Source organism: Alosa alosa, chromosome 19 (genome assembly GCF_017589495.1).
Source record: "Alosa alosa isolate M-15738 ecotype Scorff River chromosome 19, AALO_Geno_1.1, whole genome shotgun sequence".
Lineage (NCBI taxonomy): Eukaryota > Metazoa > Chordata > Actinopteri > Clupeiformes > Clupeidae > Alosa > Alosa alosa.
In genome coordinates, this window is record NC_063207.1 from 27744188 (window position 1) to 27816276 (window position 72089).

Consider the following 72089-nt stretch of genomic DNA (forward strand, 5'->3'; position numbering starts at 1 on the left):
TCAACCTCTCCCTAACCCTCCCCAGACATTAGAGACAATAGCCGGGTGATATTGTCCTTCGCTACGCAGCGAGAAAGGGATGGTTATTTATAGTGAAGTACCGAGGAGGCGAGTTCTAGGAGCGGTATCCATTTCATGATAAATGAAATTCCTTGGCCCTGCTCGCAACAATGGCCTAGCAGTGCAGGAGTGGCTTAGAGAGCCCAGGCGAGGCGAGACCAGGCGGCGTAGCCCCACACAGCTGTCGGGGCCGTCATGCCTCTTGTCCTGTGGCTTACGCACCCAGCGTCTCGCTCCCTTCACACTTAATGTAGGGAATGGAGGCGGCGAGCCGTGGCTGTGCCCAGCGTCACTCAACAGGCTGCGAAGCTACAAACTCCCCCTGGTCAAGCGCTGGGTCCCTGTGTAAATCTGCTGTGAATTTGACTCTGGTAGTTGCGAAATAGTTGAACATCTGAAATGGGAAATTGTAGTTGTAGTTGCAGAGTCTGGACGTTAAAGTTTTGGGAAATGCAAGGAAAGTGCATGCCAAGACTTGCCTTGATGAATGGCATTAATTATTTCATCATTATCTCCTAGTGGTGCTGTGAATGATAAAGAATCTTCTCACATCACGAATGGAATGCTGTCATGATAAGTAATAGATACCGCTGTTGTTGTAAGCCTCATAAAACAGGAAGCTGCTGCCTTGGCCTCAAATTCCACTCTTTGGTTGTACATAGTGGAAGCAAATTCATCTCCAGATATAATACACTAAGAAGAAAGTAGGTCCGGCAGCCGTAATCCTTCCCACTGTAAGGTATTGTATGTAATATCCTGGAAGGTTAAAAAGAAATTAATCTTTTTAGCCCTGGAACTAAGAAGATTTCAGATATATTTGATTGAGGCATTGAAAATCCTGAAGGAGATTGTCAAAGTCACTGGCATGGCCTGAGTGGGCTCTGAGAGAGCCTGTAGGACATGGATTAGTATCTGCCATCTCATTCACTGGCACCCACGCCCTCTCCACCCCCCACCCTCTCAGTGTCTACCCAGGTAGGGTAGATTTCCCAATACCCTCCATCAATAACCATCAAAATACAATGCTTAAAGTTTCTCAGGCACAGAAATGTGTGTTTATGTTTCACGTGTGCTATGCATTGCTTTAAGACTTGAGAAATAGACAATTAGACTGAGTTGCTATAGCAATACTTGACCATTTGGTTGTATAATGTCAATTGGGGTCATTTTTGGGGTCAAGTTTCTCAAATCTCACTAAAATTGTCCATGTTCTTTGTTTCTTCATGGTTCATGCCTTGTATGCAGTCCCATTTTCGCTGGATACCAGGACAATCCTGAGGTAGATGTGTGCACTAAAGCCAAATATCTGGGCACAAGTGCCCATGTTTCACTTGTGATACGCCACCCTACCTGGGCAGCCGGGTAATAAGGGTCACTTACCCTCATAGCAGACTTAAGCTGAATATATCATAACTCTCTAATAACATTTTCCTACCAGAGTACTCTTCAACTGTTTAATCTTAAATATGTAAAGCCTCAATTTATTTGGAATTACAGAACAATGGTTGACATGTGAGCTCGGTAGATTATAAATCTCCTGCATTCTCTGGCTGATCCTCTTTGCTTCCAATTCTTTTCCGGGAAGATAAAACATTTTTTTTAAAAAGAGTCTGTTTGTGAACCCCAAGACTGTATTATTTTAAGGGAGCTGAAATTGATTTTTCTTGATGACAAAAATAAACCTCCTGAGGCCTTACCCTACCACTCTCTCCAAAAAGGGTGTGGACAAATCAGGACAAATCAATCAATCGGTGAAGTCACAGGGATTTCACTGTTGAGCACTGCAAGCAACCCCCATCCCCTCCCACCACCACCACCAGACACGCCACAGCTTGTCTTGTTCAATAGTCCTTGCTTGGATCTTGTTTTACACGAGGAGCCGTAACTTAATGCTAAAGATGGTAATTGAAAGGATTGTTGGATGGGCACTCTTTACATCTCCACTCCTCACTTGATCCTCTTGCCATTTGCTACTGGCATGTACTTGTCTCCTTCCCCTCAGAGGCCTACTCAAGGCTCTGAGAAGAATCTCCAAATGAGATTGGATTCCTGGAGCACCGCTCAAGTCATCGAGCACAGCAGTGGTCTGCTTCAGTGTTCTATAGTGTTGAGAGATCTGGTAATGAGAGCAAAATTAAAGTTGTATGAGTCTTGGATGAAAGTTGAAGCTGTCGCCAGTACCTTCTAAGAACATTCAGAAGTACTCTGAGAAAGCCTTGTCTATGACATTTCAAAAGCATTTCATGCATTACATCATATTGTTTCAGTGGGGTTTGCATGTCAAAACTCACTCCAAACCTCTTTCAGAGATTCACCCAGGGCGCAAACTGCATATTTAGTAATCATTTGTTTGTCCAGATTTGGGCTATTCTTCTTTTGTGCTATTGTGGATTTGTTCCTTGCCTGTGTTGAATACAGAGTAATACAAACTCTTGAGGAGTTTAAACTATGTTTTCATTGAGAGTATGTTTCAGTGAACAAGTCCCCAGGACAAAGGACTTGACTGTGAATCCAAGGCCTTTTGCCACTGAACAAACAGCACTTTGAACGTGAAACAAACATAGGCTGGACTGCTGCTCGCACGTTCCCTGCTATTTCCAACTTAGAGGCCAAGGGGCTGAAGGGGACAAAAAGGACTCCATACTGTGTGTGTTTAGCCTCTTCCTGGGCATGCACACACGCTCTTCACACAGTACACAGACATCAACATCAGAGCCCGGAGAGGAGAAACCACACAGAGACCAATGATTAAATATGAGTAGGTGCGATACAAGACAGCCCTACCGTGCTACTCTGCAAATGCAAATTTTAAAGGACTTGGAAGGGCTATAGAAGCGAGTTGAAAGGAAAGAGCTGGTGGCTATTTTCCCTGACTTTTTTCCTCCCCCCTCTCTCTATCTCTATCTCTCTTTCTCTCTCTCTCTCTCTCTCTCTATCTATCTCTACCTCTCACACACACACAAATTCTGTGCGTCTCTCTAAGGTCTGTTGACAAACTGAAAACCCTTGTGGACTTGAAAGCCTCCGTTGGCCGTTTTTAATGATCTTAGGCTGCAGTTAATTAATTAATTACAAGCTGGTGGTTTGCTAGCCTCCCAGCCCAATCTTACGGCAACCCTCAAACACCCCCATCTACCCACCCACCCCACACACCTCACACCTCACCCTAACACAAACACACACACACACACACACAAACACACGTCGATTGCCCATTGTGGTTAAAGTTGGGACTTGCAATGTGCCCGGAACAAGACTCACATTACAACCACTAGGTGTCACTAAGTCATTTAATACACAGTAGCTTTTGTTTCTATCAGTTGGGCAGCTATTTAAAACCATGAGGTGACTATGATAAACAACAAAACTCCCTCAGCCACTGGGTGTACTTTGCACTAACCAAACTCAGCTGTCTTTTGTATTCTGTATTTCTATTATTTATAGTCCCAGTAGTTAAATGTATTACACTATGAAGAGACTGGAAGTAATGCCCCATACATTTTAAGCTATACATTTGAATACAAAATCTATATTTTTTGTCTTATATATTTGACTGTGATGTCAAGTATAAGTCTTATTGAAAAAAAACTAAACATTCTTAGGAATGCCTCTGAGGTACTCTGCAAAAACTGTTTATATGCAAACCAGCCTTCTCTCCTAACCCTAAGCTCTATCAGTCTTTGCCAAATTAAAAATCTAACATCATGTTTCTGGTGTCTGTGCAAGCATACCGACTAACATCTGGTGTCAAATTGGTCTGAAGTTCAGGGAGAACACACTTGGAAATTCCTCAGCATGTGTGAGGCGACAGCAGTGTGTGTGTGTGTGTGTGTGTGTGTGTGTGTGTGTGTGTGTGTGTGTGTGTGTGTGTGAGTGTGTGTGTGTCCTCCCAGGGACCTTTTTAACTCCACCATTTGCTCAGAGCCACACTTCAGCGGCGTAGCGGCCATGTTGCTGATTCTCCCCCTGGTTGCCATTCTGCAGGCAGTGTCATTTGGTGTAATAGGGCTTTGTGCATGATCAACTTCGGGGCTTCTCAGTGGCAGGAGGATGGCACTGGCAATGGAGGAGAAAAATGAAATAAAAAAGAGAAAGGTAGCAGAGCTGTTCTACTTGTGGTCATGCTTTTCCCCAGTTCTCTCTCTCTCTCCCTCCCCTTCTATTTCCTTCATCTCTATCTCTTTACCTCTTTTCATCATGCCTGTCTCTCTTCCTTCTCGGTCCTTTACCCTGCCATTGCCTCTCTGGCTGTCTCTCTTTTTCTTTCTTTCTCGTTCTCTCTCTCTCGTTTTCTCTCTCCTCTGTGCCTGAGTTCGTAGCGCCTCTCTACACTTGGCTACTCATGGCAGGACAATTGGTACTTGAGCAAGGCAATATCATCCCACCAGCACCCCCCCCCCCCTCCCCTCCCCCCCTCCCCAGTTGAGGCAGAACAGGGGCCCATAAAAGTAGCAGAAAGATGTATTAAAGGTAGTAAATATACACATCTAGTCAGTGAGCTGTGAAAGTTGTGAATTGGTTTTTAAAGCTTTGTTAAGACCAGAAAGCACAGATGTTAAAAACAGGTTCAGCTGCAGGGACAGATGGTATTTGATTATGAAGCAGACTGCTGGTGTAATGCAAAGATGCTGCTTCAGCCCAACCGCAAGGAGCTGTCTGTCCAGGGCTGTGGGATTCAGGTGGCACCAGGAGTGTGTTTCTCCCCCCACACACACCCCTTTCCCTTCTTCTCCTCCTCTCCTTCCTTCTTTTTAAAGACCCAGCTAGCGATAGAAGGCTGCTCAGCATGCATGGGTGGTGCTGAACACACAAGCAAATTACCTAAAACTAAAAGAGAGAGAGAGAGAAAAAACATCTTTGCTTTTTAGTCATGCAGAGCTCTTTGGTTTGCTTTTTCCCCCTCGATATTGAAAGTGAGGTGTGTGTGTGTGTGTGTGTGTTTCCTTCTTTTTTGCCTTTAAATGTGCAGGCTATGTGTTCATTGCCCTCTGCCTCCGCAGTGATTATGTCTGTTTCAAACAGATGCACCAGCATCTGCAGTCGTCTCCACTGCCAGAAGAAATGATGGGGGTCATTGTCTTCTCACACAAAGACAAGGTCACGCATGGCACAGTTATTTTCATTTTTTAAAGCGCAATTAAGACTGAACTCTTTGATCTGACACAGGAATTCTGAGGGAGATTTCAGGGCTGCTCTGCAGGGGTAGTGTGTGTGATAGCGCTAATATAAAATGCCACCCCTCTGGTTAAACCACATCAACATGTGAGGAAGATAAACAGGCTAAATAGAAATAGAAATGCTAAAGTATCTCAAGTAGTAAATAATTCAGTTAGCTTTATTCCTTCTGTTTTTCTGTGCATGTCCAGACACCATGTCTTTATTCATTTCCTTCTTCCTCAGAGTAAATATGTTAAAAAGGTGTTTTTCTTTAAACTAGAGCAAACAAAGCAATACTATCTCTTTGGGGGAGGGTGGGGTGGTGTGTGGGTGGATGGGGGTGGCAGGAGAGAGAGAGAGAGAGAGTGAGAGAGAGAAAGAGAGAGAAAGGGAGAGGGTAAGAGAGAGAGGATGGAGATGATGATGGTTTAAAAAAAAAATTCAACAATGACCGAGCCAACACAAACACAGCTGTTTTATTGTTGTGCTGTTAAGATGTGGTTTCTGAAAAGCCGGCCGGCGATGAAATCAAACAGAAGGGGGTTGGTTGGGGGGACGTTTGGAAGGGTTGTAGGTGGACACGGGTGGGGGTGGGGGGGTTTGCCCCCGTCATTACAGGGCCGAGTGACCTCACCTCCTGTTCGGCAACACTATCACTGCTGCTGCTGCTGCTGCACTACTGTAGTCGCCGCTGCCGCTGAGCGAGTGCCTGCCCGCCGCGCTAAAGTGGCTCTTTGTATCAGACTATAAATTACAGTGCCGCCTGGCCAATCCCACCGCGGCCCCACCGTCACAAAGGCCCCTCACTGCTCCTCAGCCTGCCCTATCCTAATGCCCGCCCCCCCACACACACACACCCTGCTCACCTTTTCATATCTGAGGCCTTTCTTTGTGAATCTGACCAAATAATAAGGGTGCGTGTGTGTGTTTATTTATTCATGAGTGCGTGAATGTGGAAGGATCAGTGTTTGTGTGTGTGTGAATATAAATATGTTTTAAAACCCTTTTTATGCCATGTCGAAGGCACTAACAATGTCACTGACAAACTGTCACATAAGTATATGATGATTTGTGTGCTGCCAAGCTTTGCAGGCTTCTGTCAATTCCACTGGCTTATTGTGAAGAGGTATAGAGGGCTGTTCCAACACTCCATAACACATTCATATTTAAATCAGTAAATAGCCTAATTAGGTGTAGGTGTGTTTGTGTGTGTGTGTGTGTGTGTGTGTGTGTGTGTGTGTGTGTGTTTCTGTGACTGTCTCTGTGTCTGAATGTATGAGAATACCATGTTTGAATGTGAGCGAGACCAACTGTTTAAAATAGTGTAGTTTTGTAACAGATTTCTGAGGACCAACAGATTGGACTTTGTTTTTATTTTGCACAAGCTTGCATATGTACTGCACATACATTCAGTTCATAGAAGATGGAAGGCACACCAGGCAATTCAACTACTGTATTGTGTAGGTGGTACAAAGCAAAGGTAAAGATTTGATTGAAGAACTTGAAAAAAGACAAAAAAAAGGCAAACACACAAAAGAAACTATTTTTTTTTACCTTCCAAACAAAACAGAAGAAAACTTTTTTTTTTTACATACTCCTTTTTTTCCACAGATGTCAAGTTTCCTCTTGAACAGCAGGTCATGGTATTCCATTGGCTACTCGCATTTCCAGTGCTTTGTTTTTTTCTCTCCTCTACTGAGTAGAGCATCGTAGTGTTTGATTCTACCAAATAATATTACAGTATGTCCTTGAAAGAACAAAATTGTACATCTTCACCAAATAAATTAGGATAAATTAAACCAATAAATTATGAAAATTCTGCAAGACGAATTGACAACAAAAATCCACAATGCAACTTGTTACCTATGTATGTGTACAGGTCAAATAATTCATGTATTTTTTAATTCTTCTTATATATGCATCAAAGATACTGTGTCATGAAACGTCAGCTGGAATTACTTTTACTAGAATCAAACAATTCTTTTAATACAAAAAAAGCGTAACAATGCTATTTACATCATATTGCTAATGGGAGAAGAAAGGCAGTAGTTTTTCACTCTTGGGTTCTATTTACACACATCCCAACCAGGGTGAATTAAGTTTAAAAACGCTCTAAGGGACACAGGACCCTGTAGGAATATAGCTCAAACATTTACAAAGAGTGGAAAAATTGAGAAACACGTATCCATATACATGTAATCACCCTTCCCCCCACCCCATCCCTTAAACCTGCCCTCAAAAGAAAGAACGGAAAAAAATAATGTACACATTTTCCCCCATACCAGTATTTTCTAGCTGTCCCTTTGTTATGGAACATATCAGTCACTTCTGCTGGAGTTTGCCAAAACAGTCAAAGAGATAATAACCTGATCACTGTTACACCTCTTCAACAAAACAGACACTCCTCCAGCTGGGTGTACACTTGTTCACAGGTTGAAAGCTTAAACCCATGGGAGTTTACTTTGTGACAATGTGACTACAATGTAATTCTTCCATCTAAACAGAATAGCAATTCCACCCTGGAAATGGTAAATATCAGTGAGCTGAAAGTAGTTCAATCCTGACTGTGTCACAGTGAAATGTTTACATCAAAATCATTTGCTTGAAATTAGCATCTATAGTTTAGTGTGGATATCTTTTGTGGAAGCCTCCATAAAAGTATGGGTGCAGTACACAGGGTAACACTTCAATCAAAAAATAATAACATACAACACAGAAATATTCAAGATTATTCAAGAAAGTTGGCCTCCCCCTCTCAAATCAAAGAAGAAACATCACAAGGGGATGTATGGAATGAAGAGCTCAGCTCCAGCTGCGCCTTTCAATGTAAAACTAAAACACATGAGATGCCCTGGACTCACACACAGCACACCAATCCAACCCACAACCCAAACTGGAACAAAGCAAACAGACACAATATTTCCTCCCAGAAATACAAAGTCACAGGGGGCCAGAGAGTGGTTGCAGGACCTTCAAATCACAAGCAGTGATGAAGTGTGAAGTTGGACTTTTTAAAAGAATACAATCTTGACACCTCTGGTGCTCCACCATCTCTGTTTGGTTAAAGGACAGATTTGAATCAGGCAATTGCTACTGAGCTCTTCAGGAAAAATGGCTGAATTGCCAAGTTGAATTCTAACCTTCTATGTCCTAATACTCTCAAGAAGAGACTAGAGGAATGGTGACAACATAGTTCTATTCAACATCACATACTTATATTCTGTTGATTCAACACAATGCAATTTCAAATCAAATCTAAACTGTACAACAGTGAGAGATACCAAATAAAGGGTATAAAATATGTCATCTATGAAAGGGATGAGTTGTTTTTCTCTTACATAGATTGTATACAGATACACTGCAGTATTTCTCTTTCTCTCTCTCTCTCTCACACACACACACACACACACACACACACACACATACATACAGTACAAACACACAATATTGCTTCTGTGCTACCTTTCATAATATGTGAAAATTATCCTGTATTAAATATCAGATCCTACTGCAAATTTCAACCTTGAGAGTTCAAGGAAAATTTCAGCACACAAAAATTTGTTCTAAAAATGCCTTTTGTGTTTTTAAAAGACCTAATTCTCCACCACTGTGATACTGAATGACATGAACAAAAGTAAAAAATAAAAACCTCACAGTTAATGCATAGCTGTCACCATTTGGAAATGCAATGACACTCTGATGTTGCAGTTGCAATGTAGTTCCAATGAAGAGAATGAAGCCTTTTTGTCAAAGAGGACAGCACTTAATGAAGAGCTGAGATCACTGGGAGTGTATGCTGAAATGATCTGACTTAATTTTGTGCTATCTCCTTAAAACAATTTGCTGGTGTTTATGATTCGAGGCACAGACAGCTTGTTAGATATCTCCCCTTCAAACACACACACACACACACACACACACACACACACACACACACACACATTAAATGATCATTTGAGGCAGCTCAAACTGACACTACAGACTGAGTATTTGAGTATTGAGTATTAGAGTATTATTTGAGTGGTTTCCACACTTAGTCTGGTGCAAAGTTATGAATGACATGACTGCTTTTAAAACATAGTGGATTTTCTTAGCTCTTTCCACTGCCCAGTGTTTCCAAACTAATCCTCTGTGCCGATTTCAATATCTAAAATGGATGCTGCTTTGACCATCTCTAGGTCAACAGTGTCACTGAGCATTACAATAAAAGGAAGTGACTAAAACGTACTAACACAGGTACAGTTTTCTGATTACATATTTGCGCAAGAGGTATAATCAGTTTTAATACAAGTGTTCAAGCTCATGACGATTATTTAGAAGTGTTTCCCGTATATTGTTGAAAGCTAGCATCACAAAAGCAGTTGACTGTCAACAACAATAAGGGGTGGGAGGGCTGTTAAGTTGAGAAGACCTGTGCCTGTCTGTTTCTTTTTCTTTCTCTAACGTGTGGTCTAACATCACTTCTCTTTTTTTAATACAATGCATAGTGAAAACGTTGGCACTTTGTTCCTACCATTGTCTGCATTGTCCAGTGCCTGCAGATCCTGCCAGTGCTTGGAGCATAATGACGGGACCTCACCCTGCTTTGTGCCCATTAATCTACAAGTCAGCAGGTTTTTTAAGGCATTGTGCTGACAATAATTGCAGGTCCTGCATTTCAATTCATCAGCTGTATTTTACAAATGCAAACAGCACTGCTACTTTAGACAGCGTGTGTGGGTGTGTGTGTGCGCACGTGTGTTTGTGTGTGTGTGTGTGTGTGTGAGAGAGAGCAAGTGAGGGAGGGGGGATGTGAAAGAGAGAGATCACATGTCCAGTCCTTGCCCTCCAAAAAAGCCAACCTTACTTCTGTAAGCGAGACAAATTAGGGAAGAAAAAACTGTTTGCCACGACATTTAGACAAGTCACTGTTGAAGCTTCTACATTTAAAAAAGACAAATGTGAGGGAAATATACAGAGATGAAAACATAAGGACTGAATTCTGCTGTCTTCAAAATGACATTGTGAGGACTGAACTATGGCCATCTGTGTTCAAGTACTCAATCTCCTCATGTAGAAATGTGTTACCTTCTCTCTCTCTCTAACACACACACACACACACCCTTCTTTGCCATTTGTTTTGTTGCTTTGTTTTAAATTCAAATTGTTTCAGCAGTAATAAACGGTACACTTTCATAGCTTATTATAAAAGAAAAATGAAATCTTTATATTATGAAGAGTATGAATACAAAACAGTAAAGAAAAAGAAATCACTGTGAAAGAACAATCACAAAAGGGCTCTAGACCTCAAATAAAATTTGCGCTAAATAATTAAAGGAATAATAATGATAATAATAATAATAATAATAATAATAATAATAATAATAATAATAATAATAATATTTTAGTCGAGGAGATGACACATTTTTTCTTCAGTTAAAAGGTGTCTATACCACCATTCAGACCAATAAAACAGAATTCAGTCCATTAATAGAGGTGTTTCCCTACCAGCAGGTGGGAAGAGCGACAACAACAACAAACCCCTTGTTTTGGGGGATCGAGGGCCCTCATTGGACTTGTGAGTGTGTGTGTGTGTGTGTGTGTGTGTGTGTGTGTGTGTGTGTGTGTGTGTGTGTGTGTGTGTGTGTGTGTGTGTGTGTGTATATATGTGTGTGTGTGCTTGTGTGAGCACGCGTACGGCTGACTGCGACAGTGTGCTTTTAGAATGGGCAAGAATGGTCTCTCTCTGTGGGAAAGCATCCATCTTTTTTTGTGCAAAAGCCGGCCTGGCCCAGTGTGAAATGGCCATGTTGCTTGGTTACAGGAGAGGCTGCGCTGTCAAGGAGGCTGCCGCTGAGCGGGGCCTGCCTCCCCTGGTGCCTACGCTATCAAAGTGGACACAATACACAAAAACACTGGACCCGTGCCAACGGCGAGAAAGAAAAGGCCAAATGGAGAAAGCGGTTATCACAGTCCCTTCAAAAACATGTCAGATATATGTTTTGCTTTGATTTTTTTTGTTTGTTTGGTTTTTGTTTGGTGGTAGAAAATTTATACCCCTCTATTTTTTTGTGCAAAGAATAATTTATTATTATTATTTTTTAAAATGTAGCATTGCCATGAGAAACAGGAGAACCACGTGTCAATTTGTAGCAAGCATTGATAACATCAATAGGAATAATTATATTAATCATAAATAATAATTACATCTATACAAGCTACAAATGTAAAGTTGTATTTCTGCAATAAAACCCTCACACACACACACACACACACACATCACACATCCCACAGGTGAAACCAAAGCCTTTTGGGGTGGCCGTTCAGGCCTTAGGGTCTCTAGTAAGGCTGAAAGTTTTCGGGAAAGTTTTTAGTTTCAGTTCTATGAGTCACCAGAGTGTGGAATAATAATGCCCAGAAACTTAAAGAGCATCGCATGAAACATGAGAGGGAAAGGAATCAAGTAGAAACAGTCAAAAAAATATAACAACCAGAGTTTTCCTTCCAAAGAAGAAGAATAAGAAGCACAGAGGAAGAAAGAAAGAAAGAAAAAAATATGTACATGAAAATATGTATATGAACAGCTAAATCGTCCAAAAGGGTAGCCAGTGTGAAGGAGGGGGGAGGGGCAAAATAGTGATGCTACTTCGTACTTCATAACAACAAGAGGTGTTGGAGGGCGTTAGCCGTTGGTATTATGTGGTGTGGTGTGAGGGAGCAGGAGGGGAAATGTGATTTTTTTTTGTGTCATTACTCGTGTAGAAGCTCCTGTAGACAGTTGGGCGATTTGAAAATCTCCGGGACCTCACTGTCCAGCTTGCAGATGACCTTGTATATGGCCTTCTTCCAGGAAGGATCAACGTCTTTGCCTGCCACAATGGCATTGAAAAACTCACGTAACGTGATCTGTGCCACTTCCAGGAACCGCTCCGGAACCTGCTGATACACAAGGAGACAATGACATTAATAAACGGATTGGATTGCAATCCCAAGTCTCTGATTAACAAAAACCAAGGCTGCAGCAAAGCTCCTGTAAGACAAAGGGACCAGACACTCTCTCTCTTTCTCTCTCTCCCCCCTTTCTCTCTTTCTCTCACTCTCAGAGCCCTCAGCTTCCCACAGGTCTGTAACAACCTGCCAATCAGATCTGAAGTTGATAGAAGCACAATGACATCAACGTATATTATATAGACAGTAGGCTAGTCAAAAATAAAAGTAAACAAACTAAAATAAATGTAGAAAATTAAAAACAGAAAATGAAATCTTTGACATACTGCCAATATTTTCGGGATGTTAGGTTACACACAATCACATACACTCTCATAAACAAACAATTGACAATTTCAACGTTTTAACGGAATTTGAGAATCCCATTGCAATCACTGTGCGAATCAGCATGTTACGTGGTTAAACATTAGCCAACAAGTTCCCAATTCTTGAACGGCTTCCTTACAAGCCACACAATCAAACATCTTGACTTCTCTTTTCTTGACACCTCAGTGTTGATCTTTCTCATGAAATCACTCTTCCTTTCTCCTCCTCTGTGTTTTCACAGGACAGGGCTTGTACGTCACATCACATGTCACGTCAGGCAGCAGAAGATGCTGCTGCAGATCTAGAACACATATGGGTGACCAAATCTATCCCACGGCCAGCAACTCTTATTGTCTCCTCCTCTGAGTCAAGGTGAGTCACTTCCTCTACTGAACAATGTGCCAGTAAAGGGAGAACAACACAACACTTAAGCCTACTGTGGACTGCACTGGTCAAGTTTATGATAGTGAAGTAAATGGATAGATAGATAGATAGATAGATAGCATGGATAGATAGATAGATAAATAGACAGATATATAGCATGGATAGATAGTATAGGAATAGTCATATGGTATAGCATAAGTATAGTATAGTAATGGTCAGTGAAGTGTACAACTATTAAACCATGTAAATGGGAGGAGTAAGACTAATTTAACCCCAGTAAGGAATGGACAGCTGAACTCAGGCCCATTGCTCTGCCCAGTGTGAGCAGTTATGGCCTGCTGTTCAGAGACTCGTCCGAGCCCCACCCCTCCCTACTTCCTCTCCGGCCACACCAGCAGTGCCTACTCTGCTCCCCATGATGCACACAAACTGTTCCTCTTCCTACACGCATCAGGTGGCAGAGAGAAAGGAAGAGGGAGAGAAAGGTGGCAAAGAGAGAGAGAGAGAGAAAGGGATTGGGCAGAACAGAACGAGAGACAGAAGGAGAGAAAGAGGAGGGAGAGGAATTGGGAAACAGTGAAAGGCAGGGAACGAGACGATGAGGGAGGGAGAGAGAGAGAGAGAGATAAGGAAGGGGGGAGGCAGAAGGAGGTAGACAGAAGGAAGGAAAGTGAGACCATGTGCCTCTCCTCTGCTAGCGGCAGTCTCACAGTGGGACTCTGACATCTCTCTCCCTCCCTCTTTCTCTCTCTCTACTCCTCCTCCTCCGTGCTGCCCGCCCGCCCTGGCGAGGCCGTGTGTGTGTGTGTGTGTGTGTGTGTGTGTGTGTGTGTGTGTGTGTGTGTGTGTGTGTGGGGGTGAGTGTGTGTGTGTGTGTGTGCCGTGACTCAGTGGGCTCGGCAGGGCCAAGTCCACGGGCGCACTGGAAACCATCCTCTGATCTCTTTAGTAGCCTTGACAGCCCTGCTCCTCGACACTATGGGGATGATTAGCCTCGCTAAGAACCCTGCCACCTCCCCTTGAGCAAGACAAGACACTTCCCAGACACACACACACACCCACTCACAGACACATACACACACACTAACACATACACTCACACAAACACACACACTCATCCTTGGGCAGGATTCTGTGCTGTGCTCTGTGTGTGTGTGTGTGTGTGTGTGCACGCGCCCTTGTATTGCATGAGTGCACACAAACACACACACACACTAAAAAACACATGCACATACAGTACATACACACGCACCTTATTCTCACAATAGAGAAGGGAGTGTAAAAGTATAACGGTTGAATTGGTGCATCGGAAACAAACAAACAAAAAAAAAACATAAATAAATATAAAACAAATTGTGAAGGAGAGGTCGTGTCTGATGAAGGGCTTGAGTGGGCCCGAAACGTCACGGTAATTAAACTATAACTTGGGAGCATATACTGGTGTTGCGGACTTTTTTCCCCCTCTCTCTCTGCAGACACTCCCCCATAAAGCAGTTGCCCAAACTATCTCCATAAAGCACTCGCATACAACTCAGAACTCCTGCCATGTCAGCACATCAATCTATTTAGCAGAGGGGACATTTAAAACAAAAAAAAGTCTGAGTTTTGCAAGGTTAAAGTTCGACAATGAGGGCTCCTCTCTCGCACACCTCACTCAGCGGGGCCACCCTTAAAGTTGCGCTGTGCCCCCCGCGGCCATCAATCACGCGCTGACTGGCCACCCGCAACGTTGCGTGCCAGGTGAGCTGGAAGGGCGAAGGGCCAGGGCAAAAGCATGCCAGCCATGCCACTCCAGCCATCCCGCGCAGACACCCTCATTTTCCACTCCGTGTTAAATATACTGTCATCACATGGATCCGCCGACCCTGTCACTGAACCAGGGGGCACTGGATGCTTGTGGATGTTTATGTCTTGGCGGAGTTCTCAGGCTAAAAGTACAGCGTGGAGGTGCAGAATGATTTATTTAGCATTTAGCGGAATTGCTAAATTGGTTGCGTAGACGTAGCACATAATGGAGTTTTGTAATGGGTGTGATGGGTCTGTGTAAAGGTGACAGTGGACGCAGCTGCACAGGTATGGCAGGACAACAACAAATGGCCCTTGAGCACCAGCCCTTCCCTTTCAAACAAACAAAAATCCTGTCCATGTAACAAATTGAGCTTTTTTTTTTTCTTTTTTTTTTTTTTTTTTTGCAACATTCCTCTATGGCCCGCTACAGTCTTTTCTCTCCTTTCTCCTGGGGCAAGATCACGTACTGTACTGCAAGAGAGAGAAAAAAAAAGAAAGACAGACAAAAAAAAAAGCCCTGCCCAAGTCCTTTTGGCTCGAGTCTGTCTCCTTCTCCTTCTCCCTCTCTCCCTCTCTCCCTCTCCCTCTCTCCCTCTTTCTCTCTCTCTCCCCGAGGGGTACAGCCTTCAGGGGTCATTTGTTTGATTATGCTGACTGTCCCCAGCCTCGGCGGTACACAATAAAAGCCTGACATAGCAGGCTGCTTGCCTTCTGTGTCCTGCAGATACTCATCATGAGTGTCAGGACATACCAAGGTTAGTGGTCACTGGAACGCAGCTCGTAGGCGAAGCCTTGCCAAGCGCACTTGGCTGATGAATGAATGTCACATGGAATGGAAGGGGAGGGGGGTGGGGTGGGGTGGGGTGGGGAGTCGTGAAGGGGAGTGGGTGTGTGTGTGTGTGAGGGGGGGGGGGTATTACAAAGGTTATAGATATCCCACCTCCCCAACACCCATCCGCACCCCCTACTGACGACCCCCCCACACACACCCTTCCTCCCCTCCACACACACACCTCTTTTTCTTCCCTTCCCCCTTTTTTTTTGCTGGTGTGTTGTTGTTGAAGCGCCCCCTCCTTCACCGCTGCTCCAAACCAGTGTTCTGAAACAGGCGAGCGATTTTGACATGGCTCAGAAAGGTGCCCTTCTTAAGCCTTGGGGCTCTCGGGAGGCCCCACGCACTCGCTCCCTCTCCCTCCCTGGCACGCACACTGCTTCGCCATGCAGGTGTGCTCTATGAGCCGTCCACTGGAGCCTCTGCTCAAACACGGCTTAAGAGCGCATCGCTTACAAAACCAAGTCAGATATTTACTGATCTACCTTCCAACTCTCTCTCTCTCTCTCTCTCTCTCTCTCTCTCTCTCTCTCTCTCTCTCTCTCTCTCACTATTTTCCTCTTTTAACTCTTCAGGGCATACATTATGGTGCAGTGACTATAAATTACGTAGTCACACACCAATCTTTTCTTAGGCCGAGAGGTAAGGTAAAGAAATGCAAGTGGCTTCCGTGCTGCTAAGAATATTCCGTCGAGGAATCTCTCCTCCCCCGTGTCTTTCTTCCTTCCTTTTTTTTTACTATGAAAGGGCAGCGAAATGCTGACTGTAAGGAGAAGACAATGTCAAGGAGAAAAGGGTATTGGTATTTTGGATCCTCTTGACTGCTTGCCTTGGAGGGTGGGGGGAGAGGGACAGAGAGAGAGTGGGAGAGAAAGACAGAGAGGGAGGGATAGAGGGACAGAGTGAGAGAGGAAGGAAGAGAAAGAAAGAGAGGGAGAGAGAGAGAAAAGAGAGAGGGAGAGTTATTCTTGTCACAAACCCTTTTGTCTGCCTCTGCTGACTGCTTTGCCCATAGGCAGGAGCGGCAGCGTGCTTTAACTGTTTTGTCACCTCCTCCCCGCATCACACGGATCAGCTGTTGTGCTTTTGTTGCAGGGCATTGTGAAGGCTAATCCGCCGTGGCCCTCTCTGCTGCACACTGAACACCGCTCAATCGCATCTCTCTCTCTCTCTCCTCTCTCTCTCTCTCTCTCACACACACACACACAGACACACGCACACACAAAGCCTGACTCCCTCACACACACAAACTCCAAATAAATATCTCATATAGCCCTTTTAACTACTCATGATTCTGTCAAAGTGAACAGGAAAAAAGAGAAGGGGTAAAACAAATTGAGACAAAACATGGCAGTTTACAGTTTACAAAGTGGCAGTTTACAGACCCACTGTGAGCGATCTGAGAGGGAATTAACACACATTGTCTTGGCTTGACATTGTAGGGGATGCCTGTTGTATTTTTTCCCCTTTTTACTGACATCTCACCAAATATTTGTATTTTCTTTGCCTTTGGAGAGACCAGCGTCACTTCAACATAAAAAAATCACTCTCAAATCACTTCCTATCAGTATCTGTTAGTTGATTGACTTCAGCAGAGCCCCCTCCTCAACTGAAATGTACTGGCTTGGCCAAATCGACTCAAGATGTAGAAAGGACAGCAGAATGCCACGCAGGGCTGCCAATGGATGGGCCTTGTGCTGTAAGGTTTCAGCATCTCTTCTCTTCTCTTCTCTTCTCTTCTCTTCTCTTCTTCCCTCGGCTTGCAGGCTCCTCACAGTTTCTGGCGGCGTCTTATCTCGCCGATTTTGGCCATAAAAGAGATCCCCTTTATTAACGAGCCGTCGGTGAGATCTGTGCCTCTGAGCCTGCCTGCCTGCTTGCCTGCCTGCTTGCCTGCCTGTCTGCTTGCCTGCTTGCCTTTGTGTTTCTCCCCTCTGTGATCAGTGCACTGGCATTGTTGTGCCCCGTGTTTGGTGGTTGCCAAGGATGATAGGGTTGAGGGAGAGAGAGCAGGATGGAGAGAGAGAGAGGGGGGTGTGTGTGAAGAGAAGGCCTCCATGAAAGAAGGAAGGACATTACATGGCCTATCCACTGACAAACACAAGATGAGAGGTGGAGAGGGAGGGAGGGAGGGAGGGAGAGAAAGGGTGCGCAGCAGGAGCTGGGGCGAAACATCCCCCCAGTGCTTCACCCAGCATTCATTCACCCTTGTGTGTGTGCACACTCGTCCCTCTAAACAAACTCGCCCAATCCCCGCTGTTTGTTGGGTAAATATTGATCGAGGAGAGACTTACCTCCTGATAACTGCCACACAATCCAAGGACTGAGAGAGGGGTGGGGTGGGGTATGGTGGGTGGGGAGGGAGAGACACAGGGAGGAGGGAGACTAGCCAAGGGAAGGTGGGCTAGGGGGACTGGGCTGTGTGTGTGTGTGTGTGTGTGTGTGTGTGTGTGTGTGTGTGTGTGTGTGTGTGTGTGTGTGTGTGTGTGTGTGTGTGTACGTGAGAGACAAGCTGCACAGATGAAGACATGATCTAGTAAATCGCTCCAGCACAAAAGAGCCACCATGGGGAGCCTTCCCTGGTGCTCATTTGAATCTGTGCTGTCCATCTCCATCTCCCCTCTTCCTCAGTGCTTGTGTTGCGTGGAGAGGGTTTCATTTCCTTATTCAGTTAATTATTACAAGCCACTGCCCACCCCCCCTTTTTTACTGGAATCCAGGGGACTGGATGTCTTTCTCACCAAAGACAATGTGCTCAGAGACTGTTTTTATTTGTTCAGGAAAAGCAGCTGAGCATAGATAGGTAGGCATATGCCTTGGCCAGCTTGCAGCTTGCCCCATAATCTGAAGGTTGATTCAGTGGATTTTGGTTAGTTTGCATTTGGTTAGTTTGAGTGTTATTTACCCAATATTTGAACTTTGAATCAAACATGAAAATGCCTGATGTTGATTAGGACTGTTTTATTTACTGTGCCTGCACCAAATCTTGTGTATGAAATGTATAAGCTTTTTATAAGGTATAATATTAATCATGTGTTAACTGAAGCAATAATAACAATCACACTACTCATGTTTTTGGTACATGCATGTCCAGTTGGGAGGTGACCTGGTATGGTGTGGGTACAAAGAGAACGAGGGAGAGACAGTAAAAAAGAGAGGGAGAGGGGGAAAAGAAAGTGTGAGAGAGAGGGACAGAGGGATGTGACTTCCAAAACAACTCAAGGCTCCCTTTTCATGGTGTTGGCAGATAGTTTTTAATAATAGTAGGCCTGTCTCTTAGTTTGCATGCTGTATCAACTTTCCCCTGTTGATGCAAGGCCATGCCATGCAATAAATCAGAGAGGCAGCCCTATTCCCAACTGACAGCAATATGGCCTATAACTCATACACTCTTTGGGCTGTGTGTGCCTATTATCCTCTGTGCTTTCTGATGGGTCTATAACAGCTGTCTCTGCCATTATAGAAATATAGTCAAATTTGCACATATAGTGGGGTTTGTGCTAAGAGCTAAAATAATATGTTCTTTGTATGTGTGAATGTATGCAAGTGAACCCAGGTACTGCAGGTTCATGAGAAGGGGCAGCAGGGAGGGCTTTTCTTTCCCTTTTTTCACTTGTGTTTTTTTCCGTAAGAGATAATGGATTGACAGTGAGCAAATACGTCTCAAGGCCACGGTTTAAAAGGATAAGAGTATGTTTGTGTGTGAGTGTGTGTTTTTCTCCCTCCTGTCATGGCTTGAGAAAAATAAGCCCCCGCAAGCGCTCTGTTGTGGACTTGAGCCTCGAACTTCAAAAGAACAATGTCCCGTTGAACATGAAACAGCACGGAGTGGCCAGCGAGCACTCGTCCTCCTGGTGATCGATAGTCTATACCAGACGAAACCTCTTCCCCGTCTGATAAACCCTGCTGGCTCCAGTGCCACAGTTAGCGTGTAACAGATTGCAGGTTTCCCGGCCCTGATAAAGACGCTTTCAAAGTGCTGCAGGGATGTGATGCAAGCCGGTGTCGGCGTCTGCGTCTGTGAGCAAGTGACCGAGCAGCGCAGCCTTGAATGGGCCCGCAAGCTCCTGCTGGAAGGCTGGGTAAACATGGCCGGACACTGATTACGCACTGCACTGGCTGTCCTTGTCCAAACTATTTTTCACACTTAAGAAAACTTTCGGCCAGCACCATATGCTGCTTTCTCAACGCAGACTTTGGAGGGGGGAGGGTTGTCCCATCTATGCCACAAAAGATCAGTCTTCTTATTTTGCTTACTTCTCATTCCCCCCCAATCTGGTATTCCTTTCTTTTTCTAACTTTGGATTTTTCTTATTCACGTTTGCCTCTAAATTATGTCAGTACATAATAATGTTAGTATCATGCTATTTTAAGATCATTTCTCTACATATTGTTGGATATAGTTGTGTAGTTGTTGTAAAGCAAGACCAGTTGCCTATTTGGTTATTTTTTTTTGTTGGGGTGGGTATTGAACAGATGATGCAGCTGAATGTATATGCGAGAGTGGAGAATAGAACTTCCTTCTGGCCTTGGAGGGCTGGAGGGGGTGGTGAGACTGGGGTCACTCTTGGCCAGGTTAAAGGTTATGAAGTCATTTGTCTCAGATTGCAATTGAGGCAAGTTTTTTTCTCCTTTTTTCGTCTGCTCCTTTTTCCAAAGACATGGAAAAAAGGGGTGTGTGGGTGTGGGGGAAAGAGGGACATCTGGAGAACAGGGAGGGAGGTGGCGGGTGGGGTGGGGTGGTGTGTGTGGGGGTGAGGGGGGGGGCACAGAATGGCCTGAAGGACTGAGAGAAGTGGGCAGAAGGAAGGGCGCAGCTTGGAGTTGGGTCTTTCTTGTCTAGAGAAAGAAGGGGGCTGGCAGTGAAACTAATGAAGGGAAGAGAGAGAGAGAGAGAGAGAGCGAGAGAGAGAGAGAGAGAGAGAGAAAAAAAAAGGGGAGGGAAGGATGGAATGAGGGAGGAGGAGGAGGGCGCATAGAGAGGGTGGGAGCGATGCCAGGGCCTGGGAAGGCGTGTGTGTGCGTGGGGGCTACAGATGTGTCAAAGCCCCCTGGAGCAAAATAATGACATAATCACCATTGGTGTCACAGACCAGACTGCACACAAGGTGACATGGGACACTTTAAATGGGAGCCTTGGCCAAAATGTCCCCCACGCCCCCCCTCCGCTGAACTCCAGAGAATAGAGAAGGACTTCCCTTGTCTTGGCGGACTGGGAGCAATAACAGCAGTCCCGTTTTTACACTCTTCAATGTTTCTGTCTTCTTTTCTTTGCCACTGTATCAAATGTTTATATGCTGTTTTTTTACCCTCTTTCTTAGCCACAGTGGGACACGCTTCTCAGACAAACCGTTTTGAAACTTTGAAAATCAACGTTGTGACTGAAACCAACATGATGCAGTCTGGTAAGGAGTAATCTTTTTTTTTTAGTTTAATGGCTGTGGTTAGTGTCTGGGATGTTCTCCTGTCTCCCTCGCTCGGCAGGCTCAGCTTGCTGGGGGGCTATTAACAGCTCTGTCTATGATTGAGCGCAGGTCCCTTCTTGACAAGAAAAAAATGCCCAGGCCGTGGCAGGGACCACTTTAACCTAAGAGGCAATTAAAGGAAGTGGACATTCAGCAGCACGGTGTCACACTTAAGGGCTCAAGGCATGTGACTTTCCTTGGGGTGTGGGTGTTTGGGGTGGGGTGGGGGAGTGGGGGTGAGATTGAGTCAAGTTCATTTTTAACTGGAACAACAGTCCAGCATCTAGACAGCTGCATTGCACATCCTTTAAAGGCGATTAATTGTTCACTTGGCAAAACAAAAAGGAAAAGAAATAAAAAATCTTCAGAAATCCACTAGTCAGGTTCAAAAAAAGAAGAAAAAACAAAAACTCACTTACTATGCAAAAAAGAAAAAAGAAATCCCACATAAATTTTAGCTGACCATAATTTGGCTGACTGCCCAATGGACCAGAGAAGGTCATTGTTCTTGATCAAGAATGAATAACACAAAGCAGTACATGTAAGAACTGGCTAGATTGCTAACTGGTATGTATTACTAATGCATTAGTTATACAATGCATTAGTTAATACATTGTTAATGGTCAGAAGTATATGATAATGAATGATAATTAGTGGCTTGTGTTGTGTGTGGTAGGGAATATGCACTCTCTCAACACGGCCACACACCCAGTCTCCACCTCTCTCACTCTGCACAACACAAGCTCAGTGGGTCAGAAAATAAACTGGGGTGAAATAAGAACTGGCAACAACAAAAGAGCACACAATCAACAACAAAGGCTCCACCTTTAGATATGTTTACGTGTATGTGTGTGTGTGTGTGCATCTATGTGTTTGTTGGGGGATGGGGGGTTGGGGGGTTGGGGGGCATTTTAATAAAATAAAAGCAGGCTGATTTTGGCTGCCACAGAAGGCTGGGGGCTAAGAGCCCCTCTGTGCAACTTAGTCCCCATTAATAAGTCATTTTGCCTGGAAGAAAAGGCATTGCCTGAAAGTGGACACACACCCACACACACTCACAAACACAAACAGATCTACTCACAAGTGATTAGGTCTGTGTGTGTGTGACAACCCCCCACCTCCTCCTGCCGTAATATAGATGTTTTTGTACCCACATTGGGCAGGTTCTGAATGACTAAGACCAACTATAAATGGGAGACTCACGTCAAAGCAAATGCCAGGCGATACAGATGAAAACCAAACACACGCTCACAAAAAAAACGATTTCTCAACACCTAATTAAACATTTATAAGCATGGGCCCCGATCTTTCATCAGATCAAAGTGTACGCCTTCATCTGTTGCCCACAAGCACTCTGGCCTTCCCTTGAAAAAAAAACAAACGTAGAAAAGAAAAAAAGCTCAAGCCCTGATACATGTCCATAGTACACTGTAACAGCAGAGTCTTCTATTGCTCTCTCTCCTAAGCCGTTCTCCTTGAATTTAAGAATAAATATTTATGCAATTAATCGAGAGTGGCTAATCCCCCGCGACAAACTGGAAAGCCTTGGAGAGTGATTACGCAGGCTTCTTACAGGAAAAGGCCACTAAGCTACTGTGAGACAGTGGTGCCACTGAAACGTCCAGCTGCGCTTCTACAGATGATTAACCAACGGGAGGAGGAAGTTCAGTCGCCTCGTCGGAGGGGACACGGGGACCTGGTGACCTCCCGGGACCAAATTACGCCAGGTTCCCAGGAGTTGGATCAAAGTGCTTACCTTTCCCCTACTTTTTGTGTCTCTCATGTCAAACGTGTTCCGATACAGTCAATTTTGCAGCGGTTTGGAGCGTAAATTATTTTCAATAGCCTTGTGGTACGCACAATTCTGATACAGATAATCTAGCTGTTTTTTCCAAAGGAGTGTTTTGCTGAAATTTTATTAATTTACCATTTCCTGTGTTTCAGTAAAGAACCTTTCTTTAGATTAGAATGTTTACTCTGGGTACTTGGCAACTGGTAGATAAGGCAGTAGCTGATTTACTCCCTCCAACTCTGCAATTCCTCATGATTACGGTGCTACACAAATATCATAGACCCCTATCTAACCACTGGCAAAGCTAAACTGTGATCCATTCTCTCACCTTGACTACAGGGGCAGGCTATGCAACAGTCGTAGGTTATAGTGACTCTGAGGGAGCAAATACATCTGCTGTTTTAACTGAGTAAAGGTCTTAGGTTTGGACCGTTTTTAACCCTATTATTGTTCATACTTTTGCTTACAGATCACTCTCTGTATAAGTGTTTAATGGGGCAATGATGCTTCTTGGATAAGCTCATCCTTGAGGTGCAAATGGTTTGTTGAGAAGGGCCAGGGTGTTCAGAGGCACTCGCGTACAGCGCCGGTGTCACTCTGGCACACTCGCGCCGAGGTGAGCAGGCGTCTCTAATGTCTAATAAATTGAGCGGGCTGTGAAGTGAGGAGCGCCAATAACCGGGGCTGATATGACAGGAGTTTGTTTTCATTGGCCCCCATTACGTTCGGGGCCGGGACATTTCTCTTTGACAAGAACTCGCGGAGCGTGACATTAACGGGGGCAGGGGGATGGTTTTGGGGAGGGAGGGGGGCAGGAGCGCTCCAGGATAGCAGCAGGAAACGCATTACTCTCTGCCATCCATCAGCTTGGCACGGCGCTGGAGCAAGAGACTCTGACTGTAAAATATACCGTTTTCAGGCAGGTCACCCCTCGGTCTGTCAGGCTAACAGTCTGTGTATCAGAAGCCAGGAGCCACACAAGACAATTTAACACCAAGCAATGAAAATGTTTATGCATTCTAATGTTTGTGTTGTGTGTGTGTGTGTGTGTGTGTGTGTGTGTGCGCATGTACTGTATGTTGACTAAAGAACTTCCTTCCCCATGTCAGGCTTGTTTAAAGCGCCTAGTGTATGGGATACAATCAGTCGATTACGGCAATGCAGGGGGGACGGCTTAATTGTCCGCCCTGTTTCTGAGACAATAGCCAGTGTCAGCTGACTTCATTGAGTCCTTAGCATCATGTGAGGGTGACAGAGGCCTGCCACAGGCCGGGTATTGTGAGGGCTGCCCATGGCAGCTGTGCCCAGGCCCCCGCCGCCCGCCTGCTGCAGATGCCCAAAGACGGGTACCAAGTCATGCCCACGTCAGGGAGCTTCAAGACTTGTGACTTCAATTAAAGTCAATGACAAGGGAGCGCTTTATACGTAGGCCCTCTGATGTATGACAAATTTCAGGCGATCAGCTGAAACAAAGAACAAACCTGATGGCTAAAAGTGTTACAGTTCAGCCTCAAAAAATATTAATGGTTCTCCAGTGAACTTTAAGGAAGAACCCTTTTTGTTTATACTTATGTACTAAATGGTCTGCATGGATTTGAAAAGTCCCTGTCTGGCCCCTGACAAGAGTTCCTGCCTGAAATGGTTCCAGATGTATTTGTTACTATTTATTTGTTAATATCCTTTAATCAGCATACAAACATATCCATTTGGCTCTAAGTGGCACTACAATAAAACCACTGATTGCATGACAGGCGAAGAAGGCCTCCCTTTATTAAAAATAGGGCCTCAGCGATATCCAGCTGTAGCACATGAATGAGCAGCCCTTCAGCGTGCCACAATGCAGTGGCGTTTAGCCATTGTGCTGCACCTGTCAATAGGAGAGGTGCATCAAAAAAGACAAGCAGGAGAGGAGAGGAAACTGAGATGGTCATGCTCAGGCCAGTGAGGCCCGGCCCTGATGGCTAGAGAGAAAGAGAGAGAGAGGGAGAGAGAGAGAGAGAGAGAGAGAGAGAAGGAGAGAGGCAGAGGGCAGGGTGAGGTTCAGAGAGAGGTCTCAATGAAGAGCCTGCTGCTGTAACATGACCCCACATCTAAGATGCACACCTCACCTAGGCAGCCCACTCCAGGACAATCACAGAGAGAGAGAGAGAGAGAAAGGGGGAGAGATAAAGAGACAGAGGGAGAGGAAGAAAAGAAGGGAAGTGAAAGAGAGAGTGACAGAGTGTAAAGAAAGAGAGAGTGGGGGGATTGTGAAGTGTGCTTGCTGGTTGATAAAATATGGAAAGGCAATCCTCTGCAGGGGAGTAGAGCATCTACTCAGAGGCCGGGACCCCCCGTGGCAACAGTAATGGCAGCCTCACTCCCCCACCACACCCCACCCCTCTCTTATTGATAACCCCCTTCTCCTGGGCAAAGCAGTAGAGTGTGTGTGTGTGTGTGTGTGTGTGTGTGTGTGTGTGTGTGGTGTGGGGGTGACACTATACAGGACCAGACAAGGGTAAAGGCAGATGAATGTCACACAATGGATGGAGGCGGCGGCAGCAGTGAGCAGCATCCATGTAGACTTTGAACTTTTTTCCCCGTGTCTCAGAAGGACAATTAATAATGAAGGCCTTTGGGGTAGGTCGCGCCAGGCGGGGATAGCGAGACAACAGAGATGAAGGAGAGAAAGAGGGAAAAGAAAGGCGGGGGAAAGAGAAAGAGAGAGAGAGAAAGAGAGAGAGAGAAAGAGAGAGAGAAAGAGAGAGAGAGAAAGAGAGTGGGGGGGAAAAAGTAAAAGTGGAAATGAGTCTTTAACAACCCTCGACACTACACTGTCTAGCTAATTGATTATGTCCTTCAGGTGGGGTGTTATTGATTTGAGGCTCCTACGTTTGTGTACCATGCACTGAAGAATGGTATTCAGCAATGAAAGAGTCTGAATGAGAAAAAAGAGATGCTTGCCCATCTGTCAGATTGCACACCAAAGCCCAAGAAACGTGTTAGTGGGAATTTTTTTTCGACACGCCACAGAGAGATGTAGGCTGAGAAAAATAGGAAATTAATGTGCACAATGAAGAAACACACACACACACACACACACACACACACACACACACAGACTCATACAGAGGAAGAGCAACACAAAGACTCTTATCTCCTTCTTTTTTGTCCCCCTGTATGAAAATCGTGGTAGCCAGCAAGGACAGACATCCGATAGCCCAGCAAGACTATGAGAAAGCCTTGAAGTCAAAGGCATTCTCTGTGCAGGCTGTGCACGCACCCCAACCCCACCCCTGTTTCAAAAGGGACAGAGATCACAGGGAAGGGCCTCATCCTCCTTTAAACTCGCTTTCGCAGGGGTGTGGCCAGGGACGAGAGGGCCTCGGGTCGGGGGGGGGACCAGGGATTCGTCTGCTCGAGGGTAAAGAATCTTGACAGAAGAGCCTTGAACTATTTTCTGGAGGCTGGGGTGGGGGTGGGGGGGTCGAAAGATGAGACCCTCCCCAGCCTGTCATAAAAAATGCCTCCTTATCCCCCCCACTAGCCCTCCAGTGTCTCGTGTGAACTGATACTGGAAGTGCAAAAGGCTTGTGCAAAAGAGTGCCAAGCATAGACGGAAGCCCAGGCCCACAGGTCAGAGTATGCCTGACCAGTCCAGGCCTGGGCGCTCACCCTCACCCTACTAGAGGCTAAGCAGTCCGCATTAAAAACTCTTGAATCATTTCCATACCCAACGTTCACCTTTCAGCTACTTTGTACTTTTAAAGTTCACAATGATTTCACATTGTTAGCCAGAGGGAAGGCTCAGGGTGAGCATGGGAGGTGGGCACTTATTATAAACATCTACTCTCTATGACGGCGCAAACCACACAGGAGTAGGAGTTTGTTTTGCATGTGTCAGTTAGGCAGCACCACTGCCTTCCTCTGCCCTGCTCTGTGGCAGTGGAAGGAGGCTGCTGTGGGCTATGGCCGCTGCTGGCTGTGTGAGTGCATGTCTGTCTTGCACACACACCAACACCTCCCGGAGACAGATAAGAGCCCTGACAGATAGTTGGCCGCTGTGCCCAGAGAGAGAGAGAGAGAGAGGGGAGGGAATTCACCCACCTCTTTCCCCTCAGATGCAAATATGGGCGCTGCATAGTATTTTGTCTCGATTTGGTTAGTCCAGGAGCTGAAGTAATTTTAATGTACTTCAGCCACCAGGGCCGGAATTCTATCTTGTCTGTTTACACACCTCCTTCCCTGTTGCGTGCTTATGAGCATGAGTTTCCAATCGGGAGCGCTACTGTAGACTGATAATTACCAGACACTTTGCTGTACTGAGGAAAGCAAAAAAGGGAGGGGGGGTAAACAACGGAACTTGAAAGAAAACGCTAAGCAGGGGGAGAAAGGCGAACACGTCGAAGGGCAATTAATGAAGCTCCTTTAATTGCTGCTTGTGCTCATTCCACCATGAGGAATGTGACAATTATGTCATTAAAAAGTTTGTAATGGGAAAGGGCGGCCGGGGGAGGAGATGTGGAGGGGAGGGCAGAAACAAATTTGAAGAGGATGAAAGAAGCTGAAGGAAATTAAACAAAAAGGGAGAGAAAGAAAGACAGAGAAAGAGAGGGAGCGAGCGAGGGAGAGAAAGAGGGCCCAACAACAACAAAGAAATCTCAAAGGAGAAGGAGGCACATTACTGGTGCACATTGACAGAGTAGATTACCATCAAACGATCAGCAAAACAGAGGGCATATTCATTCAAGAGGAGGGACCAAGGTGGAACTTTGATGATGCTAAATTTGGCAAAAGAGCAACTTGCTGAATCGGCGGTGGTTCCGGTTTCATGCCTCAGAGTTTGACAGGTGGAAAAGAGAAAATTCAGTGAAAAATCCCAGCGTGAAGTGTCCCTCCGGGGCGTGGAGGTGAAAAAAAAAAAACGAGAGAGAGAGAGGAAATAAGATATGTGACTCCTCTGCTGTGCTAAGACAGAGCAGGGGCTGAGACGCGAACAGACAGCGGACACAAGACAAGCAAAAAAAAACACAGGCACACACACGCATGGACACACACACACACACACAAACACACACACACACACACACACACACACACACACACACACACACACACACACACACACACTTATATACAAACAAGGAGGAAGCCTGAGGGGGAGAGCATGAGACTGCTTCGCCACCTAACAAGCATTTGCATCTGCGACCAAATTTTTTGGTTTTCCATTCTGGCCGAGCCAAAGAAAAAAAAACAAAAAGAAAAACGTCCTAGTCCTTCCTATCTACCTGCATGCACACCTGTGTGACTTGCGCTGCTCTTGATATGCAAAACCCAAACACCCTACCCCCCCGTCACAACTCCTCAGCCAACAAAAGTCTTATTCACTTCACCTTTTTCCTTCGGGTGCCCATGCAAATCTTGCATTGATGTATGGAAATAGCAGTGTGCCCTAAATTTCCTGGTAAAGCCAGAAAAGATAAAAAGGTGTGGCAGGTGCACTTCTTACACTGGCACCCTCATAAATCTTGTCTCTCAGAGCCATAATACAAGTAATGATAATTGTAAATAATTAATTAAAAATAAAACTGTTTGGGCTAATAGTGGGATAAATGATGATGTTGCTGTACAGACAGCGCTTAAATGACAAAGGTCCCAGTGGACAGATATCGATGGAGAGCGAAGGCTTTAAATGTGAACGCAGCAAATTGTGTTTGACAAGGACACTTGGGCCTGAAGCATCGCCCTCTTTTGCCTCATCAAGCAGACAGGCAGACGGACACAGAGGCGCTTCTCAGCGGAAACTGACTGGTTCAGACGCCCTGCGGTGCACCAAGCAGAGGAGGTGCTGGCTAGCCACTTTACAAAGGCACCGTTTTCTCAGCATAAATAGAGAGACAGGTGAAGACAAGCACGGATGAGAAGGGAAGGTACACTCAGAGAGGACAAGTACACACAAACACAAACACAATGTGCTTACAAGAACATGCTAATGTAAACCAGCTAAATCCCTCTTGACCTTAAATCTCTTTTCCCTCCAAGGCACCATTTTCAAAATATTTACTTGATCAATCTTTAAAATTGTTATTGTCTTGATCAAATACGTATGCAGGCAACACAATTGTACAGTAAGTGATACTTTTAGTTTAGGATTTACTGTAGGATTGACTCTCTGATCAGCTGGACTAATTAAGTATTCTAAGCAAACGCTCAGGCCAGTGTGTGTGTGTGTGCGTGGGCACCGGACGAAGGCTCACCTCAAAGTCGTTGGCCTTGTTGTAGTGCATGTTGAGGGCACGGAAGAGCTCGCAGTCGCGGCTGACGCTGAGCTCCTCGACCCCGGTCACGCCGTCGTTGATGGACTGCCGAGCGAACTTCTCCATCTGGATGTAGTAGAACTCGCGGAAGTTACTGAACCATTTGATCAGCTGGGAGGTGATGCACCTGTTAAACTGTGGGGTTTTGGAGAAGAGAGGGAAAGGGTTGAGGAGGAGGGAGTTTCATTGATTTGTTTTTATCACTGAAAAGAGAATAGATGTTGACAAGAATTTTAAAGAGGTTTCATTTAGGTGTTAAATGCATAAAAAGTAATCCTAATCATAAACATATGATGAATACAATATTTAATGTTGAATGGAATGTACTGAATAACTGAGGGAAATAATAAAAAAAGCCTCACATTAAAAAAATATTTAACTAATTTAGTGGGTTACTCTATTTGTGTGTGTATGTGTAAATTTAAACATAAAATAAAAAATGCTCAAAAGTAAGCTAGAGTTGATTGGGGTTGGGTGGGGCTATTGTGAGTAAAGCTTAAAGCACACCACACACATACACACACACACAGGTTGTCATTTGCATTACTGTGAGTGACAGGCCATATTCAGAGTGACTGATCCAGGAACAGACGCGTGCAGGCAGTGTCAGCGCCCTGTAACCTCACAAATGACCCATGTCACAACAGCATGTGCTCTTTAGTCCTGACTGTGTGTGTGTGTGTGGGGGTGTGGGGGGGGTTGTATGTGGCGTGAACGTGTGTGTGTGTGTGTGTGTGTCAGTAAGAAAGGATGGGACTGTTATGTGTATGAGTGGTGTGTTTCGGGAGGAGGTTCTACATGTTTGTGTGTGTGTACTTACATGCTTGACTGAGTCTGGATGTGTGTGTGTGTATGGGTGTGTCTACTCGCTTGAGTGAAGTGTGTGTCTCCCTCCCTCTGTGTGTGTGTGTGTGTGTGTGTGTGTGTGTGTGTGCATGTGTGTGTGTGTGTGTGTGTGTGTGTGTGTGAACTGTATGAACCCACCAAGTGCCAAGTGTGAATTCACAGAACAGCTGAGTTGCATGTAGCCAAGTTAAAACCAATAAATCCACAGGGCTTTCTGTTCGCCCCTGACACCCGGCCTTCTGTCTTTTGTCATTACAAGTATTCATCAACGGCCCCGCATCCTGCTGGCCCGGCCACTCAGCTGCACTGTGTGCTGGACAGCAAGAGGGCTGCGCATTCACCCAAAACTCAGCGGAGAACAGCACTTATCTGTCTGTGCTCATGAGAACATGCAGGCCACAGCCAGCATGATAACTGAGAGAGAGCAGAGGGAGAGAGAGAGAGAGCAGAGGGAGGGAGAGAGAGAGCAGAGGGAGAGAGAGAGAGAATGATAGAAGGGTGGTAGGATCAAGGCTGTAGGAGGAGCCAGCGTCTATGTGACTGTCTCTCACTTTCTCTCTGTGTGTGTGTGGGTATGTGTGTTTGAGAGACTGAATGAGTGAGGGAGCGTGTGTGTGTGTGTATGTGTGCATGCATGTGTGTCTAGATGTAATTACCATGTAGAAAGTTGTCCGCGTGCGAGCAAATTTAAGATAATGAAGTGAATGGGCATTCATGGCGTTGGGGGAAGCTAAGTCACAGAGAAGAGGGGGCCGAAGGGTCTGCCTGTAACTCCAACACAACACACACACACACACCACCACCCCCAGAAGGCCAAGCCAGGAGCATAATTACAGAGGCACCACCAGGGTACTTGCGGATAATTGACCAGAAAAAATGATTGAGTCATCATCAAAATGCCCTAGTCTGGAAAAGTTCAAACATGTACTTAACCTATGCTGGCATTATGCATTCATACCGTGTGTCTGCTGTGCTGCTTGTGGGGTGCCTGATTTACTTAAGAAAAAAAATCAGAAAGAAAATGGATGGATGGGAAAAAAGACAAGAAAGAGAGTGAGAGGAAGGGAGGCAGTGCAGGCCATCTGATCTGCTGAGTTTGGGATTTCAATAGGACTTAAACCTATTAGGATCTGTTGAACTCCAAACCCACCCACTCCCCCCCACCCCCCACATTTTATCTCGGAGGCAAAATACACTGTCCAAATTTCCAGACTCTGAGATAAGGACCTCGGGGGGCCCCAGTGTGACGACTTATTTTTCTCCCCCCTTTAATTCTCTTAGAATAAGAAACAAAACATTACAAAATGATAGGAGCCTGTTCACTGGGGAATGAAAATTGCTTTGACATGGAGATTAGGCTGCGGCATTGTTACAAGACATTGTCTCATATGAACAAGGCTCGGGGAGGAGAAGGATAAAAGCTGGATGGGGGGATTTTTTTTTTCTAGAACGGCCAGCGGATGACATAATGGAGACTACAAAAAAGTAAGTCCGCATGACATTGTTTGTCAGGGGTGGTAAAAAGAGGGGGAGATTTAAAGCGGCATTGTTGCGGAATAGAAATGCCAGAGATGCAGCGGACAAAAAGAGCAGCGTTGCTGGAACGTGACAACTCAGCAATTAAGAATCATGTCATCTGCTTGTCAAACAAACACGTCCCCTCCAACCCCTCAGCTCGCCGCACAGCATAGCCCCAGTACAGGGAACGAGGGCCAAAAGCAAAATAACCTCAAGCGCAATGACACCCAAAAATGTATATCTACAACTCGTGACAGGCCAAGACTTAAACCAGGCCATAGATAGACGTCCTACACAAACACGTTGATCATATTTTATTTATTACGTATATGAAAATTTCTGCTTATAATTGCGGTTTCTGTCTGTCTGTATAAATATTATATTGAATTGAATAATTTAGCTTTTTTAGCCAAATTTGGGACTGTGTTCTGTGCAAACAGTTAATTCAAACAAAATAAATGTTAAAAGAGCTGAAGAGCTTCAGCTGGGCCGTGTGATCCCTCCCTCTCCTGCGCTTACAAGATCTTTTTTCGGGGGGTCGAAGTGAAGTTCTTCCCACGGGACACGGCCGTGGTGCGGCTGGTTTACGGAGCTAAGAGCCATGGGGGGAAAAACCTGCTCGGCTGGCCGATGAGCACGCTGAAAAGGCTCCTAAAACAAATCAACGCGACGCCTTTAATCGGGCCGGGCAGCGGTTTACTCAGAGGTCCGGCGAGGCGGCGGAAGAGGCCAGGTTCACACACTCATGCTCAGGGGCCTGTGAAAGATTATTCCCGGCGGCGGAGGTGGGGGCCGGCCTGCAGAGGTTCCGCAACACCCCCCATCCACCACCACCCCCTATCTCCCCCAATAACCCTCACCCCCCGCCCCAGTCACCAGTGGAGACTTGACCTTTCACTCTGCACGTTCCCTCCGTTAGCCGCGGACAATGATGCCTTTCACACACCTTTCACACGGCTGTTTCGGGGCCTACGCCCACACATCTTTAAGCTAGCACCCCACCCCCCCCCCCTCCCTCACAAGACGCCAGACGCAAGACGCTTCGCTCGACCAAACCACCAGCACTGCAATTCTTCATTGAGTTGCCCTCTCAGCAAATGTCTACAGAACACCTCACCTACTCTTCACTTATGAGTCAAAAGAGAAAAGTGACATCTAAAGAATGGTTTAGACTTTAGACATTTGCCAGCCTTTTGAAAGAGAAACTAAACGACCGGTTCTTTTAGATATTTGTCATGTCTTGTTGACACAATAAGATCTTTTGAATGCCATACTTGTGAGCTCACAGAAGGCGAGACAAACGATCCTATTCCAGAGCCCTTGTGTCTGGAGGGGGGTATTCTTGGTGCGACCCCTCAGGCGACTGTAAAGAGTTTCTTGGAGGTGAATTAGATACCTTGACCCCATCACTGTGGCTTAGCCCCCTTTCAAACCCAGCTGCGACCTTGCCTAAGTATGGCTGTTGACCCTCCCTGGTCTCCCGCTGTGTCTGCTTGCCAGTCCGTCACAGGTGCTGGTCTTAGTGTTCCACTAAACGCCTTCGTGGTTATGAATAAGACTGCACCCAGGGGCCAGAGTGGCGAGCTGATGGATCAGGCACTTCACTGCCACAAACGGAGTCTTCATTTTTTCCCTCTCTCTCTCTTTTTTTGACAAAACTCTTTTATATTGGGGGAGTGGGGGGTAAAACTGCCTGAGGGCCTCAATGGGAAGTTAATGTACTTAAACTATGAGCTGCAGCTTGGTGGGGATAGATGGCTGGGTGTTTCGGGCAGTGGTGCTAGTGGGTGGGTAGATGGTGCATGATGGAAATGACCTATCATCCCACGGGCAGCATCGCTCTGACCTACACTTTGACAAATATGAGGATAGATAGAGATTACTTCACACCTTGCGGCAATTCAACTGACAACACGGGGTGAGCGAGAGAGAGAGAAAGAGACAGAGAGAGGGAGGAAAGGCATTATCCATTATATAACCACTCAAATCAATGGACTGCTCCGGCTTCCTGTTGCAATACTAAGGGGAACTGAGTGGTAATCTCCGTCTGACTACTGACTGACTCCACACAATCGCCACTTGAAAACATCCCTTTGCCATTGGAGCTGAGGGGGAAAACAAAACAAAACAAAAAAAAAGCCCTGCATGCCATTCCCTGCCATCAGCAGAAAAAAAAAAACAAGGTGAAATGCAAGGATTTGTGAAAGAATTTTGCACCACTGCAAAGATGACATTTTTTCTCTATATACAAATAGGTTACAATAAAAAAAATGTATCTTTGTGAATTTTAACATGTTGTTTCACAACATTATATTTTAATAATAAATAATCTTTGACCTAAAATAGAGTAGAAGTGAAAGATAATAATTTTTAATGTGAAATCTTAATTTTTTAAAAATCCACTGAAAAATGAATTCCAGTTTTTCTTTCCCTCACACCCGGATTGTCGAGGTACAAACCCCAACAGCATGTTGTTTATTTCCTTACGCTGTGCACGGTATTAAACTAGTCTAGTCAAAAGGCAGGGATTTCTAACATCCAATTAGGGGCATCTTTTTTGTCTTGGAACAGTTGTCAAATCAACCCACTTCCCACACTCATCCTTCCCCCAGTAAGATCCACTCATTGTGGGTCTAGTCTCACAGGCCTTAAAGCATTGGTTCCCATCGCCATTCCCAGAGTAATTAGTTAGTCATTTATGCTTAATTCTCTCCCGTACATACTAGTTGATCCAACAAACACATGCCACCCATTGTCAATCTGCGCAAGTAGGGCCAGTGAGAAAAAAACAGTCTCAGGCTCCTGACCTTGTTTTGAGATATGGTAATGTAATACATTAAAAACCCTGGGATGGCTGTGCGTAACAAGATAAGCAACAGTAAAGCTGACTGTGGACCACATTTGTGCCGTCCTCATTGATATGCATCTATTTCATAAAAAAAAGAAAAAATCACCTCAGAAGTCAGTGATTTGTAGAATTCCGTGTATTTCAAAATATTTAAGACTTGTGGTTTAGTGACTATTAAAAAACTGTAAAAAAAAAAATCATGAATCATATGAATTTGTATGAATCATGAACGTGATTTAACCGTTTTTCTGTAGTGGTGTGTGTAAGACCGTGAGTGTGTGTGTCCGCCTGGCCTGTCGTGGGTATGTGTCCCGTCAGGAGAAGGGAGAGACATGGAGTGGCTGTGTGTGTGTGTGTGTGTGTGTGTGTGTGTGTGTGTGTGTGTGTGTGTGTGTGTGTGTGTGTGGTTCTCACTAGGGACGGGGTGAAGGGCAGCTGGGCACTCTACTGCACGTCTGCTCATTTAAATACTGTGCCCTGAATCTGTCACATTATTTATTCGCCGTATGCACACTGTACACTGCATCAACAACAAATTAAGTTGTAAATAAAAAGACAATCGCCACCATTGTTTTGTTTGTGGTGTTGTGCTGCGGGTTTGTTTGTTGCCCCCCATCTCTCTGTCCTATAGTTTTCCTCCACTCACATACTCCCTCCCCCACCCCCCTTTTTTCCTTACCAAAAGCAACAGTTAAAGATGGAGGGGTGGGGGGGGATCTGTCTACTGGGATTTGTTCACTCTCTCAGTCACTCTCTCTAACTCTCTTTTTCCCAACACTTGAATCACAAAGACGCCAGTTACACGTCTAATATCATAAGAGCCTTGCCCCACAGCAAAACAATGGTGGAAATCCATCCCACCCTCGCTCTCTCTTTCTTTCTCTCTTTCTCTCTCTCTCTCTCTCTCTCTCTCTCTTTAATTGTTATCGTTATTATTATTTCTCTCTCATCATATGGATAGTGCCTGTGTGAAAATGCTAGCAAAAGGGAAAGTCGGCCCCTCCGCTCCGTGGCCATGCATGCGTCCTCGGCGGAGATTAAGGACAGTTATTTTAATTGGGAGAGAGGAGCTGGCAGGACTGCCTCGGACCCATCTGGTCCGGAGTGTCACAGACTCTCCTCGCACGGCATAGAAGGAGAGAGGGAGAGAGAGAGAGAGAGAGATAACAACATAAACAACAACAAAAAAACAACAAACATACCAAACTCACCTTCACATCTGAGAAGAACATTTTGAGCATGTTGGAGCTGGGGTATCGTGTGTAGAAGAACATCAGCTTGGCCTTTTTCAAGTGGTTCGGGGACAAGCCTTCCTGAATTTGGAATTGTTCAGGTCAAGGAATAGCACAGAATGGTGAGACAAATACACAATGCGTCGAGAATAAACCAGAGAGGCAATTGAACCCCTTTGAGAAAATATTCAAAGGGTTGGGACAGATTTTTTTTTGTCATATAAAGTGTTTACAAATGCTTGAAACATTTCTCAACCTACGTGTCGGAAATATGCTACACTAATAAGCAAAGGCATTGGGGCCGCAATGACAAGTTCAGTTGACCACTTTCCACCTTCTTCTTAATCATTCTCTCAAATGCCAGTCAACGTATGCAAACGCCACCAATCAATAACCGACCCCCAATAAAAATCCCTATTTATCTAGAGGTGGCATTGCCCTCTAGGCTGGTAAACAGAGGCCGCGGCGGAATGTCCCAGGAGACAGGAGAGGAGCTAACCAGAGCGATCTCACCATTACAATTAGCCCCCCTTCAAACCCTCCTGTGATAACCCCCCACCCCCGCCCTCGGCCGCCTGGCACGGTGCGGATCGGCTGCCAGCTAGGGCAGCTTCGGCCACATCTGTGCCGCAGACTGGCCACGCCATTTCTGTGGCAAATTAACGGCTTTATAATTTATCAAAAATGAAGATGCATGCGAGAGGAGAGTCAATGGGCCCCCACAAGGTCAATTACGAGGCCCTCCGCAGAAGCCACCAATCTCGTTTAGCACACACACACACACACACACACACACAGTAAATAAAAAATGCAAGGGGATTTTAAGCCAGCAAGCAACTACATAAAAAATCTGTGCATTTCTCTCAGACAACGATAAAGTAAATTATTTACAATAAAGAACAATTAGAGAACACTATTGACTCAACAGAAATTTACAGATATAGATCTTTTTTTTTTTTTTTGGTGAATAACACACTTGCACATCGACCCGTTGAGCATGTATGCGTCTTTTAAGCTTTCTGTGATGTGGCAGTGATGATGGCTGCTGATTGACGTGTTCCTTGTGCCAAGCATGGATGGAGGGGGGGAACCCTAGGTGACCTCCATTACAATGATAGGGAGAGACTAAAAGAGCATTACTGTCCCCGCCGCCATCTGTCATAACGCATACATGAAATAGCTGCAGTGAATGGGGAGGGATGAAGACAAGCTGTCCTTTTACCAAACAAACCGGGCTTTTGAAGGACCAGATAGCACATTGAAAAGCGCCTGAATGGGGAGAGAAAAGACTTGATGGAAAAAAGGGGACTCGAGTGTTCTTTGGGTGAGAGAGAGGAAGAGGAGGGAGAGCACAAGAGTGAGAGAGAGGCCTCCTTTTAGTGACATGCAGAGTAAGACACAATTTCACCAGACTAGCAAGGACACAGGACAGAGGGGTGGGAGTGGTTAACATCCCTGTGAGCTTCTTGATAAGATTAATTATATTGAGATGCTCTTTTCAAATTACAGAGCACATCTAAAAACATTTCATATTTGTGATCTCAATTAAGGGCCAAATCTCTTTAGAAGCTTAGCTGCTGCCTGTGTCATCGTTTTTTTTATTATTATTTATTTATTTTTTTTATTCTCTCCTGGATTCATTGTGCTTCAATTAAATGATCCATGTGTGGGGACATTCTAGTCTTGTCTACTCTGTTACTGCATTACTTTCCGCCTTTAAAACTGAGTTTTACTTCCAAAGATGCTTTCAATACAAAATAAAGCATTACTAAATGTATCTGTATGTTGTAACAGAGCAGCATATCCAGATATCTACTGTCATCTATCTATCTATTATCATCTAGCATCTACTATTACATCAGTTCACAATAGAGGCAGATGCTTAAAGCAAGAGAGAAAAAAATAGTGGAAATGCCGCCTGCTTTTACATTAAGCCACTTATTTCAGCCAAAAAACACGACTTTAACACACGGAAACAATATATTCTCATGACTTGAGTCATCACTCCCATTTTACCCTTTAAGCCTCTCTTCCAAGAAAAACAAAAAAACTGTCTGTCTCCAGGAGACATAAATATTCATGGTGGCAAAATGGTCAGAGTAAACAGTCATCTAGATTGTGTAAAAAGCAGCGCGAGAGCGAGCCTAGCCAACAGGCCCAAGGTCAGGAGAGGAAACATTGTGGCCCCCCATAAATATAAAGACTGGACACAGCGACAAGAGAAGGAGCAGAGACTGAAACACAGCGATTCCAAACACCGTCTGCGTGCATAAACAAATACAACTGACACACACACACACGGCTCAAGCCTCTCCCATCCCTGCTGGGCGAGAGCGAGACTTGGCCTGTGTGTGTGTGTGTGTGTGTGTGTGTGTGTGTCATGTAAGGGAGACAATAACTGCTGAAACTTGATCCAATTGCCAGGTGTAAGGAGAAAAGAGGGTGGAGGGGGGTGAGGTGGGGAGGGGTGAAAAAAACAGAAGGATGATGAATCCATAAATTAATGCTAGACATCTGTTCAGCAACATGAAAGATTAGAGGAACAGCTACAGGACTGCTGAACCTTAGCTATCGCTCAAATAAACAGGACATGTGTGATGTGTTGAAATCAGCCTTTCAAAACTAGGAAATGTCCATGTGTTCCAATGTCCTTTTGTTATTTTTAATGTTTCAAAAATGCTAATATAAAGAGTGTGAGAAGAAGCGATACGAAATGTTAACAGTTGGTGAAAGATAGCGTCAACACATTTTTAACAGCATCTTCCTGATGATAGAGTGAGATAAGGAGAGCTCCACAGAGTGCTTGTGTGCCACTGGGGCTGGGCCTTCAGTCTGATAGACTGAAAATGCAAAGCACCTTCACCTGCACCCATCCACCACCTCTGCCACACCCTAATCCCCCCCCCCTCCCTCTCGATGTCTTAGTACAGCACAACAGTAGACTTTCTATATGCAAATGCAGGAAGGCAACTGAACAAGGCTATTTTTCTTGAGATGCAAAAAGGGACGCGTGACAAGGAAGATCACTCTGCACAGGAGCGGGGGAGACAATCGGCCGTCTGTTTCTTTCCTGATTTGAATAAAATTTAATATTTGATTAAACAGCCTCGTCTTGCAAATATCAAAACATGGGGCTTGTCGAAGGGGCCAATTGCGCAGGTGTTAGTGCTTGTCTCGTACACGCAGCACTAAGGAAGTTTAACTCGTTCAGGATTTAAGGAAACAAAGAATCCTTTCTTTCCTTGCCTACTTGATGCGTAAATTACTTGAAGGACACTCAAAAAACTCAGAAAAACTGTCTATAAGAATTTAAATTGTAAGAGCCAGTGTGTTCAAGAAGATATAATCTGTATGATCCACTACTTTAAAAAGATTAGGAAATTAAAGAAAGGCTGAAGAGTTTAGAAGGAGTTACACGACTCCATGTAAATTCATTGCTTTAATAATACTAATACTGATGAATCATGGCTGTCAGGCATGTAAACATCCTATATTATACATTCATGTCTCACTATTTTTTCTCTCTCCCTCTCTCTCTCTTTCTCTCTCTGTCTCTCTGTTTTGCTTGTGTGTAAAGCTCTTTGTACTTTACAAAGGACCTGCAGGGAGGGAGGACAGGTGAGCCAGAGGCTCCGTAAAAGGTTTGGAAAAAAAAGAGAACGGAATAAAAGATAAACAGCTACCTGCAAACACCTGTTCACACCAGCTCTGGATGAAAGAGGGAGAGGGGTGGGGGGTGGGGAGGGGGACTGCTGCCAAGCAACAACGACAGTCCTAGAAGGGCCTCCTGCAGGAGTAAGATCACAACGCTGTTAAAACAAATAAGACTCTGTCTTCCGATCAGCAACTGTTACTTGCCGTAGGACGTTACATTTCAAGGTACACCACTCTTGTGTGTAGACAAACCTGGACTGTCTGTCATCTTCTAGTGCTGTGGCAGTTTTATAAGGCTCAAAGCACAGCACTCTGTCATCGCACAGGGCTCCTACTGAAATGCTATAGGTGGGGTGGTGGAGGGTTCTCAATTCAACTAAAACATCTATGCCACTCAGTCTGTCTTCTCTTCTTTTTCCACTGTGAGTTTCTCAGACCCCTCTTAGCAGACCCCACTTGCCTTTTGCTTTTTTCCCCCTTTCTCCATCTTTTTTTTTCCTTTTTTTCCCTTTTTTTGATTTCCCAGCTTTGAAATATGATTTGCTTTGAGCGTTTATGTACAAAGTCTTACACGCGGAGTGATGAAAGGGGCTCCATTGTGAGGTTCCCTGTGATTGAGGGAACAGACAAGAGATGGGAAGGTATCTGCTCCCACCACGGCGGAGCCTTTCAGGGCCTCTCCCTATAGCTGCCACTTAACAGCCTCAAACCACTGAGTTCTGTTTAATCTTCAGACTACTGGGAGAACACAGGGGCTTACAACATGAGCCAATTAATGGAGATTAATTGAAATTAAGTACTTCTTTTAATTTTATATATTTTTTTTTTGGGGGGGGGGGTGTATTCATGGGAAAGATGGCTACTGTATCAGTCTTGTGTGTGGAACACATTTTGTAATTGAAAAGGATGTTTCATCACCTCTTGTTGCTGTTTTTTTTTTGGTTTTGAAATAAAAACACTATTTTGTGTTTCACACCAGTTGTCTAACAACAAAAGGCAACACTTAAACAAATAAACAAGCACACACACACACACACACACACACACACACACACACACACACACACACACACACATACAAACAAAGATGGTTTATAGAAGTTTTGAGAAAGGATATTGCACTCCCTGAGTACGGTGAGATGTCAGCCATGTCTTGGAGGTCTCCGCACTCAGACTTGATGAGCGAGAGGGACAGGCCCTCGGTGGTGCTTCCCGGGTGCGTGGGGGACATGGAGCGGTGGTGGTTCATGTGGTTCGACATCTTGGTCCGTAGGCTCGTGGTCTCCCGGGAGAGGTCGAGTGACTCTGGGGAAGACCGGTCTTTGCCCGGGTAGGCCGAGGGTGGCCCCAGAGGACTCTGGAAGGGGTAGCCCATGAGGGGCAGGGGGAATGGGTGGCGGAATGAGGGTGGGCTGAAACCCATGGTGGCCGTGAGCGGAGATGGGTGCAGCGAGGGGTGGTGGTGAGCCCCAGGGGTGGGCAGGCCGGACGACTGGTCAGAGGAGTTCTTGCGCACCACAAGCGGCAGTGCCTCTGTCTGGTCATTGGCGCCAGGCATGGGCATCCCGGTGAAGTCGAGCGGGTTGGGAATGATGACGTCGCCGAAGCACTGCAGGCGCTGGTTGGCCGTGTGGAAGTTGGGGTTGTCGCCGTTCATGGTGAAGCGGTCCTGGGGCATCTGGAGGGGCGGGAACACCTGAGGCAGGGCCGGGCGGGGTGGCTTGGCGAACACCTTTACCACCGTGTCCACCACCTGCGACATGGCCGTGTTCAGCTCCTGCTTCAGTGTCTCGGCCAGGTGCTTGCCCTCGGCGTGCATGGACTGTGGCCCCTGGGCCTTCCCCCGGGAGCCGTCTCCTTTGGGCTTGTCGCCCCCTTCAGCGATCATGGTCTGCTCACGGATCAGCGCCCGGGCCCGGTCCAGGAAGTGCCCGGGGTCCAGGTCGGACATCTCATTGTCGGAGCGGTCCGGCATGGAGTCGTCGAGCCGCGCGCGGTTCTCCAAGCCGCCGTCGGATCGCATGCTGTCCTCCGACAGGTTGCCGTCGTTGTCGTCGTTCTCCGAGTCGGTGCTGTCGTAGATCTGGTAGAACTTCTCCTGCAGCTGCCGCAGCTGCTTCTGCATGTCCTCCAGCTGCAGCTTGAGCTGCCGGCGCTCCTCGTGCTTCTGCTCCTTGCGGGCCGACACCAGCTGCTGGAAGCTCTGCTGCTGCTGCTGGGGTAGCTTCTGCTTGCGCTTGTTCTCCCGGTAGCTCTCGCGTGGGCTGGGAGGCTGCTGCTGCTGCTGCTGCTGCTGCTGCTGCTGCTGGTGCTGCTGCTGTGGGTGGTGCTGGGGCCCCTCGGCGCCTCCGCCCCGATCCCGTCCCCGGTCGCGATCGGCTCACGCCAAGGCCGTCGCTGATCGCCCGATCGCGATCGCGCTCCCGGTCCCCGCGCTCGCTCTCGCCGGCCCCGCGCAGCGTCACGCTGGGCGAGTGGCTCATGCCGCGAATGATGTTCTCCACGCGGGCGCGCTTGGCGCGCAGGTGTTCGTCCGTCAGCCGCTCGATGTCGAACTGCGTCATGGTGGGCCGGCCGAAGGGCGACAGGCACTCCTGGGGGCTCTCGCGCGACGAGTTGCTGCACGCGTCCTCTTGGTGGGCCTCAGAGCCTGTGCTGGACAGGCCACCGCTGCCCTGGAAGTTGCCGTTCTCACTGCCACCGTTTTTGCCTATGTTGTTCTTCAGCAGCTGGGAGATAATGGTGGCTCCCGGGAAGGGCATCATGGCGTCCTCGTACGAGTTTGCTCTCTTCAGGAGCTTGCGTAGCACGTTGGACTTCTCGCCGTCGCCGTGTGGCACCACGGAGCACTCGACGTCCTGGTCCGAACCGTGGGGATTCATGGCACTGAGTATGGTTGCTTTTGCCCGGGCGAATACCGCAGATGCTGTGCCTACAGTCCTTTTCACCCCGATGTCAACTCTTCGTCTCTTGGTTTGTCTGTTTAGAAGGGCTGTGTTGTCATGGTCAGGCATCACTGGAACTGTTATTGTGCCATCTTCAAAAGCCTGTCAGCTGGGCAAGGCTCGAGAATCCTGGGAGCCTGCCCAAACAAAACACACAAACAAAAATACAAAAAAAGGAAACAAACACATCAAATATTTTTTTTAGTTTTAAGTTTCTTTATCTTAATCCCATGTAAAACTTGGAATACAGATTTTCTGAAAATATTCTGTAGCATGTAGCACATTTTTGTGAAAAATAATATATATATGACGTGGCAGATAATTTATAAAATAAAATGAATGTTGTACCATTACTATTTCTGAAAAGTGATGGCAAAAACTACAGAAGTTGTAAACATAATGTCCATAGAAATCCAGACTCCTCCAAACACATCTATTTTCATTAAAAATGTCAGACAAACTCAAAGATAGCAAATAAATGCCCATAAGGAGGCAATACTACTTGTATCTTAATCAGTTACCTCCCTCTAAATGGTCATAGCCAGAGCACAACATACATTTTAGTCTTACATTATCGAAGGTGAATTTAATGCAAGACTTTTTACCTACTTTAAGGACTGCAGCGCTTTGGTTGTATCTGAGCACTCATATGAGCATTACCTATAACTGTTCTCTTAATTTAGTAAAAAAACAAAAAAAAAAAACACCTTGTAGCCAAACTCATCAAACAGGTGAAGACAAATCTGTTCCTCACACATTACCAATATATATTTCATTTCCAAGTATGTGTGTGTGTGTGTGTTTGTGTGTGTGTGTGTGTGTGTGTGTCAGTGGTCACATACCTTGCATATCAGCTTCACTAAACTGACAACTGAACAAAATATGTAAGTCCCTATACAAAGTGGTCAAATGCATACATTCAAAGCATTCGGCGACCTAACTCTGACCTAAAGATTCTGTAACCATATTCTTCCTCTAAATACTTCAATTAGAATGTACAATAAGAATATTTATATGCTCATATATTTAACAAGTTGAACATTTCACAAGCATATGGAAGTCACTTATGGTTGAGATTCTAAGGCTTCATACCACCATCAACATTGTTTAGAGCAAAACATTAAAATGCCACTGCTCTAGTAGAACAAAACTATATCTACAGTATTTCCATCAGTACAGAATATTCTGCCACATGCAAAGTGACAACAAAATCACACAGATTATGAAGAAATGCTTCCATGAACTACACACCTTCCATATGGCACTCTTGAACCACTTCACGAACACTGGATAAAATGCTTTCCTCACTCCATAAAAGTAAATCAGGGCTAGTTTAATTTCAAACTCAGTTTTCAGTCATGTTACCACATATCAAGAACTATGACAAACAACAACAACGAATAGTGTTTCTAAACTGACATTCTTGACGCGCTTAGTCCACATCATAATGTCTCTTGGTAGTTCAATAGGAAAAAAAGCTACAAGCTACTAATTTAACGTGACTGCTCATACAACTGTCGCCAACATATATTAAATATTGCGTGTTCATATTCAGGCTTTCCAGAGTAAAATGGATTTTTATACGTAATCCAGGAGGCCCAGCATATTCGCATGGCAGTGTCGTGGCCAACAGAGTAGGCTACACAAGAACGCACTGAGCAGATAAAAGAAAGGAGCAAACCGGACATTATTCACCCACAAAACCCTCATCACCTGTGTATTTCTAAATTGAAGTACTTTCATTGTGAGATGGCAATGAGGGAGAATGCATATCTTAACAAAGGGGAAGACGGGCTTTGTCATGCTCTATTGATATCTCTGAATGACAACCATCGCAGAAGTTTGGATGGGTTCAACTTCTCATTTCGGGTAAAGGAAAATAAATCATGTTATATAGCCTATCAAAGTGGGCGAATTTCAGAATTATACAAAAAACTTAAACTATGAATGACACAAAGACCACAGCAAAAAGCTGCGTGTTGACAATTGGCAAGACCATTAGGAAGCGTTGCGCCGCAGATAACTGACAGTCAGTGAAACATTATAACTGTTAAACATATAGCTACACGATACCAAAGAAAAGGCTGAACAACAGAACCACCATTCAAACGTCTAACAAATGTTTCCTCTGTATCAGGCCTATAAAATAAATCCCCATATGGGCTATACTTAAAGAGTCATGAAATAAGATAAAGTGTGAAACTAACAGAAAAGTGATTTAAGTGATACATTAATTTAATAAAGATCAAATATAGTCATGACAATCCGGAACAAATGATTATTCACTTAACATCTCCTAATGCGCACCAGAATCAAAGAAACAGCAGCCGACTTACTTCACAAAGTCTCTTTTAAAAGTATACCATTCCATTTATCAAACCTTGTAAAAATGTCCTAAGAGTGCCATTGAAAATCCTGCTCACAATGATCTAAAATGCACTTTCCGTCACTGATGCTACGTGTTTATGAAATAAAATTATTAAAATCTTCAAACGCATCTACCAGCAAAGACGTAACCATTTGAAGGCAAAGAGAATGAACGGGAGCGATACGAGGACAAGGTTACTTACTCTGCAGACGAGAGGAAATTGAGCTTCTTTGCAATAGTGAAAGAGAGAATACGGAGGGTTGTTCGCCTGGTGATGAATATTGTAATTTCTCAGGACAAGCACGAGCGACGAGAGTGAGTGAGTGAGCGAGAGAGCTCTTTTGCGCCGCTCTCCTTTCCAGATGGAAACTGTGTTTCTCTGCGATGCGTACAGGACGGGGCTAGAGCGCTCTCGCACTAACAAGATTCACTTTAAGACGCAGCTGAAGGAAGCAGGAAGACGGCGCGTCATAACCATTGTGATGTAACATTTCCACCTACCAATAAGAACAGTCCGCTGGATTTAGAGGAATACAAAACGCCGAACTTCACCTACGCGGAGAAAGACTCGCCGGTCAAAAAAAGACTGCTTTCGCCATCCACTTTATACAACAAATGACTTTGCGGAACCTGTAAGGATGCATTGTCTCCTGAATTAAGAGAGAACAATTCTGTGTTTTGCCTTGTTACATCTTGTTTATCATACTTACTGAGTAGAATACATTTAAGTTTCATGACATTTTAATAATTGAACAATTGTATTTTATCCTCTTTGATATAATATAGGCTATAAACTGTTTTGGCGATTGCATTCTTTGCCGTTATTGTTTTTCAAATCAAACCCTTATTTGGAAAATGATAACAGGCTGCATAAAACATAGAGCTATGATAGCCTATTTCAATTCTGAAAGTTAGACAATCATCCAATTATAGCCTGTTTTAATCGTCTGCACCGAACAGGCCATATCTTGCTTACCGTCTGTCAGATTTATTATAACGAATGGCCAAACATGATAGAGAGGCATCGGCTAAATATTTATTATTATTTTGATAAATTAGCCTATTTTGCATAGTCCAATCAATATAGAGGTAAATTATTCTATTAAACAGTGCAGAGGCTGTATCTTATTTGCTCTATCAAAACGCCGATTTCGCCTGCAACCACAGCCGCAACTCGGAAGATCCCCATGATAATTGTACCAAATTCTGCACTGTGAACCAAAGCTACTGTGCTTATGGTTGCCAGCGAACGTCAACACACATCAGAAATGTCACCGGCAATTATTCCCAATTAATTATAGACTATGGATTAACATATCATACCTCTAGATATACAAGCCGATAAGGGCAATGATCAGATGATGCTATTGCGAGCAAGCAAAATAGTTGATAACTGCATATTGTTAGGAGTCATTCCGATGGAAGTTCAACGACCCAACAGCAGAAATATGTTCACATGCGTTTTAATTTATGTTGTGTATTGCAGGCCAAGGACTGATAAATAACCAAAAAGCACAAACACCGCAATCCTCTTCAGTTATGCACTTTGTTCAAATACACGATTTTATAAAGAACAAATGTGCTTTGAGGTCGAAGGAACAACATCCCAAAAGAAATATGGTAATGTTGTGCCTCTTCCTGCATGCATGCATCCTTAATTTAATGAGGCCTATTGGCGAAAATTGTGACACCTGAGTGTGATGAACTACAAGTTCTGAACTCAGAGGGCATGCAGCCTAATACTTCTCCCCTCCCCCATCCATCATCCAATCAGGCGCTTTATTAGTTGTCTACAGTATGGTGAGCATCCTATCAGGGCGCATTATAGGAATGCATTCTAAACCTCTAACCTAATTTTTACCAAATTTGCCTTTCACGTGTGCTTTAGCATCTCCTTGGTTAAACAAATCAACTTTGTGTCTTTGACCTAATTTTCTAATCCCATCAAAATACAAGACATCGTGACGCGCTTCTATTATTGTTTATCCCAGGGATTCTAATATGAATCCTTTATATGGTTGTTGGCTATGTGGGAACATCATTAAAAACTTGGCACTGACGCCTTGCTGTGTGGATTAAGTGGCTTGTGAATTGTGTCAGGAAAAGCACGAAAGTACGTATACTTGAAACATTCAGTATAAGTATTTGCCATCGCAGAAGTATTCAAAATGGGTTGTTTCTTGGGCGTTTGAATTTGTGTCAATTCAGCATCATCCGCAGCATGTGAAATCTCACTGTTGGACTGGATTGTGATGATAACCTCCTGGCTTTTATTGTAAATCTTCTGTGACACCCAAGTTTTGTAACAAGTGGAGATATAGTCGGTAATCTTTGTAGGTAATACAATTTAGCCTCCCTTTTTTCTTCTGTCTCCAAATGTCTTCACTATTTGAGCCATCAATTGAATCTTTGATAAACAGCAAAACTTAGGTTTCTAAAGGTCACCCTGGGACTTAAAGACATTTTAGGCCTACTTAAATACTATTTTTTACTATTTATCACTATTACGATCAATCATTATTATTATCATTCATGTTATAAATATTATAATTATAATTATTATTATTTTGTAATTTTCTGCAATTACTTCATTTTGTAGCTTTTCATCGGTTAATAACACCAGTATCTATTTCAGAAATTGTATATACATAGAGAAATAATCTCTTTATGTGGTGAACTTTAATAAAAGGTAAAGACCACTTTGTTTTCCTTTAGGCGTGATGGGCTGAGGCGGCTGGCTTTCGCCATCTCCCTACTTTGAATAGTGCCCAAAAGGAAAAGCGACTCACTTTCCATGTCGTAAGCGAATGTTGTTGTATGAGTAAATGACTAGGAAGTCAGAACTTTGGTGTCATGGATTTCTTTTCCAAAACAGGTGCTCCGACCTATTCTGTAAAGTGAGCAGTGCGCACGGCGTTGGTTCCCCTGGCGCGCTCGGTGGACAGACTCTGGAAAATGCATTACAACATTAAAGGAAATTTGTTTAGAAAGGGAAGACGAATCTGAGGTGTAGAGGAAACCTGTTTATTAACACCGCCACCTCTTATAACAGACGACCCGAGATGGACAGTCACTTACTTTTTCATCTCTTTCCCAACATTCTTTAACAGTCGCTGTCCTGCATTAATCCTTTGAGCTGAACGAGGGTCTGCGCGCTCGTGCCAATACAGAAAGGACACCATCTATTTGCGCAACAAGTATTTTACCTACGTGTGTGCGTTTCTTTTTTTTTTTTTACATATCCGATGTTCGAAATTGACTGAGATGTAGCTCTATATCAACATCTTCTTCGCCTGTCATGTCAATAAAGAAAACTAAGAAAAGACAACAATCGATGCGCATTTTTCCGCATTTAATTTAATTTCAGACAATGTCGTCTTAACAGGAAGCTGAACATTCTCGGAGGTAGGCTGTTTTTCAGTCATACAAAACAAAATGCAAGTCCCATAGTGTAATATTTTCCTGCGGTTACGAGATCTGAAGAATTTGCACTTGTAAATGATCTTAGTGAGCAAAATAGGACAGTTGGACCGTGACACACTCACATAATGTAAAAAAGCCCCTTTGGAATGCCATTCTTATGCCTAATAGTACACCACTTTTGTAAGCATTTAGAATAAATATTTTATATGTGTATATGAAAGATATTGGAATGAAATAAGTTGGAATGTCCATCAGTGTTTTGCGGCCCCTACACTTTCAAACACATTCCTTTGGAGTCTGTAAATCTCCCTGTACACTGAGCACTGCTGGATGCAGTGCAGTCCTGCCTTTAAAATGCACTATAGTGATGTACAAAGTAGGAAGTGTTTAGTGAATGTGTCAAGAGAGAGAGAGTTCCACACACCACAGGGCACTCCTCTCCCATGCCCATCTTTAAATTGGTGTGTTCAGCCACTTTGTGCTTTTTTAATCAGGTCAGACTCTTGTGGAATCATTTGTCTTGTGCCTCTGTTGGTTTAATTCCACAGTTGATAATTGAAATATTATGGTGTATTTTCTTTTTGTCATTTTCTTTGTGTTAAATATGCTGTGTGTGTGGATGCTTACTCTAGGTATTAACATATTGCTGTCACAGGCTTCAATAATGCACAGAGAGCATCCACGGTTTTATTATGCAGTGACAAAATATGTATTGAGTTCAGGCAATGATCTCATTCGGACAATAGCATAGTGTCCACAGGCATAGCGCTGGCATAATGTCATCACAATATATTACAACAATACATCATTGTGATATCTGTGTCAGTAGTGCAAAGCACTGTAGACCTTAAAAACTCCACCAGTGTCAAATACAAGAGAACCTCTATGGGTGATTTTATGTGGTGGGCTATATCCCCAGGATCCAAAACTGTATTCCATAACAAGTTAGTTATACTATGTGACTATACTTTGTCCCTCAACATGTGATTTGACAGAAGCTTACTTATAGAAGGTCACTTTGTTTTACCTTGTTGGATTATTCAGCTGTAGCTCACCTTGCAGTTTAAAGCATGTATTTATTCATAGGGCTAAAGTTGGTGGCCTAAAACATTAGCAATTCAGATGTATAATCAACAAACAATGAGACCAACAGGAAGGAATCCACTGGGCAATAAACAACTCTCGTGTGTATTAGAATGGTCCAGTGGGTCAACATGAAGAGAGATCACTGCAGTGCAGTTTTGTGCAGCCAAAATATACACACACACACACACACACACACACACACACACACACACACACACACACACACACACACACACATTACTGAGAGTGGACATCTTTAAAGCTGGTCTTTTTAATCACGGCTCGTTGGCTCTCCAGCATTTCAATTGACTTCCTGTACTTTTAGCCATACGGCAACTGTAACCGTTCCCCGTGTTGAGCAGAGGTGTCCTTCATCGCAAATGAAGTGGAACACAAATTAAAACAACAGCGACCAAAATCAACAGGGATTTCACTGAACCAAATGAAATGGATTGTGCCTTGCCTATCAGAGGCACGCACATTTAGCTTATAATATCACCATCAAATTTACTCTCACATTTTGCTGTTTTGTCATTAAAATGTTGAGCCACTGACACAAGTAAAATGGGAGAAATGACAGAGACTATGTGAGAGAGGAGGAGGAGAGAACATGAGCACAAAGGAGAGGGCCAGGGACTACTCTATCACCGGTGTGCTGCGGCACGGCGAAAACGCAGACGGGCTTTCGCGCGGGGGCCCATCAAGACTCAGCCAGGCACCATTATTCGACACATTAGCAAAAGCTAGCTAAAAGCTCTTATGCTTGAACAAGGTCTTGAAGGTCTTTGGGGAAAAGGATGTGCCACTAAGAGGAGACAATATTTGAGGGACCCTTGGTACTCAGGAAAATGTGAGCCTTTCAGTGTGACAAGGTGACGTAGGGGAACTCATTTAGCAAATAAGAGGACTAGAAATGAGACACATACTCAGAGCCATAAAAGGTATGTGCATCAAACCACTGATATGTCGTAATTGTGATAGTGACAATACCAGTCACTGGTGTCATACAGTATGTGTATGATTTTCAAACACTGTCTCATCCTTTATGTTGATTTTTGGATTTGAATGATGTTCAAAGCTACATTCACACTTTTGTATTCATTTGCAGTTTTGGCAGTTGTTGAAATTAATGTAGCAGCCACAAATAGGCCTCAAATGGCCTAAGACTACAAAATTGATGCCACCCAAGAGATGGAATTCTGAGGAAGTGACGTGTTGTATTAGTGTAAGAAATACACCCGGTTTTAAAAATGGTGACACAAGGTTTAGAGAAATAATACATCCTGTGATATAGTGACAAATCTCGCTAACTCTCTTTTTCTAGCTAACTGTCCTGAGCTGCAGCCTTGAACATGACTTACTACAACACGCTGTGCTGTGTATCAAAAGCTCTATTGATCTTACATGCGTTTGAAATCAAATTTGACCACATGCTGTTAAGATGTGACCCTTTTGACTTCGTCGTAGTAATTCACTGAGGCCTCCAACATTGACTGATTTGAACTGTTCACCATCAAAGAACTGGACTTTTAAAACTCCATTTTACTTCTTACTAAGTCATACACCATGAATATGAGTAGTTTATGAATAATTATTTTTTTTGCTCTGTTATTTAAATTTTTCAGAGACACAAGGGCATTAATGAATCATAATAAAGCAGACCATGGCCAAATTGTCCTTTTCAGAAACTATTATAACTTCCTGTCAGTTCATAGTCCATAGTGTATATGTGTGTTGATTAATTTATTCTGTATTGTGTCTATGTTTATTGATATGTGTGTGCGTGTGTGTGTGCTTGTGAGTCTCTCTCGCTCTCTCTGTGTGTTTTTAATTCAGAGCAGAGGTCTTAATCTTAACACATAATTAGACACAATTGTCAGCCTTTCCTCGTGATAAGCCTTTGAATGACTGAATAACCACCGAGACTAAATTGCTCTCTACCCCCCTGTCAAGTCTGCCCTGCAGGTCAGGGTTGGAGGCGAGTTGGCAGCGGGGAGTGGACTAGGGCCTGGCCTGCTGCCTTCCAGCCTGCTGGTCTTAGCGGGCCCCCTCTGGCCCCATGCATGAATAGGGGTCTTCAGACGCCGGTGCACTGAACTGAAGCCATGCGTTGCTGTTGTAGCTGTTTGTCGTTTTTTTCTCCCTTTTTCTTTCTTTTTTTTCTTTTCATTAGTTTTTTTTTTTTGGAGCAAACAATCCTATCAGCTTTCTTCTCGTTTACCTCCAAACTGGTCTTCCATGGAGCCTGGGCAATTGGTGTGTATGTGTGTGTGTGTGTGTATGCACGTGTGTGTTTGTTCTTTAGGTTGGCAGTTGATATTTTTTTTTATCGCTGTGGCTCACACACTTTCCAGAGAAATAGGAGGGAATAAAAGGAAAGACAACAAACCACAGAAATGCTCACAAAATGGAGAGGGCTTTCTCAAACGGCTGTATCATGAAGACCTTCCAGATTTAATGAAATAGTCACAGAAATGTGTTTTTTTCTCTCCCTAATGGCCCTTGTTGTTTGCATTTCTTTTGGCACCAGTAATATTCTCGAGCCAATCAAAATGTTGGTCAGAAGTAAAATGACAATAGATTACGACTTTTCAGTTTAATACAAATATATGTACAGTGATATAGTTAACCTGTGCAAGGTCAAACATACAGTAGCCTGTTGAACATGTTCCTGTGTTACATTCACTTCAGCAATGCTTTAAACAGGTCATCACTCACACGACACAATTCATGATTCTTAAAACAGCAGACTACATATAAATATTGATTTAAAGATGCAAAACTAGGGCATTGTGTGTGCATGTATGTGTGTGTGCGTGTGTCCCTGTGTGTGTGTGCCTCTGTATGTGTGTGTGTGTGTGTGTGTGCCTGTGAGTGTGTCCCATGCTGTTGATGAAAATCAATTGGGATTACCCCCACTTTTCCTCTTTAAATGAGATTGAAATATAGATTTGACCTTTTCCCCCTTCTAACTAAACACGTAAGGAGGAGCCCGGGGCTGAGAGGGACCCTTACTGAAGGACTACAGACAGCCATTTGAAACAGTAGAAAACAAAGTAAGTAATGACTAATTAAAACCAGACTCCATCTACCGGAAGTAATTGTGTCTCAGAGGAATCTGTGATAAGTTCAGCCTGGCTATACAAGTAATTGTGATGACAATAATAATAAAATAATTATAATAAGGATTACAGCCCTAGCCATTCCCCTTGTCATCAAAATCCTACTTGAAGGTTTCTTTGCAATAATAAGGACTGAGATAGAGGTAACAATAAAGCATTCCTCAGGCACAATGATAAAATGGAACAGTGTCTCCGATTCCTTAATAGGGCTAACACTGACTTGTTAGTGTTTTCTAATGTCTAGATTCTCCTTTGTCTGTCTAATTGTCATCAGAGATAGGTCTTTTGTAAACTTTCTTTTCTGTGAACAGAAATACAGGTAAAAGCTTGACCCTTGAATCACCCTTTTTTCCTGCATAATTATATTTCTCAAATATACTTCAGAAACAATACCCTGTTTCCCTTGAAGACAGGTTTTGCTGTGTGCTAAATCGAGAAACAGTGTAGGCTGTAGGTAGTCCCCCTGTTGTTAGCATCAATCACACCTGCTGTATCATTAATTGCTTATTCGGCGCTCAGTGGTAGAGGTGGGCAGAGCGCATTAAGAGCTGTAATTGTGGGGCAATCGGATGACGTCCAGGCAGGCGCAGGAGCCTGCCTACCCACCTACTGGATTCTTGATCTTCAGTCAAATCACTGCCACAGCATTTATATTTAGCTGCACCATTATAACCAGTGTGTTCTACAGAGTCCTTTAACAAAGGTGCAAGACATGATATTTTGTTTTGAATTTGATGCACGGTAGATGTGACAGAGTTGAAAAGAGTTTGATTGCATCCACATATCAGGAATCATATTGAACATTCACAGCCTTACTAAGTAACTAGAGGCCGACATGGGATGTTTTTTTTTGTTGATTATCCTACTAGAGTGACTCATGAAAGTTTATCCTTTCGTGAGTGCTGAAACGCATATGTCATGTCAGGGGTTGGCAGAAAATGGGCTGTTTCCCCCTGGATGTCCACTGAACATATTAAGTAGCCCACCTGTCGTTGATTGCACATAAACACTTGGTTCTGCCGAGATATACCTGGTAATTAGTCCTTAAAACGGCCCATGCTTGATTTACCTTCTCCGTGCAGGTGAGTGCCTATGCATTCAGAGCGCTCGGCCTCACACCACCGCTTTCCGCTTTGTTTACCCACTTGTTTGTTCGGTCGCTAACATGAAAATCAGCAACAGCCAAAACAAGTGGATTGGATCCATAGCAATTACTTCCCTCGTAGACGGCTACCCTGCAGCAATTATACTGTGATACTGGCATTTGGAAAATCGGAGTCTGAAGAGTGTGTTGATTTATTTACTTATTTGTTGGTTTGCTTTGCTAATGATTTAACTTTTTTTTTTTTTCTGTTTGAATACATCTAAAGTCATTTTTGGGGTTGTAGTCATTTGTGTAAAGTGGCATCGTGCATAGTAAAGATAAGTTGTTTAATGTTGTGGGTACATTACAGTGACATACATGCAAGGATGATTGACACCTGCACAAAAAAAGATAGTTTCAGATAAGTTTAGTGATGTGTTACTTTCCGTCTGACTAGACATTGCTGGATGCCTGAAAGTTGGGAGTATGGATGATTTGAGGCTGAAGATGCACATAATCCGCCCTGAATTCCTTCACATACAGATTTAATCAAATTGGTCACAAACTATTTCAATGAACATGATATGCAATAGCTCAGAACTCATGTTCATCTGTATTTAGTAATAGAATGTGTGGATTGAATCACAAGGGTCATTAACAGTAGGCCAATTATGTTATTTATACCTTCCCCCACCCAATGTGTGTGTGTGTGTGTGTGTGTGTGTGTGTGTGTGTGTGTGTGTGTGTGTGTGTGTGTGTGCGTGCGTGCGTGCGTGCGTGCGTGCGTGGCTGGGCGTGTGTGTGTTTGCTCATGTGTCTGTATCTATGTCCAAACACGCAATATCAATGACAGCTAGACAGAGAGAGAAACAGATGACTGCAAGAGAGAGAGTGAGAGCGAGAGAGAGAGAGAGGGAGGGAGGGAGGCTGGAAAGATGCAGCGCATGAGTGCTCACGCCGTCTTCCTTGCGCTGAGGTTGTTGCTCATTAACAGCAGCTGACCGGGCGCCTTCGCTCACATGAGACCGTTTCATTATTCATGGGCAACATCGTCTCCAAGGAGCGCGGCGACATCCTCAACCTGCTCCTTATGGACTAAAACAAATAACAGGTGGCTCTCTTCCTGGTCGGCCCGGCTCTCCCAAGACATCGGCCGCTGTCTTGGAGAGAGCCGGCCCAGATCGGTGAGGAGCTAAGAGGAGATGATGGCCATGTGTCTGAGCAGCTTTAAGTACTGAATTATTAAAAATATTTAGGCAATCTGGTCTGCTTTCAGTTCTAGAGTTAAAGAGTACATTTAGCTCACTGCTTCTTGAGAAGTTTGAGATTAGCAGTGCAGATTGTGATGCAAATAGAACAGCGTATTTACAAAAATATTAAACAAAATAGATCTAAATGTTCAAGTGGATATGTGATAATGAATGTGATATACCATAGAACTAAATCCTTGTCTTCCATAGATTATATAAGGTATGGCATACACAAGACAGGACCTTGTGATTTGTGGCACTGTTGCATGGGAAGTGGAGGAAGTACCTTCTTCTCATTCGGAGACTTTACACTTCCTCTTGAAGTAGTAAACTTCCACCTGTGGTTGATTTATGGAGGAGCCGGTTTTTTGATCAGTCCTAGTAGGGGAAACTGCTGAAGAGTTTCTTATTCATCTGGCACATTTCAAATAATTAACATGTATGACCCTAAGCCATTTCAGACATTTTATCATGTTTTTTTTTATTATAGTAGGGGACTGATGTCCATATAGACCACAGTGATCTGTATACTGTGATCTGTATCTGTATATAATATAAAATAGCACATTTGTTGTAATTATATTAGCTGTGTGGTATTTTTTGTTAATTCAAGTACACAACTGATGATTCCGTTAGGCCTAATTTGTTTAGGAATGTGATTAGTATTGAACAGCGTTAGCATGCATCACATTCTCTCTGAACACTAGGCCATAATTCATCACTTCTTGTGACCTCGTAACTTTCCATACTGTTTGGCATCCTTTTAGACCATACCACAGACAGGGCGAACTTTGTGAACCTGTCGGGGTTTAAAACAGGACCTGGAGACCAAAAAGCTGCATCCTTCATAAAGGCTTTCAGAGATTTCCCAAAGGGAAGAAAAATCAGGCATCACGGCTATAAATCATGCGAAGACCAGAGTGGAGGGCACCATCCACCTTGTCCACTCACGCCCACATTAAATGTTAAGTAAACCATAACATCCTGTGTATTGTACAGCCTGCAACCCCACATGGGTCCAGGAGAAAGTGCCTGAGCCAGGAGAGGTCACATACCCTCATGCGTGTGTGTGTGTGTGTGTCTGTGTGCGTGCGTATTGTGCTTGCATGTGTCTATGCATCTGCACTGTCTTTGGAAGGAACAACCCACCCATACCTCCTCTTTTTTTAAAGGAAGGAGGACTTTTTCCAGTCCAACTACTTCCTGCCAAAAAGCGAGCGGGGATTGCTGGTGGGTGGAGAAGGGAAGTGTGCACTTAACAGAAGGATGGAAACATCCTCTCCGGTCGTGTGCCTGATTTGTCAGGTGCGTTAATACTACCTGGAGGCTTGTTTTGGCTTCAGCTTCATACCCTGCGGGGCATGTGCAAGTAACTCACTTTTTGGAACACGTCACCACAACCCTAATTACAGTATAAAGCGTGCTCAAAGACAGGACCACCTTACAGAGATTACAGGGGGGGAAAAAGACATTTCTGAAGCTTGTGTTATTTTCAAAAAAGCAAATTAAAAATGTAGTCTTGATGTGCCCACAGAGACAAAGACCTCACGTCAAACAGTTCAGAGCACTCTACTGATGGGTGTCTTTGTCTTTCCCATTTCTGTTGACTCCTGACAAACTAATCGTCAGCGGATCGGATGACATTCGTGATGAACCTCCTTGCACCAGATTTTTGCTGAATTTCTCCCTTCTTGTAGCTGGCTCATGGGCTATTGTTGCTGTAATTGCTACCTTCTGTGGCTCTGAAGGAAAGGGGCGAAGCTGTGATCTTTAGAAAGTGTGCGGATATCAATTACACGCTCACTCAGATCACCTCGCATTCGCGCTGTTGTTCGGCCCTCCCAGGAGGATAATGCCAAGCGTCTTACTGCCATCCTGCATTAAACTATACACTGCGCTCTCATGTATAGCTCTTTAAAGTGATATATCGCCAGGTTTCGTTTCAGTTTCTCAATAGCTGACGGTTTATATGGTAGCAGACGGAGAGAGATTTAGATTGTCATGTAAATTAAAGAGGATTGAAGGGGTGTTTTGTGTATGATACCATTTTGAGCCTGGGACCTTAGAGTTTTGTTGGGTTTTTTATTCAGATATTATAGAGTTTTGTATAGACATATTTCTTGATCAAATTAGTTAAATCCTCAACTTCTACAAAAGCCATGGTGTGACAGCAACTTAAAGTTAAAACTACACAAGTTCTTTTGAGGTAGTTTAGGCTTTTGACCTAGTTATACCATCTCTGCTCCCCATTCATTAAGGCCAAGTTGCCTCAGTATTTGCAATCTAGGGGAAAAATAATGAGAATTGGGAAGCAGAGCTTCAAAAATCCTGCTCCCTGTTGACGCCACTGTCCCTTGATTTCCAACTTTTTGGGATACTGACAGCTTCTTACTTATGAAGTTGTGACAACCCTCCATCCCTGGTGAACATATCTCATAAAATAGAATGGAGTGTGTGTATGTGTGTGTGTGTGTTGGGGGGGTGGTGGGGGGGTGGTAGCTGTGTTGCATTGGCCCATCTGCTACAATTACACCACTCCAAAAGACTTGGCAAGGGCCGTCCCTTTATGTTACAATGGCAGCAGCCGTGCCCACTATCTTGACCCAGATCGTCTCATCTACGCGGCGGCGCAAATGTATCTGTTGAGAGAGAGGGAGAGAGAGAAAGAGGGAAAAAGAGAAAGGGCTTGCATGTTCACAGCAGCTCAAGCATGACACACTGCCTTGACATGTTGTTTCTGGGGGGATGCAGTACCTGGTTTACAGAGATAATCCTGAGCAAGACAAAGAAAAGAAAAGATACAGACATGCACGCACACATACACACACACACAGAAACACACACAAACAGAAGGAGAAGACAACACAGAAAGAACAACAGGAGGCCCTGAGGAGAGATGTGCACCGGAGATTATTGGAGAATAGAGCCAGGGTGCTAAACCAGCATCCCATCCTTTGGCTTCAGCCAGTCATAAGTAATGGGGATGACGCCTTGTTTATTTGGGATAATGAGTTGATCCAGAGTGGAGGTCTAGAACAAGAGCTTGCAGATCAGAAACTGAATCTGCAGCTGAATATCAATGGCTAGTATTAACCTTTCCTTCACCCCCCTGTCTGTTTTTTAGGCTGATTCATTTTTCTTTGGTAATTGCTGATCGGAAACAAAAGCTTTGTCCGTCTTCAAACTGCTTGCAAAGGAAATAATGACAGTGGAGGAAGGAAGGACGTCACGGCAAATCATGACAAATCAGTGAGTCAAAGGTGTCAAAGCACACAAACTGCCCCTCTTCCTCTCTTTCTCCTTCTCCCTCTTTCTTTCTTTCTCTCTCTCCTTCTCTCTCTGTGTCATTCAACCTGTCCCTCATATGGACTCCCATAATAGCATCATCCTCTATCCCTCTCCATCTCTCTCCTCTTCGCTCTTGTTGGGCACATTTTAATCACATTACAGTTGGAAGGGCCACAGGACACCACAATCCACTGGCAGGGTGGAATCGCTTAACAAAAATTAATACAGTACATTTGAGAGTCATTGAAGCAGTGTGATCAAATTAAGAACGCGCAGCTTTATGTTACGTTATAATAATAATGTACCCTTCACAGCCTACACTACACTACTTGTAGTGTCATATGTGTTTAAATTGTAATGGGAAAATATAATTCTGCTAATACTGCTTTGAAAAGCCATTTTAAGCCAAATCTCATTTATTTTGTTATATATTTAGTTATATATCCTTTTATTTTAGACATATGTATTTGTGACAGGCTTAAGCTGTTTAAATTGTTCATTTTGACGGCAGTGTTTTGACAGAATAAGTAAACATCTGTCACTCTGGACCGGCAAATCACACTGGGGAAATGCTGCATATGGCACAAATAATGCATCTCAATGCTGCACATTCTGGTTATCATTGATTCAGTGGTAACCTACACACTGCCATTTGCCAGTCTCTCTAGAGGACTCTGCAATGCAGAAACAAGTAGTCAGTACACAGCACACATATCTACTCTTCATGACGTGTACTTGGAGCACAAGGACCCTGTCTGATCAGGGCCGGAACTGGGCCAGAGCCGGCCTCCAATCCCGTGACGCCACGGCAGCTTCCCTTTATCCCTCCCTAATGCATCTTAGCCAAAGTGTGTCAAGCGTTCAGAGGTGCTGCCGGTCAAAACCAAAATGTTACTTCTCAACAAAGTAAATGGATTCTGCCAAAAAGTGTCAATTAGTTTGAACAGGCCCATAAAGGCAGCATAATGGCCCTCTTAATGTATGTGAACTACACTTAGCAGATGTCCTCTTTGTTTCCAACAGTTGCCTTGTTTGATGTGAGATTGGTCTGTTGGAGTGGTTTAAAGTATCTTTCGCCACCATTAGTCATGGCTAACTCATTAAATTGAACACTTGATTGCTCGCCTTTTCTCCCCTTCTTGTTGAAATACGTGAAATATTTCAGGAGATTCGGAAGACTGCCACCCAGGTTCATATCCAATTACATTTGTTAAAGACAGATAATACAGATAAAAATATATAGAGAGAGAGAGGCGTGAATGAATCATCAGATTGTCTGGGTTTGTAAATGCTGCCAACCACTAACAACGACACTGTCATAAACGTGTCAAAATAAAAACCGTATGATATCATAACAGTGCTCAAATAGTGTTTTAATGCTGATGAAACTCCTCTTACCATGGTGAACTGTTTAACAGAACACTAATCATTGTCAGTATTAATGAGTGTTGTGGTGTAATCGTTTAATTGGTGGTAAAGGGTTATAGGTCAAGGGAGTGTTAAGCATTATGCAAATGCCGCATGGATCTGTGCCATATTTTCTAATGATGACTTTCCATTGACTGCAGAACCCAAACAGAGGACTAGGCTACACACAGCTTAAGTGTTTACATTTTTTTCCGGTCATTAAACAACTATAGGATGACATGGTAGTGGTGTCATGATGTTATGTATAAGTTATGTGTGTGTGACCTACAGAGGGTTGCCTCCGCATGCCCCTTTTTCAGTAAACACACACATTTGACAAACACACACTCTCTTGCGGGCTGATTTCTGTTTGAGAGAAGTGATGACCAGAGCTAAGGGAGAGGCCGAGGCTTTAGTAGCCGCAGTAGCGGCCAGCAGCAGCACAGAGCGTCTGCGACAGTACATCTTTTTTTCATATAATGATAATCATTCTAAAATCCTGATTCCTCAATCCCTTGGCTCAAGCTGACAGTTTAAATAAAATCACTCAAATCCAGCGGGTAAGAGAAATAAAAATGACAAGGATTAAAAAAAAATGGCCAAGCCTCTGTTGCTTTTTTTTTGTCTTTTCTTGGATCATGATCCACTCTGTATGTTCAGCTTAAGAGCAGACGTAAGGCTCTCACTTTTGTGTGCCACTGGAATGGGCTTACGGTATTTACTGGGGGCGGGGTGAGGGGTTTCGGGTGGGGGGTGGGGGGTGTCTGTGCAGAATATCTACAACAGTGAGCACTAATGCCATAATCCAGCATCATCAGGGCCAAGGATGGACTGGGCATGGGGGCATGGGAGGGGGGAGGGAGGCGTAAATATGCTCAGAAAGATTCTCAGATGCGTCTCAGATGGCCCAGATAGCTCAAGTGTCTGGGATGAGTCTGCGCCGCATCCGGAACAGATCAGGGCCACATCACCTGTGTGCAAGCAAGTATTTCTGAGAATAGTTCATTTGGGACATGCAACATTCACACACACACATGTGCGCGCACACACACACACACACACACATATATATATATATATATATATATATATATATACATGCACCCCCAACACACACACACACACACACACATGCACACCCACACACACATTGACATACACATACACAGACATGGACAGGAAAAAAGATGCGACATGGTGTCACAACAACAGCAAACTAGCACAATGAGCTGTATATTCCTGTGAGAGTGGGAGGGGAAAGGTCTAAGATTATGAGACGTCTATCTCCTCCTCAGCTCATAACAATGATGACAAACAGAACTTCAAATAATCCCCTAATCATCTTTAATGTTTGCTTTCTGTAACATTGATGCTCTCCGAGATATTTAATCAGTACCATGTGCATTGTTCTGCAGCGCTAATCAGAGCGCCCTTGTTTTCTTTGCGCGAGACGGCCTACTCAGAAATGCCACATTTTGAACATATAGAAATCAACTTAATTAAAATCGGACTAATTAATTGGCAAGCCTTATTTGAATTACACATGAATGCAGCCTTGTCTTAGCTCATCAAGATAGTGCCTATGAGAGTCCTTAAGACATCCCACATTTAATTAGAGGTTAATTTAACCCACTGCTGTTTAGATGAAAGACTTATGCAAACTGCATAAACAATGACATTGGTTTCAGGCTGCCTAGTTTCAAGTAAATGACAAACAATAGACACGTTTAGTTTGCAAACACATCAAATGGATGTTTGCTGTCACAGGGAATCTTTTTTATATATATAATCCATTGGGGGAAAGAGAGAGAGAGAGAGGGGGAGAAGGAGAGAAAGAGAGAGAGAATACTCAGTGTTATGGATGTCCTTTACGGTGACATGCTCCTTGGCAGCCTGTTAAGCAGGTCAAGGATTTCTGAGTACTGTACACCCCCAGCTTTGACACAGAGAGAATGAGTGTGGAGGGGGGAGGAGGGATGGACAGGGCAAAGAGAGGGGGGTCCCAATCTTCCCCTGGACATCTGTCACAATGTACAACTTGTATGCTTTTTTCCATGACCCACTGATTTCTTGCATGACTACTCAAGAACTAATGTTAAAACGAAGACTGTATAACACACACACACACACACACACACACACACACATACATACACACAGACACACACACACACACAAACACACTACATAGAAAGTTATATATTCTCCCTGGTCTAATGAAGTGAAGCTTATTTTAACTCAACCCATGTTTCTTTATAGTTGTACACTGTAACACATTCCTTATCAGTGTGTAATAGCATAGTACACACATGTAACCTAACCTCAAAGCAAACAAAAATGATTCATGCACAGTTGTGATTCAGTGTGTTGCCGTGTACAGTAGTAAACTGTCAATGATATTTACATGCATAAAGATTATTACTGAAAATGATGCACCAGCTCTATTCACAGATGAGCTATGACTGTATCAGCCTTCTGCTGTATCTGAAAGTACTGTGTGTGTGTGTGTGTGTGTGTGTGTGTGTGTGTGTGTGTGTGTGTGTGTGTGTGTGTGTGTGTGTGTGTGTGTCTATGTCTATGTCTGTGTCTGTGTGTAAAGGCTGCATAATTTCTCCACAGGGACAGTAACCCCTCACACACGTAACAGGCCTCCCGCGTGTGTGATTAGGTCTCCAACAGCAGACTCTCACCTGTCTCCCTTCACCCTTGGGGAATATTAATTAAGGAGGCGCTAGCCCCTACATGCTCCTTACGCCACTCCGCACCGCCGCGCAGCGCAGCGCTCCACAGCATGCTGCAAGAATTAAAGAGAAATGTGTTGTAATTTGGTAATGTGGTGTGTGCATGCTGACACGAGGCATGACATCGCCTCTCAAATGTGCTGTGTGTGTGTGTGTCTGTGTGTGTTTGTGTGTGTGTGGTGGGGGGAGGATTTGCTGGACAGTGGATTTTTTTTTTTTTAAAGTAACAGATATTAGGATATGAATGCATATGGTCTACTATTTTGAATCATTTCGATAAGTGGTTTGATATATTTTTTTTTGTATTACACTATTTTTGTGAACTTGACATCGCCTGCAGAGCTCCATCCCCATGCTGCTGAACACAGCTTGAGTTCAGTTGTATACATGGCTCAAGGGAGAGGGGAAAAAATGGCAAAAAAGTCCTTCGTAAGTAAACATAGCCGGAAAATCCTGATCTTAGCCCCTCTTAGCACAGAATCCCTTCAGTCTCTCTCTCTCTCTCCCCTCTCTCTCTCTCTCTCTCTCTCTCTCTCTCTCTCTCTCTCTCTCTCTCTCTCGTCTTCCATCTGCTCCTTTTTCTCCACAGACAAGGAGCTTGCCACTTGTTCATTAGAAAGTAAAAGCTCTCTGCCTCTAAATCTTCTGCCTTGGCCTGTGTGCGGGCGGGTCACAGCTTTAATATCCTCCGCTGTGGCTTCTCTTACCCTGGGGCATATGTCAGGAGAAAGTAAGCATCTGCTCCTTGAGTGGGATCCGTGCCACCCTTCTGCGCCAAGGGTTCAGCGCAGAGAGAGAGGAGGAGGGGTGGGGTGATCAGGCAGCAGTGCTGCAGTGGCTTGACCGAGGCAGCTAAGCGTGGCAGAGCGACTTCAAGGAAATGCTAAGGGCCAGGATATAGCGCTAACGGCGGGTAACACTGCTAGCACTGCTTGGGGTGTGTGTTTGTGTGTGTGTGGTGGGGGAGGATTTGCTGGACAGTGGATTTTTTTTTTTTTTAAAGTAACAGATATTAGGATATGAATGCATATGGTCTACTATTTTGAATCATTTCGATAAGTGGTTTGATATATTTTTTTTTTGTATTACACTATTTTTGTGAACTTGACATCGCCTGCAGAGCTCCATCCCATGCTGCTGAACACAGCTTGAGTTCAGTTGTATACATGGCTCAAGGAGAGGGAAAAATGGCAAAAAGTCCTTCGTAAGTAAACATACCGGAAAATCCTGATCTTAGCCCCTCTTAGCACAGAATCCCTTCAGCTCTCTTTCTCGTCTTCCATCTGCTCTTTTTTCTCCACAGACAAGGAGCTTGCCCATGTTCATTAGAAAGTAAAAGCTCTCTGCCTCTAAATCTTCTGCGTTGGCCTGTGTGCCCGGTGGTCACAGCTTTAATATCCTCGCTGTGGCTTCTCTTACCCTGGGGCATATGTCAGGAGAAAGTAAGCATCTGCTCCTTGAGTGGGATCCGTGCCACCCTTCTGCGCCAAGGGTTCCCGCGCAGAGAGAGGGCGAGGGAGTGGGTGATCCAGGCAGCAGTGCTGCAGTGACGCGGCACGAGGCAGCTAGCGTGGCAGAGCGACTTCAAGGAAATGCTAAGGGCCAGGATATAGCGCACGCTAACGGCGGTAACACTGCTAGCACTGCTTGGGGTGTGTGTTTGTGTGTTTTACAGGTTGACATATAGGTTGTGTTGTATAGGTTTTGTCTGATGCATGTAGCTGGCAGCCTCTTGTATTGTCTGTGATATATCATAGCATGCTAAGCATTGTCACTACATTTCCTTTGGCCAGGGAGTAGATTTCAATAGAATAGAGATTGTGTAGTTTGGTTGATAGATACAGTATTCTGTCTGAGAGATGAAAATGCACTAAAACATAATTACAATGTAGCTGTTTTTTATGTTGAGGTATAAAACAACAAAAGCAAAACTTCAGCTGACAAAAGCTGTGTAACACCTGTCCAACAACCTGACCTCGACCTCCCTTGTGCTGTTACAATGGCAGAAGACCTTAGAGCACTGTTAGAGGAAGCAATGTCTGCTTAACTGTTATTGTTAGGCTGTAGTTTCAAAACAAGCCCTTGTGTGAGTATGTAGAGTGCATGAGGATGCGTTTATCTAAACAATAAACATCAGGCTTGATTGTCACTCACTGCTCACAGTACAACTTAGTGAAGGAATAGATTATTATTTGCCACCCATCAAATATCCAGAAAGTGCAAACCTTTGTGAAACTTTTCTATTTGCCATAAGTAAAACATTATCTGTGACAGAGAGAAGATAGCTTCCTAGCTTGAGGCCTTGGGAGTGAATGTTACCACAAACAAAAGTAAACCTTGTATGTACTTTCCATGTATTTTTTTCCTGCTTTTTCTATTATAATTTTTTCATTCTTTGTACAAGGTTAGATAGGGAGAAAACTACACGAAAGAAACACTGAATTTATAATTAATAAGGAAGAACTTAATGATTATGCATGTTTGCAGAAATAAAAAATCCATTAGAGAGGAGGAGGGGTAGGCAGTTTGGTGGGCTGCTCTTAAAAGTCTTATCAGAGATGAGTAAGGGCCTCAGCTTTTACTCTCAATTTAGCTAACTCCAGCTAAGAGTCTTCACCTTATAAGCACTACTTTGCAGTTATTGTTCGAGCTAGCATGGCTTAATGCGTACATATGAATCATGCCTGAAAACATAATCTAATTAGCATAAATGGCCTTAGACTACGAAGGTCATTTGTTCCACAACAAACATGGGCATTCCACATTTACCCCAACAAAGAAGGAAGCAATAATCATTTAAAAGGGGCTAGGGAAGGCAGCATTCTGCCAAGGTCCCTACCTCGGCTTACTGACTATTTGGGCTTGCAGTAAGTGCGCCTCTTCATAAGAAAAGGGGATAAAACCATTTTAATGAGATTACATATCAGACTCAGAAAATATTAATTACTCATTCACTTTGGAATCTTCAAGTGAAAAAAACAGCATTCACATTCTATTCAATATTCAGCGGGGTCACATAGTTGCAAAATCTTGGCATATTGTGCTTCTTCCATGTTTTCTCTGTATTTAAAAAGTACATTTATATGTAGAGGTTCACTATTCGTCATTTGTGTGTGTCTGTGTGTGTGTGTGTGTGTGTGTGTGCATGAGCGCCTGTGTTTGTGTATTTTGTTTGCTTGATCGTGTATGTGTGTGTGTTTGTGTTTGCCTGCATCCCTGTGTGTGTGTGTGTGTGTGTGTGTGTGTGTGTGTGTGTACACGTCAGGTGGGGCTGCATGTGTGTAAGCCTGTAACAAACACGAAAAAATAACGAAAAGGGAATGAACCATAATCTAAAATGTGACGACGAGAGAGAGAGAGAGCGCATTGAGAACAATTCAGCATGAGGTTATGGAGACGCTGAAGGAAATTGCTCCCGTCCTCCTCAACTTTGGCATGGCGCGTCGGCTGCGATTTAATGGTGGGGAAGGAGGACTCAGGTGCATTTGGTTTGGGTGATCTCAGCCCCGTCACACATGAGTACACATGACAAAAGTGCCCCGCATTGGCACGGCGACAGCCCTCTTTGTTCTGTGCGAGGCTTTTTTTTTTTCTGGACCAAGCCAAGAGAAGGCCGGGCCAACACCTCCTGAGACAGACAGATCCGCTCCCAGAGAAGAGAGGAGCAAATGGAGGGTAAACAGAGGAGGGGAAGGAAAAACAGATGAGAGAGGATGGGCAAGAAGATGAGTGGAGAGATGATATGGAGGGAAAGGAGAAGGCTGGAGAGAAGAGAGGGGAAAAGAGGAGTGGAGAGGACATGGAGGGAGAATTAAAGGCAGGAGATGAGGGTGAATTAGAGCAAAGGTGATATAAAAGAGAGAAATGAAGAGATGAGAGGGGAAAAGAGAGGAGAGAAAGGGGGTAAATGAGTAAAGGATAGAGAAAATGTAGAGGAGGAGAAGAGATGAGAGGAAATGGACAAGAGAGTGAAAAAGGAAGGGATCAGAAGAGAAGAGACAGAAGATAACATGAAAGAGAATAAAGCGAGAGAAGACAGGAATAGAGAGCAGGATAGAAGAAAGGAGAGGAAGACGATGACGGAGGAGATGACAGATGAGTGGACAGGAAGGGAAAGTAGAGGAAGAAAGTGAAGAAGAGAGGAGGTGTGGAGGCTGTGAACACAGATGAGCTGGGAGGAAGAAAGGAATGCCGCAGGGGAAGAGAGAGAGGAAGTGCTAATGAGTGGCCAGAGGAGGTCTGAGGATGGCCTGCAGTGAGGTGGGATGTTGTGTGGACTGAGACTAAAGGACAAATATCTGATGAGATATATTTGACTTTTTTTTGTTTTAATAATCAGATTTTTTTATTATTAATCTTTTTTGACAACACTGCAACAAAGATATGTTAAATAAAATATGTGGTGTCATATATATTTTCTCTGCAGCAGGAATTGCTTGCAGTTACTATTTGTAATTCAAACATCAACAATTTACTGATTTCTAAAGTTACTGTCAACACCAGTTATAAATCCATCTTGTTTTACAATTTAATTTTACACTATTCTTATGACCAGCAGAACGCCCTGAAGCGCCCTCAGTCCACCACTGGCAGGGGGACGAAAGAGGCCTGTGCCTATTGCTTGTGACAGGAGTAGCCTAAATCCACTTGGTCCCACCCCATCAGCTGTCAGTGGATCCATTTCGCTGTGGCGAGCGCGCTAACTCAATGAGCAACGGCGCTATCCCGAGAATTCACCTAATTAAGTTATCAGCTATTAACACTGAGGCCTCAGCCTAGTCGCGGCCTGAGTAGCTATGCAACAACAACGCCGGAGTCAACACCGCCAGCCACAGGAGTAGTTGGAGTCACACTCACGCACACACACAAATACGCACACATACACACACACACACACACACACACACGCACACACACACAGATAGACAAACACACATACACAAACACACACACTCACATACACACACGCACATGCACACACACAAACACACACTCACACACACACACACACACAAATACACAAACATACACACACACATACACAAACACACACACTCACACTCACACATACACACACGCACACACACACACACACACACACACACACACACACACACACACACACACACACACACACACACACACATCAGTGAACAACCTGTGTGGGGTGTGTACCAATGGTGTTTTTGATACACTGAAATGTACTTGTCCAGGTCTTTGATGTCGCTCAGATTGATCTGGCAGGAAATTGTCCTTTGCTTTTTTTTCTCTTCTTTTTCTCTGTTTTTTTTTTGTGAGTTCAATCCATGAGAGCTCTCTCTCCCTCCCTCCCTCACCCCCTCCCTCTCACTTTCTCTCTCTCTCTACTTTCTCTCTTTCTCCTACTCTCTCTCCCTCTCTGTGTCTGTCTCTCACACCATACAGCCTGACAGAGCCTCTCTCTCTGGGGTCGCTGTCATCTGGGCTGCCCTCTCCGCTTTGCGCGAGCCTCCCCCGTAGTCTCCCACGTGAGCCACTCTCCAGATGGTCTCAAAGAGCATCACGAGAAGCACAGCCAGCACTCAGCCCTGCCGACACACACACACACACACACACACACACACACACACACATACACACAAAAAAGAAAGGAAAGAGACAGAGAGAGGGAAAGAGAGACAGAGGGAGAGAGAGAGACAGAAAGAGAGGGAAGCAAATGCACTCTAAATATTTTATAGATGCTCCACATCCCATTGAAGGAATGTCAGACATTGTATTTCACAGAGGCGGGAAAGGGGTGTGATGGGGGTATATAAAAGAGATTTGATGAAAGATTAATCACATCTTCCTGGATGGTTAGGAATGTAATTTTCTATTTGGCCCATTCCTGATGAAGAGACCAGCTTGAAAAGGGCTGTCTCAATGTTTGGGTGAGCACAGAGTTAGAAATGAGTGTGATGTGAGATCAAATGGGTGGGCATGGGAGATGTGTGTGTGTGTGTGTGTGTACACAGAAGTTGTGACTTTTGTGGATGTGAACTTGTTGAGGACCTCTGCAATCACATGAACACACTGTACTCACAGGTGTTTGTACGCACATAGAAATATGCACACAACAGAGATATCATGTACAGGTATGAGTGGTTGGTGTGTGATGTATGTCATTCGTCATAGATACAGTAATGACACCACATCTTGGGAATGCTGAGGTGGAGACGTTTCAGTTATTCATTCATTCATTCATCCTTTCATTCATTCATTCTCATTCATCCTTTCATCCTTTAGGTTGAATGTTATCCGTTCTTTTAGTGCTGATTTCAACTATACATCAACAATGCAACGGATGCTTGAAGTAATTGCCGCTTAATTTGTACACAAACTGCGCAGGCCGTTTCCATCACAGGCTGTGTCTTTTGAAATCATTAATCTCTAATTAGGGCCAGTTGGGACCAGCAGTTAGAAGGTTAAAGAGGTTCTGACAGCCCTAATCATTGCTCAGGAAGCTGAAAATATATGCAAAGTCTCAGCAGATGGGGAGAGATCTGCCTTTGCCAAGTGATAACTGTTATTCCTTTGCACCTCCAAAGCTGTCAGCCTAATAGGCACATTTTGAATTTATTAATGCTCTAGTTACTAGGTCTGCACAGGCTCTAATGGTATGTCATTCGGAGTGTATAAACCAAACAATTAACTTGTATTACCTGGCGATGATAGAAATGTTTGTCATGATTACTCCACTTTCATGCAAATTTATTGCGCAAAACAGTTGACCCAAGGGGAAACAGAAACGGCTCTTTTGCCATCCGCGTTTCTTGCGAAGGACGGGTTTGCATCTGCTAACCTGGAAGCAGGATGCTCATTTGTTTTTGTTTTTGTTTTTGTTTTTTTTACATGTGCTGGGGAATGATGAAGAAACAGTACAACGGCTTTGAAAGAGACCATTAAGTGTTGGTAGTGTTGGACTAACACAGCTGATGACATGATATGCTTTTACTGCGTGCTTCCACAACATGAACTACATTATCTGAGCATAATATACTTACATTTCAGGACTAGCAATACATTAAATAAGTGACAGAATTTGAGTAAAATGGGGGGGAATTTTTAGAGGCAGTTTGCATGAAATATGAGACATATGGAGCTCAGTTGACTCAACTGAAGAATCATGATGTATTCAGAACATTCTGTGCTTCTAAAGATGCCATTTGAGAAACAGATCAAGTGCTGTCCATGGACAGTATGTGTGTGGCTCCCACCGCTGTGAACCGTCAGATGTAAAGACTTTTCACTGGACGCAATCTTTATTTAGTTTCAGCGCCAGGGAAGCGCCAATGTCACCAGATTAAAAGAAAATGGGCTGCTGTCGCCCCTAAAGAGCTCCTTTGACTGGCTATCAGGAGAAGATGAGATTAACAGAAAAACACACTCAATCTCTCTTCAGCAAGTGTAGCGAGGTAGCTTCAAGTGATACTGGGATGGTGAGCTATTTCAACTCATCCTATCACACGCTACAGTTGATCAGTACAAAACCAAGCCAAGACTATTTCACTTTATTCTGATTACAATTAGAGTAATGTGTCATAGTTGTTTCTTCACCACACTTTTCCATTCATCCCCGGTGCTAATACTGGGGGGCTAATTGAAATGATGCAATTTGAAACAGCTGGGACAAACACAAGAGAAAGCTAACAGCATTTCTATGCCAATAAAGGTGTCTGTGGCTGGATAGGAAATAGCACCATCGAGCCTAACTGGTATATTTGGATAACAACAAATATCTCACACAATTATTATTTGACTTTGAAATCTGACAGTGCTATTATTTATATATTCAAGAGGAAGAATCACATGAATTCCCACTGATTACAAAAATAGTATTTTATTACATAAATCAACAAAAAAGTATATGAATTTTAGTACTGTATGTCTCCCTCTCTCTCTCCTTCCTCTCCCTCTCTCTCTGTGTGTGTGCACACGTCCATGTTGACACATATCATTAGCCCTAACTTTAGTTGGCACTCTACTCAGGCTCGGGGAATGCACAGGAGTAATAGACCTGGTCCAACAGGTCACGCGTGACGGCACAAGCGAGAGAGACCCTTCTAGAACTTCCCGTGCAGGCTGTCCTGCGAGGATGAGGTGTTTGGTTGGTGCCGCGCACACGGCAGGTGTTGTGGTTGTTAGAATTTGGACTGAATTCATTTGGGGTTGGGGGGGGGGAGGCTCTGGAGGGAGACAGAGAGGCAGAGACTGTGCTTAATTGAGACTGAACATTTCACAATGCAAAACACACACACACACACACACACACACACACACACACACACACACACACACACACACACACACACACATCCAAATATTATCCAGATATTATTTTTTGCCATTTTTAAATACTGGCTTTGATCATAAATGTGTAATTTATCTTTTTTTTTACTTTTCCCCTCTAATTATACACAAGGATGATCTATATTCAGGATTTGCATAGATTTGTTAATTTCTGCTACATTTGGTTTGTGATCTGTGTTCCTTTCTGTTTGGGTAACACAGTAAGCAAGCGGAAAACATGGAGCAGCTAGCAGAGAGACCAATTTAGCATGACTGTGTCATGACTCACCATAAGGAGCAGCTTATCACAAATGCTGACTCTATGCATTACTCTATTCTGTGCAAAAGGGATGGTGTGTTTGTGTGTATGTGTGTGTGTAAGGGGGGTAAACAGAGCTTTCATGAGCAGGGAGGGAGAGAAAAAAAATTCAATTACTGGTGAAAGTAATTGGCGTGAGAGAGAGTGAGCAAAATGCCTCAAGCAGTGGTAATTACAACACAGTCACTGCCTCTCCGACAAGTCTACTGCGCTGGATCGCCACAATGACAAGCTAATTACGCCGAACGGATTATGTTACCAGTAAGAGGAGTGTTGAATCCTAATGTGGTAAAATGAATTAACTCCCTCTTCTTTGAGACACACAGAAATTGTTATGTCATGAGAAAGGCTTCAGTTGTCGTCTGTAGCACAGTAATATGCATTATCATTCTTAACCACATCAGAGAAAAATATGCTGACATTACTTCAGCATTAGTCTCTCAAGATATCATTTAAAACCCCACCAGTGAACCTGAGATTATTTTAGCACTGAATCTAAACTTTAATGCTCTGCATATTGAAGTCAGCCCTATCTGCATATGTAGGAGTCTGTCCAGACAGTCATGGGTGACCTTTTGTCAAAGAGTCTTGTGCATAAACACTCTTTGGGGGGGACTGGTTAGGTGGCTGTCCTAGTGTCACAGAGACGTGTGATTTAGTACTCAACACCTGCAAGAGTTTATATATTCACATTATTAACATATGAACTATCTAGAGTAGGAGTCCTGTGTTAGTATACAAACAATATGTGAACCTTTAGTGTTTAGTGTTCAGATACCTAAGCATCTGAGAGTGATTTCAGTATTGGTATTTCTATGTATGAGAGCCTGCTGTTAGTACATCAGCTGACCTGGACCCGTGTGAGTTGTGCTAGTCTTGTAGTCTTGGTATCTGAGCTACCTGGAGTCTCTGAAGCGTGTGTGTGTGATAAGCCATCAGTGACCCCCCCCCATCTCTGGGTTAACGCTCTTCCTCTCCGCCCAGTGCCCAAGGTTCATCCCCCGCAGTTCATGACCTGGAGATCCCTGGCTTCACCTGGAGCGGGAGAGAAAGCCTAGAGGCGCGGATGAAAGAAGAAGTCTTCGAAGGCGTTCAGGTTACATGGCGTCATTATGACAAGAAGCTCCTGTTTCTCCCACTCCGCTCCTTCCCCCTTTGTCTTGCGTTTTGACACCTTCTTTGAGCGCGAGAGGGACCGGATATGTTTCATCACAATGGCCGCCGCGCTGAAAGCGCATATTATCTTTATTCGGAATCTTGCGTCGTGTTACTGTACGGTTCTTGGCCCCCACCCGGCCCACGCTGCCCTAACCCCCCAGGTTTGCTGTGACACTCTGCTCACTCTCTCACTTTCTCATCGTTTCCACAATGATTAAGCGAACAATGTCCCGCGTCATTGTGCGTTCGGGCCCTCTGTCATTCCGCAGCTTTATCTCCTTTGATACTTCTGCCAGTGCACAAAGGCACCATAGTGGGCCGCCTCGTCCTCCGCCACGACTTCAATGGCTTTTGTGACGGCCGGAGTGTTTTGTGCGCGTCTATCAGCTCCTGGCCTCGCCCTGAAGAAGCACTCAGTCACCACGT

General features: G+C 44.1%; 1 protein-coding gene across 1 annotated transcript; it reads right to left on the bottom strand.

Moving 5' to 3' along the window:
* Positions 1-6575: 6575 nt before the first annotated feature.
* Positions 6576-44942, bottom strand: prox1a (prospero homeobox 1a). Its single transcript, XM_048227350.1, has 6 exons — positions 44681-44942; positions 41550-42247; positions 40283-41461; positions 35491-35604; positions 29008-29202; positions 6576-12132 (listed from the first exon to the last, which is right to left on the bottom strand). The coding sequence occupies exons 2-6, from the start codon at positions 42177-42179 to the stop codon at positions 11947-11949; spliced, it is 2304 nt and encodes a 767-aa protein (XP_048083307.1). The 5' UTR covers positions 42180-42247; positions 44681-44942; the 3' UTR covers positions 6576-11946.
* Between the last annotated feature and the right edge of the window lie 27147 nt (positions 44943-72089).

What these genes read in the sequence shown, in the direction of transcription:
- prox1a (XM_048227350.1), bottom strand. Translation starts at nt 42,179, where the DNA reads ATGCCTGACCATGACAACACAGCCCTTCTAAACAGACAAACCAAGAGA. An exon ending in CACCGTACTCAGGGAGTGCA is followed by an intron (nt 35,605 to 40,282) that starts ATATCCTTTCTC and finishes TGACCTGAACAA; the next exon opens with TTCCAAATTCAGGAAGGCTT. An exon ending in ACAAGGCCAACGACTTTGAG is followed by an intron (nt 12,133 to 29,007) that starts GTGAGCCTTCGT and finishes GTGTATCAGCAG; the next exon opens with GTTCCGGAGCGGTTCCTGGA.